The sequence below is a fragment of the Cuculus canorus genome, chromosome 13 (assembly GCF_017976375.1).
Source record: "Cuculus canorus isolate bCucCan1 chromosome 13, bCucCan1.pri, whole genome shotgun sequence".
NCBI lineage: Eukaryota > Metazoa > Chordata > Aves > Cuculiformes > Cuculidae > Cuculus > Cuculus canorus.
The window spans coordinates 6,744,042-6,814,588 of record NC_071413.1 but is presented as its reverse complement, the minus strand read 5'-3'; the positions used below and the strand labels follow the sequence as shown (position 1 = coordinate 6,814,588).

Here is a 70,547-nt window from a genome sequence, read left to right as displayed (position 1 = left end):
CTCTGGTCTCTGGTGACTTCAGCACTGGGATGCAGCTTGGCTCCGTTTGGGGTTTTGCAAGCTGGCAGGTGATACCACACCACTCCACGCCACAATCCACTTTCCCACTCCAGGAGCTTTTTGTGCTGAGACACAGCAACACATTGAGGATCGGCTGCTTGATCAGCAGGGAAAGCCAGCTGTTCCCACCCTTCAGCACTGCCTTGGTGGCTCCACATCCTGCCAAGGTGCCAGCTCCACACTGTGCATTTCCAGATGCATCTTGGGTCACAAGGCTTCTGAGACACTTCTGCCTGCACTTCTTATTTATGAGCTTCCTGCTGTATTTAAGGATTATATCCTTCCTGATGTAATGTAGGGGCATTATCACCTAGAATGAGGCTTTACGGTGCAAGGCCCCTGACGACAAATGAAAGATTTATTAGGTTTTCCTCTTTTTCTTGTTTTGAACAAATTCACTGGTTACATAAAATGATTTTCTTCTTCCTTCTCCACTTTCCACAACTTCCTCCAGTTTCTGGTTTGGGGATGCCACGGGAACAGCAGTCGACCTGCTCTTCTCTCCATAAGCCCACTCGGATTTTCACTCCTGAAGACAAAGGCATCTAGTAGTCCGCAAGCTGACCCTTTCAACTGCCCTTGTCACAGAAATGCTGCAGACTGAGGCAACTTGAAGCCTTCCCAAACTTCTGTATATATGGAGAAACAAGAAATTTTACTGGTTTAAAAATGCTTTATTTGTGGGTGGCAGTGGGAACCAAAGGAAGGCTGCTGGAAGGTCACCCCTAAAAGTGTTTTGCATTCAGAAACAACTGTAACCTTCCTCTACATTGGAGGATTTTTATGGTAATGAACTATTCTCTAGTGTATATAAATAGGTTTGACTTCTTTTTTTTAATCATGTGGGATTTATAAGAACCTTCCCATATTCAGAGAATCCCTTTTAAACCTGGTTTCCCGTACGTTTTCCATGGCAAATATTCTGGGATGACAGAACTCTTTTGTCAAGGGCTTCTCCACAATGGAAAAATTATTAATACTAATTAACTGCATTCCAAATTGTGATCCATCTCACTCTAACTTCATTTTTCCACTTTGTTGTACAAAAGTACTGAGGGCATCTCCAGTGGGACAAAAGTGCTGACTTAGCAAAGCCTGTAAGAAGATGCAAGAGTTTAATGATAAGCTGAAATCTTTCTCATTTCAGCAAAACCACTCTCAGTCCTACAGTTAAGCATCTGCTTAGAGTCCTTCCTGCATCAAAATAAAGCCAATAATAAGGGTTTTTTTGCTTTGGCTTCTGTGGTCTCTGTGTCATTGCAGTGTGGTGACAGTAACTTTTTCCTCAGTAGCATCATGGTGCTGTACTTGTTAAAAAGCAGTTTTGTACTAGGGCAGATGTGCCTTATTGCAGAAGCTGAAATGAGGTAATCAGATTATATCAAGTGGAGCCCCTCTGCTATCCATCCTCTTGGAGGCATGGAGAGATTGTTGGCCAAGAGAAAACAATGTTCAGCATGAGAAATCCTGTCCACAGTGATATGGGAAATCAAATAGCACTGGAACAGCAGAGATCTCTCTTCATCTTCTCCCACTAGAGATATTTATTTTTTTTTTAAACGGAGAAAAAGGTTTTGCCAGAAAGCTACTGTGCTCTCAAATGTGATTGGTTCCCCACTCTCCTTAAGTAAGCTATCAATGAGATCAGTGGCTACTATGGGACTGTGTCATTTACCCAGATGTTAGTAAAATTGTATATTACTATGGTCCTCCTTTCATCCCATTCCTGTATTTGTTCCTCATTTAGAAGTATAGGCTTTTTCTCTAGTCTAAACTAACTCTTGAAAATTTACTTCACTGTAATCTGTTTCAGTAGGGAAAAAAGGAGAGAAAGAAGGGAAAAAGTAGAGCGACAAATTCCCATACAACAAAAGCTCCATGACAGCAAAATCCAGATAAACAAATAGCAAAGAAATACCTCCTTTAATTTTAGTTGGGTGCCATGGCTTTTCTGGCTTGGTTAAATTAGCTGAGAGTGAGAGTCCCCATGCTCTCCCATCCCCGTTCCAGCCCATACAAACAGAGGAAGTGGTTCCCTGGGAACAGAACATAAGTGAAAGCTTTGCTGATGGTGCTTTACTTCCCATCATTTCCTCCTTACTTTACATTTCACACATAAACCCGATGCCAGAACAGAACACTTAATGCCCAGGTCAGATTTATTATCTCATCTGAAAGAAGAGAGACACAACTCATCATCCATGCTGAGAAAACCAAGTTCCCCCATGGCTCAGTTCAGTGCCTCCTAAAATGGCAGAGGGATATCACAGATTTTCTTTGGATGGGCTCCATCATAGCTATTACTGGTGGAACAAGGAGAACTAAGAGGATCTGCTGCCTTTCTTTAGCTCTGATATGATTCTTTGTGATGATGCTATGGCCATGTGGTCCTCACGTCATTTAGATGCGGTGTCTGCCATTATATATAAGTGGTACTGTTGCAGGGGTTACTTTCATTTAAGAATTAAAAGGTGGCTATCTTAAGTTCAAAGTGGCTGAATTTAAAAACACCTTTGAAGCAACCAAATTTCAGGTCATTTCTGTGGTCTTACCTAGTTGCAGGCAAGATCATAGAACTCCAAGGGATGATGCCATAGTATCAATTTCCTGACCTACCCTATTCTTGCTGTGTAATAAAGTATATTTAAGACTGTAGAAGGATTAAAGCCTAGTTGCTTCCAGAAACACAATCCCCAACTCACAGTAAAAGTTAAAAGGCATTAATGGGTTAAAGCATCCTTCTCTGGGGTGACGACTGCATCCAGAATATTGACTAGACTGTTTCTTGAACGTGACGTGAGCCACACAGCACAAGGACATGCCCGGTTTTGGAGGAATCGTGCTTAAGTACATGCTGCTAAGGGAGCGGCAGAACATTTAACGGGTCAATGAAGACAGTGTAATAAGATTGGACAAAGTAATCACGGAGCTCACAGTCAAAAGTTTTGTTCCCAAATAATAAAAAAAAAAAAAGAAAATAATGTCTTTCCCTATTAAAATGAGATATTTTGTTCTTTTTGATAATTACCATACATAAAAATATTGAAAGTGTACATTTTGCAGAACCATGAAGAACATCACAAGGAAAGGTACTCTGCTAAAAACCTGAAATGTTAATAAACTGCAGGTCTTGCAGTGGTTTATGTCTGGAAAATGAAGCATTTAACATGTGTTTGAAGATTCAAGCTTCAGCTGTTTCAGTTAATTAGAAAGCTTAAAAAATGCAGTTTAATGAACTCAGTGTTTGTTTATGTTAAACTGTCTAGGAGCTCAGCAATGAAAAAGTGTGATTTGGGGAACATCTGATTGCAGCCCATGTGGAATTTCATGCATCAGAGAAGCTGGAAAGCATTTTATTGAACCATTGTCTAGAACATGCATCAATTTCCTACTATTTCATAAAAGACTTCTTAGTAGAGTTGACAAAGGATTTATCATAATTATTGCTCTGGCCTGGATCATGATTATAAATGATATGTGTGTGTGTGTGTTTTGTTTATAAAATTCCCAGTTTGCAATTCAAACAACATGTAATTTGTGCTTTCTGTGCTTTCCCGTCAGCAGCTGATCTGAAAATCTACCATTTCTTTTAGGAATTAATACCTGTCAAAAATTTCTTCTGCTTTACAGAGCCAAGAAAAGTGGAAAACAAGAAGTGTTTGAAAGATTTTAACAGAAGAGGATTGGTACTGAGCTGGTAAAGAATAATGATGCTTCCTGTTTGTAAGACAAAAGCTGCAACCACTTTTCTGTGCGTAGCTGTTTCATTGCTCGAGTGCCAAACCAAACACCCTTAATTATGTCAAGCACTAGCAGCTTGTTTGATTTTAATGAAATCACTTCTGAGATTCCTGAACTTGGTTTTTCTCTAAATTATCACTGGAAAGGTTCGCAAGATTTTTGTTGCAGGTGTGGATGTCACATGCACGAAAGGTATGTCTTAAGTTAACAGGATTGAAGGTACCTCTTCAGGCAGTGTTTGGATGTGTTTCCAATCAAGGCAGCATCGCAGGATTTACTTGGCCAATATGTCTTGTTTGGTGACTATGGAACAGTCATGTAGCATCAAGTGAAAACCTGACAGTTGGACTGGTTGATCTTAGAGGTCTTTTCTAATCTTAATGATTCTACAAGAATAACATGGACCTATTAGGACAGGAGTAGGTGAGCATAATCTGCTGCCCTGGCACAATGTCCTATGGGAACTACCAAACACCAGCAGACGAATAGACAACCTGGGCATTCATAAATCAGGTGAATTGAGGATGCAGTGTGAGTGGTAAAGATGTGCCTTGAGTCTTACCGGGGTCTTCAACCCTAGCAGAAATTTAGCATTTATACAGCAGAACAGAGAAATGAAAGGTCTCAATCCAGGATAATATGTCTTCTGTGTCTCTTATTTCAGATGCATAGATGATCCTTCAAGCCATAACACTATGTGATGCCATAATAAACAAATACTAAGCTAATTTACTCTGAGCACTTTGAGTCCTCTGTCTTTTCTCCTCTTCATCTCTGTTGCCTGGTTGATTTCTTTTATATCCCAGGTGCTTGACCCAGACCTTTAGGACACCCAAGAGTGGGTGAGGAGCCGACTGACCTCAGATGGATCAGATCAATGTCTTTGGCTTTAGAACACTGCTGTTATTATTAAATCAGCTCATCTCATAAATGTGGAAAGCACTGGTCCAAGAGGATATTCTGAGTCTATTGAAATACTTACTGATGGTACACTAAATGAAGGGGCCTGAGTGGGGGCGGAAAGAAAGTTTTGATAGAATTTAACCCATAGTAGCGCTTTGAACACCAAAAATATCCATCTAAGGCTATCTTTTCATTTTCTTAAATATGTGCAGTAGCTTTAAGTCTTTCAAATCTGTTTTTTCCTCTTCAGTTCCATCTCTAAGTTTGCAACTAGAACTACAGCTGCAAGAATAAACAATTCTGCAGACATCATCAAGCCTACAAGTCACTTGTGTCACTTGTGGTTTGTATAAACCCACATCCCACTCTCTTGGAAATTTTGTCATAAATGCTATTGCAGACACCAGTGGTAGTGGATATACCCAAAGTCAATAGACGGTCTATTAAACATAGTAAATGCCTATGCAAAAGCTTTTTTCCCTCCCAGTAAATCAAGCTCCCATTTTCCATTCACAAAATTTGTGTGTCTTTGTGTTGTTTTTGAAGTTGACTGTTTTGGATGGTGTTCAAACATCAATACATTTTTATCACAGGTTTTCTTTTTTTCATATGAAAGTTAAAAGCCTAATGGGATCGCTGCACAGAGACGCAATAGTTCCTGGGGAGGAAGCAATATATGATAAAAAGAAGGGTGTTCCATTTCAAAGACTTCTATTAGAAAGTTTCAGAATACCATGAATAGAAAACATTTACGCTAATACTGCCAGCCTACATTATGTATATCAATTTTTTTTTTTAAGTTTCTTTTTTTAGCTCTTGGGGGAAATTCAAATAACATACTTGTACAGGAGAATATGCAGTCTAAGTGAATGCTTTGTTTATATTTAATACAACACAAGGAAAGTATTTTTTAATTCAACAGAGCAAATCAAGCTTGATACATTTTGGTGCCCTGAACTGGCCATTGCAATGAGCCTTGTGCCAGGCCATAGCCTGAGCTTGGCTTGCTTGCCACCAACCTGATTTCACTGATAGGCATCACCAGGATATTAGACAAACTCAGACATTAACTAAACCCCTTTTCTTGTTTGATGTGAGGGTTTCCAGAGTGTTTTTTCTTGGTTGGGTTCCTATTTTTTTCCCTGGAGACAGGATTGCATCCATTTTCCTGCGAACATTTCATTTCAGTTCCCTGTCTCAGTTCCATAAATATGTGTGAGTTCATAAACCTATTTTCAGAAGGCCAACTTTTCTCTGAAAAGATTTTGCTTTTCACATACAATGAAAGTGATAAATAATAGCTATTTGTATGTGTAATGCAAAGTTTATGGAAGCTTTAGCCAGCTACTGGGACCCACGGAAACGTAAAATGGAGTTGCTTCTCCTTGACGACTCAAGTAGAAATGCTTGGACTAACTGAACAAGGAAACAAACCCTTTCTTTCAGTGGAAGCACCTCACAAGGGAATGTCCCTCATTACATGGGATGTGGCAGGACATTCATTTCAGTGCATCCCACATATACGTCCTAGCAAGGCATAAGAACAACGTGCATGCTAACTCTAACATGCAGCTGAATTCAAGTACGTGCAATGGCTTCTCTTTACCTTTTTTTTTGCTAACAGTGTTTAGGCAGTATTTATTTGTTTGAGTGTTTTAAGAGGGACTTCTATTCATGTGAATATGGGTATTCATCATGTAAATGAATGTTTTTATTCTGTACAGGCTAACCCTGTCTCTGCTGCACTTATGCAGTTACTTGATAGGAATGTGACAAGAGGAAACAGAATATAAAGTCTACTGGACAGCCAATAAATCAGGCTTATATCTTTCTCTCTACCTCAGACAGGAAGGAACATAGCTATTTTTAAATCTATGGTCCATATAACTAACCAGAGCTGTTTCTTCTGTTAAAAGGAGGGGCAGGGAACAACTAACAAGATTTTAAATGTCTTACAATTCCTTAGGCTGGCTCAGCCAGCCATGAGCCTGTCCCTCTCAAGGGCATTGCCTCCCCTTCCCCAAGATGCCCAACGTGCTCACAACACAGTCAAAACCCATTCAAGGACCAACGTCAAATCCAACATAGGGCATATTCATCAGTCCTAACCAAGAGCTGGATAAAAAAATATAGCAAAAAAAAAGTTCTCAGAGCATTGTCAATGCCGTGTGTCCTACTCATGATTTTGGAGCCATTCTGTCCAGATACTCTCTGCCAAGCAGGCCGTGGCATAGATCTTTTAAAGTTAAATTTCTCCAGCTTGGAGCATTTTTGAGTCGGCAGAGCTGGTTACACACACACGACCTCGCAAGGGCTGCAGGGTAGGAGTGATTCATTCCAAGCAATCCCCCAGTGTGAATCTTTGCTGATTAACATTTTCATTTGTCTTCCTTTAACAAGCAAGTTACTGCTGATGAGGAGATGAGGGATTCTTAAGTTTCCTAGAACCAAATTAACTATTCCTACTCGGATCGCTCTGGCTGAACTTAGATTATATTGCCCTCAAGGCTGCTAATTTGAAAAATGCTCTTGGATATTTTGTTAAATTTTTTTTCAGCCTTCCTGATAGAGATCCAAGCTCTAATAAGGAGTTAAGTTACACTTCTTGGTAAGATTTCTTAATTGCCAATGCTGGCTGAAACTTGAACAGTTCAGAGATTTTGTTGATTATGTCGGCCTGAATATTATTAGATTGAAATCCCTTCAGGATAACTGCAGTTTTTGTTGTATCCATTGCATCATTTTCCTAATGCTATTCAAACTCTGTGCTATAATAATTTTGTGGATTGGAAGGAAATTAACCGTGTCCATAATGCTGTGCCTCTTGAGTAGGTATTGCACTGTAACCATCTTACAAAAGGCTTTTTGGTCATGTTTCCTCCATCATCTGGGTGAAGCTTCACAATGTGTTGAAGGAAACATTCGCCAGCCTGTAATTCTTCACCCACACAGCTCAAATATTTTAGAACAGTATAGGAGAACTTCCTGTGTTCACAAGCTCAGAAACAAGGGCTCAAGGAGAGTTAAAAGTTACATTTATATCGAGGACACTTGGTTTGGGAAAGCTGTTCTGATCTCCTGGAGATTCCCACATTAGGGCTGAGGTGCTCTAGGAGGGAGATTTCAGTATCTGTTTTTGTCCACTCAAAAACAGATACTGAAATATTTCTATGCAGGTGCTAGGCAGAAGGTGTGGCTCCTTTGAACGAGTGCTTTCAAGTAGCAGATCAATAATCATAGAATCATAGAATCGTAGAATCATAGAATAGTTTGGGCTGGAAGGGACCTTAAAGATCATCCAGTTCCAACCCCCCTGCCATGGGCAGGGACATCCCACTGGATCAGGCTGCCCAAGGCCCATCCAACCTGGCCCGGAACCCCTCCAGGGATGGGGCAGCCACAGCCTCCCTGGGCAGCCTGGGCCAGGGCCTCACCACTCTCATGGTGAAGAAATTCTTCCTAATGTCCAGTCTAAATCTGCCCTCTCCAGTTTATACCCATTGCCCCTCATCCTATCCCCACAAGCCTTTTATGAATAGCCCCTCTCCAGCTTTCCTGTAGCCCCTTCAGGCACTGGAATGTCGCTACAAGATCTCCTCAGAGCCTTTTCTCCTCCAGGCTGAACAGGCCCAACTCTCAGCCTGTTCTCATAGGGAAGGTGCTCCAGCCCTCAGATCATCTTTGTAGCCCTCCTCTGGACCCGTTCCAACAGCTCTATCTCCTTCTTAAGTTGAGGATTCCAGAGCTGGACACAGTATTCCAAATGAGGTCTCACAAGAGAGGAATAGGAGGGCAGAATCCCCTCCCTTGCCCTGCCAGCCACGCTGCGTTCGATGCAGCGCAGGATATGGTTGGCCTTCTGGGCGAAGCTGCAATGCGCATGGCCTTATCCATTTCCCAACCCCTCCCGGAGTGCCTGTCCCATACAGCTCTCAAAGCCAGCAGCTGCAGTGGGACACGTCCTCAGACACAGAGCAAAGCTCATCCCAAGGCACAACACGTAGGTCAGTTGGAACGCCAGGTCAGCCCGTCCACAAGAGCTCTGTGGTGCCTCAGCAGCGAACCTGCCGCTCCCACCAGAGCTCATTTAAAAACATGCCATTTCTATGCATGCATCCAAAAAAAAACATGGCTTCAGACATATCATCCGTTACTCCGAGTCACCAGCAGCTTCAGAGATCATTTGTTCAGTTTGAAAAATTGTGTCTCTGAAGGTACAATATTAGCTTTAAGCTGCAGCTATCGCTGTCTCATACATCAGCTCATTAAAAACACAGCTCGTCTCGATGGGGCTGATGCAGATGATAAGAGACATCAAGTAGCAGCCCGTGACAGGAGCAGCACGAGAGCCCTGGCCAGGCTGATTGGATTCAGCTGTCCTTTTCTCCCCATCCCTCGCTCCGCAAGGAATTCACAACTATGTCTTATTTTCATGGTTGCTTTTCGATTACTCTCGCTCAAGTCACAGTGAGACTTCTTGTTTGTTTTCATTCTCTTTCCAGGAAATGCATCATTTTCTTCCTTGCTGCTTGTAAAAATTGGTGTACTCAAAATGCCTCCTCTGCAAATCCAAATCCTTGCTCCATTGAGGAAATGTGTTTCTCGTTTTCCTGGTGTCATTTTCCCAGAAGTAATTTCTGTATAAACTTTCCACCCCTCTTCTCCTGCTGTTTTCTGTCCCGTGTTCAAAAGGCTTTAAAACACGTCGATTCTCTATTTCTTCATATAGTATAACAATATTTTTAGTATAATATGATAAGCATCACGCAAAAATAATCCACCTCTGTTGGCTGCTTATTTCTCTCATGCTGGGTAGGCACTAGGAATAAGCTAAAGATTGCCTACAACACACAAAGCCTGATTGGATCTCTGAGATTAATATAAACACTAGAAAAATACAATGGGTGTCATAAGAAATTCTCATTTATTCTGTATTTACATGTACTTTGTTATTTGCAGTACTTTCTAAACCTAGGATGAATGGCACAAATCTTATGGTAATTGAAGCCTCATGGATGACAAACACGAACAGGATTAATAAGACATTTAAGGGCCTCAGGAATTTTGCTTCTGTAATATTTACTGTTGTTTCTCATCCCACCCCCTGAGATGAAAAGTGGTGGCTGTTGTTTGTAAAACAAGAGAGCCAGGATGGGTTTGTCATTCAGATTAATGAAGTCATTTTCAGCCTTGGTTTCTGAACTCCACTACCAACTTCCCCTGTGGCCTTGGTTGGGTCTTTCCATCTCTTTATCCTCCATTTACCCCTCAAACAATAAGCCTGGGACTATTTCACCACTGCAACAAGAAGCAGATTGAAACCACTGATAGGAACATATAGGAAATTGCAAAATGTGAATTCTTCTTTAGTTCTGTGAAAGTCTGCTAAAAAAATATTTTTTACAGGGAAGAGGACACCAAAATGTGAGTCATTTACTATCCCGGTTATTCAGTGTATTTATCTTTTCACCCTGTAGCACATGGGCCTTGTGATGTTCAGATCACGCACCACGGCGCTCTCTCTGCACAGGTGATGCTGTCACACGAACGTGGCGTCTGTGCAACATAATTTTCCTCTACAGCGTGACTAGGTTCTTGCGAGGTGAAAAGTTCAGATCAAAATATTTCCATTTTGAGCTTAAACTTCCTGGCATCAAAAGCAACTGCCAGATTCTTATTGATATAAGTGAAAGCAGAATCAGCACTCGCACAATGGCAAGCTTTGGGTTTTTTTGTGGTTTATTATTGCTGTTTCTTGACTCCTGTGTTACTGAGGGTTTATTCATGCTATCTCCTGGATAGCTCTCTCTTTCCATATTCATTTCTCACTTCTTTGCACTGTTCCGGGTTGGGTGGATGAGATCATGGACCTGGCAGTGTTGCTTTTGGACAGACTCTCGCCTTATCAGATGGGATCAGACTATCCCATCTATTTGACAAAGCTGCATAGCCAGTGAATTCTGCATTTCATAGGAGTTTACTTACCAAGCCCAGTGTGTCACTTTATTGACCTGAGCATCTGTTTGGTGAGAAAATGCTATGGTAAGCCACATCTCCCCAGGGCTGATCCGGGCGGTGATGGGCTCACCTGCCCCATGCACCCCTGGGAAGTAGCTCTGACACATCAGGATGGAAGCCTGGGAAGCGTAGAAGGAAAGCAGCCAACCCTGACAGTGAATGCTATATGGTAGCAAATGTGGGGTGGTGTTTTTCGGTCGTCTTCTTCACTAGTTTGGGATCCACAGCTGAGAGAGGTGCTCCAGGCAGATGGATAGCCTTTAATGCACGCACAGACCCAAAAAATCCACATCTTAGTGAGTAAAAATTACAAGAGCTGATGTCAATGTCTTGATCGCATGAATTTTGTTCCAGCTAGCAAAGGAAAACTTTATCAGATTAGAAGGGTTCATGGCATTTCTAAAGACAGGCAAGCTTTGAGTTTGTCTGACACTCACTAGAAGCCAAGCTGATTTACTAGGAACAATAGTTGTAGGGATGAGCAAGGCAGCGTTCTTAATCACATACCTTCACGCAGCACCTCCAACTGGCATCACACCAAAAGGATTCAATATTCAAAACATTCCTTTGTTTTTCTTCCTCTTTTTTTCTTTCAATGACTGTGCTTCTAAGTGCAAACCAAGATGAGAAGAGCCCAGAGCACCATCACAGAAGACAGGTCACTCTTCACCAGGAGCGGGAGGGGAAGATAATCAGAACATACTTTCAAACAAGATAAACCAGTTCTCAATATTTATTTTCTGTGATGCACTAGTTTCAGTTTTGCTAAGTGAATAGCTCATTCTCTCTTCAAAACCCACTTGCCAGAAAGAAGATTGATTAAATAAAGGAAACGAGAACATCCCCAGAGCCATTATCTAGTTAGGAGATGAACTGTTATCAATAGAAGTAGGCTAGAGGATGATTTCTAGCAGTCAGAGCCTTTCCCAGTAATTAAGAAGGGGAAAAAGATGGGGAAAGTTTAAGAAATGGTGAACTTGTTTAGGAAAATGATCACATGAAGTAGTTGATTTTGCTTTGGGAGAATTTGAATTGACAATCTGTGTTTTCTTCTCTACCAACTGCGTGAAACACCCCCTGTCATTTTCAGCACAATACGCACCTTTTAGAGAAAAGACTACAACTTTCTCCAAAGGCAGATGATTTGTTTTCAGTATCAGAACTTGCAAAAACATGAATCCACAGCACCAGAGTGGAAACTCAGGGATCCCATGACCTGAGTTGTGTTACGCATGAAAACTGAGGTGTATACTAGTGAATAGCTTGCAGCTGCACCAGCGTGCTCAGCTGCTGAGCAAGTCTCTCTCTACAGAAAGGAGGGAGGTTACTGCTACACCAGGAAGTAAATCTACTAAGGCAGACAGTATTGATATGCCAATAGAGGCAGCATGGTAAACAGACTAAAGGCATTTACTCCCTCAACTAATTTAATGTGAGCAAGAAGAGAGGCAACACCTCCAAATAAAAGGTCAGGGAGGCAGGAAACTGCCTTGAATCCACTACAATATCCCTCTCTGGAGTAGTTGAAGGGGAAGGGGGATGCAAAAGACCTGGCTCTTATCCAGTGAATCAGCCAGAGAGAGGAGTTCCAGCGCAAACGTGCGGAGCAGCGCTGGTAACTGGCTACTGCAAATTCAAAAGACCAAAGGGACTAAATCCAAATCTGTTTTATCTACCCTTGCTGTCGCAGGCACTAGATGAGGCTGGATCCAGCCAGTCCAGTGTAAGGACAGCAACGTACAGGCTCTGTTTTACCCACTGTCACCAAGAGAGGGATCCTTTCCCCTGCCCCTGGAGGCTCGCCTGACATTTCTTTTAAAAATTAAGAAAACAAAGACCTGCGAGTTGAGTGAAAGTGCAATTACACAACACTTTGAAGTGCTTTGCTAATCCTGTTGCTCCCTCGGGACATGAGGCAGAGGTTTACGGAGTGACAGCCACATCACTTCATCCAAATGTTGACACTGGCTCACAGCAAAGGCGGCTGAGGAATTGCTGCCTCAGGACAACGCCACGCACAGGGGCAGAAAGTGGCTCAAAAACCATGTCCAGGCAACCAGGCCTTTGCTTCTACCATGAGCAGAGAAGGAGGAAAAATACTATCAGAGACGGCAACACCAATGCATGCAGAAGCAGCCAGTAATGGTGATAATTATTAAGCCAATCTAACCTCCTGGGGATGAAACAAAAGAAAACTATGGTAGGAACATGATCTCTATACTGTTTTAAGACACCTCAACACATCTCGCAGGATGCTCTGCAGAAGGAGTAAGGCCAGGTGAGGCTGGTGTGGACCCTACCCTGTCTGTCTGCTTCTTAAAGCTGATAAAGCTCTGAAAGTGTTTGTGGCTTTGCCTACTCCCTTGCCAGCACCTCCCTCTTGAAGCCAAGGGGTGTCCCAGCTTCAAAGAGAGCAGCAGACCACAGAGAGACTCAGAGAGACTCAGAGAGACTCAGAGAGGTGTTCCTACCCACCTCCAACATGTTGGCAGAGCCATTTACCTCCTTCTATTTACACAGCATTTAATGCTCTTGATGTCAGCACTGAGATGCCTTAATAGCCCAATTAAACCGTTCATCCAGTTATGTCAAATCCAATTGCTCGAGTAAGGCATGTGTGTTTCACTTTGTAATTCTTGTACCACGTTACAGCATGCAAAAGTGATGTCCTTGTGGCTGACACCTAGCGCCAGCTCATCATCCATGGGCTCTCATGCAATATTAGGCGGGGAAGCGCTAACATCTAAAGCTGTCTTGTATGAACACTACCTGTGCTAGCTGACCACTTCTTTCCCATCATGAGGATGGAGGCAAAGGCACACAAGCACGTGAGATCATGAGTGAAATTTGGCAGAAGGTGCTCAGAAGCAGGTTGTGGCTTTTTGAGGTGGGAAACACCAACATCAGACCTCGGCAAGTGAGCTGCAAAGAGGAAGGATTAAATGCCTATGTCAAATACATTGCATTGATGGCAGGACAACCCAACAGCTGCCCACTGCTAGGGTAGGGTGCAGAGTGTACAGCTGTGGCTACGTGCAGGCAGCAGGATGAGGGCTCAGGTCTGTCTGAACATGCCTATGTGTGGCTGACACAACTGTATCTCTGCTTTCCCATCCAGCAAAGGAAGGCAAGAATGTCTTCGTGCTCCGCTCAGTGGCTTGGGAGTCTCCAGTCACTCCTGTCTGTGAAGGGGTCACAAGTCCAAGACACAGTTTTACAGAGGTATTTACAATAAAAGACCAGCTATTAATGTCCCTCTGTCATTACCTTGGCTGTCACCCTCTGGATGCAAGTGAGAAGCCTGCAAAGCACAGCACAGGTGCAAGTATATGAGTTTTCATATATACCCCCATATGCAACAGATCTATGCATACATATCACTATATGAATCACCCAATATTTAAATGATGTGATTTGTATTTCCTTTTGATAAATCTGACTTTCTTCCCTACTGAACAAACTCTGTAAGCTCTGGGTGTCCTCAAAGTCATCCCCTCAACTACAAATTTAATGCAGACTCTTCTCAAAGCAAAGAAATTGAGGACTGTGGTACGTGGTCCCACTGAGAGAAAACATTTCCCCTCCAGACAGTTCTTAAGCATGTGCCTAACTGCAGGCATGTTTAATGCCTGTTGGTATCCACAGAGTTGAGAGACGCATCAATAAAGCTGAAGTTAGCTTCCATAATTCACTTAAGGGCTGTTCTGAGCAGGGACCAACTTAAGCATGTGCTTAAATATTTTCTTGAATCTAAGCCTATATTAGTGGAAAAGTCATTGTTCCGTACTAGATTTTTATATGTCTGTGACTTTAGGATAGTTTTAGTATTCTCAATAGATCACTTCTTTGGATGGATTCCTCCACTCATCATTAATATTTGGCGTCAACTGTCTTTCTTTCTCATCCATTCCCAGAGACAGGGAAAAAATTTCCCTTCTTTCCACGGATGTATTTATGTTCCCCATGGAAATTCTTTTCTATGATATATGAACTATTTTCAGAGAAGTTTAGCAAAGCCTAAATCACAAAGGGGAAGAAAACCTCCTCGGCTCGAGTTCACAAGGGGAAAAGTTGGGATTGCAGTGACCTGTAGTGTGAATTTTTTTCTCAAGTTTAATTGTTATTTCCATTCAAATCCCTTATATCCTTAGCCATAAATAAGACTCCTGAAAATTGCTTAATTTTTTTCCCTATATCTGCCTCCTTTAAAATTAGGAGGGAATATTTAGGATCTGTCAAGATGACAAAGTGTCCTTTATGGTGGCCGAATGAAAGAAAGAATACAACTTTGGGAGAAAGCAACATGCTTTTCTTCAGTGTAGGATTTCCTCCACAGAGACATCGTCACAGACTGTCAGAAGCTGGGCAACTCTCCAAAGGTTAGAGACAGGGCCAAAACTTATAATTTCTTCTTTACAGAGGGCCATTTCTGTCTCTGAGATTTTAAATACTGTCTCACCGCAGCTGTGAAATTCAGAGCTTGCAGATTGCAGCTAGCACAAGATGTTAGCTTGCCAGCCTGGGGTATTTCACATCTAGGGCTGTAGAGGCTATTTCTAGTAAACTAGCTGGAAATGAGTTTTAAAGCGTGAATGCCAGGACAGACACAGCCCAGTCTTGCGAGATGACTTGCAATCACTGCAACCGTCATGGGAAAGCTCAGCTCTGCCATCCTCCACCTCCCTTCCTCCACTGTGAGACACACGGACCTCTCTGTGGTGTGTCCACACCAAACCACCCTCAAACCCACTTCCCCGAATAACCTCCCCTCACCCTCTTCTTGCAAATCCAAGTGTGGTCTGCTCAGCCGGGTGCGTACCTCGGTGCTGGAGGAGCTGAGTCACCTAATTGTTGTTGGGATGTTGTGTGGAGCCTGGGACAGAGGACCCTTTGTGTGAGAGCTGTGTGGAGACACAGGAAGATGTGCGGTCTCAAATATTTCACATGTGAAGTTTCCGTGGTCAATAAGGTCACCCTCTGAATCGAACATCCACTTGGGGATCAACTCCTACGCCTGCCACCATGCCTAAGCCAGAGAGAGATAATAGAGAGGAGCCAGGAGCTTCTCAGGCCACCCAGGAGAGATGCACCACTTAGAGGACCCAAACAATTCTCTCAGTAGCTAAGAATAGAGCCAGGGTGTAGCTGCCCTTGACAGAAGGTGGGGTGACTTCACCTTTGATAGCAGGGTAACTGCTCTTTTAAGGGCAGGGGGTATCATCCGAAGATATGATAAAAGACCACATCCACAGCTCCGTGTCATATAAGCAGGACAGCAGAGATTCGCATGGATCTCTGTGCAGCCATGACCTTGGTTTTGGGGCAAAATGAGACAGTATTTATGGGATGCTGCTCTAACTATGCACACACACAAACAAGCACGCAGGAACCCCCAGTTCATCAGCTCACACATTCTTCCCAACTTTAGGAAATAAGAGGAGGCAGAGTTTTCTCTTAGACATCATGACTGTGATGGAGTTTGGGAGGCAAATTCACAGCCCTGGCACTGATCCAACCAAGTAAGTGTGGGATAGGTTTTCTTTCAAGACTTTCAACCCATTCGTGTACTTTCTTAATGATCCAAAGTCTTCAAGGAGTTGCCTTTTAACTTTAGCTCTCTTGCAATATTCGTCATGTGCGTCAAAGTTGATTCTTCGTGTTTCCTCTGTAGCTTAACACTCTGAAGGAGAACCTTCATTTCTTACAAATTTGAAAGATATTTTTCCACTATTGATTTGTTTTATTAATGGAAGAAAATATGATCATATTTTATTATCTTAATAATTGACTGCAAAAGGCCATGCAATCACTTATTCCTCTTTATGTTTGCAAGTTTTGATGCAGAACTGATTCCATAAAGCACCTGACTACAGAGAAAATAGTTTCTTTTTTCTTTCTGGATTGGGGCAGGGCTGAACACCTCATATGCATTGTCCCCATGCACAGGTGCGTCTGTTTGTATTGAACACAAAAGAGGGAAGCCAAATGGGCCACTCTGGGATGAAAGCAAAGCAGAGCCAAAGTTATATATCACACAACACTTGCACCGTTCACATCAGTCTGATGTGCCAAGAGGCTTGGACTCACCACAGCACAACTGGTTTGCAAGTACCTGTGGGCAATGGACACCTGTCCAGTCTGCAGAATCCTTGGAAAGTCTGGACAGATGTCCTACTCCAGGTGGTCCTGCTAAAGAGCAGGAATGGGAGTGAAGGCCTCACATTCCCCAGAATCTCAAAGAACTTTGCAGAGAACATGCCTACACCTTTGGAAACTCAAGGACAGGTTAACAGGTCTGCCACTGGGCTGGAGGATGACTAATGCTGTCATGATTAAAGACTTGGAAAAAAAACATTTCATAGAGCAGGCTGAGCAAACAATCCAACAAAACCCTTTTAGATGCCTGCCCAAACAAAACTGCTTAATTGGAAATTCAGCACTCAGAGAAGCTTGACTGAGTCCTGAAACTCAGCAAGAGACAGCACCAGCTCCTGTCCTCTCCTGTCAATGCATTTAACTGGATAGTTGCTTGCTTTCAGCAAACCTGGGATTCCGCAGTTTCCACACACCCTGCACATACCTCATCTCTCAGTTGTCTAAGATCTCTCTCTAATTAAAATGCACGTTTTTCCCTCTGTCATGAGCTTTAGTTTGGGGGGATTTTTCCCCATGCAACAGAAATCATACATGGATACAAGAAGAATTAGTCCATGAGACTTCAAAGTGTTAACTCACATCTTTGTCTGAGCTTGGGCTGTCTCTGTTCAGCCATAAGCCCTATCAGACAAAGGTACTTTTGCATACTTTGCTACATGACTGCATTTCACACTCTAAACAGTTATTTTCTTACTTTTATGTAAATTACAGCTACAGGTTTTTTCCACTTTGTTTTGCTAGCAGCTGATCTGCTGCTGCTTATTTATGTTCAAGCCATGGGTAAAATCTCTCTGAAATAAGGCAAGAAAAGAAAACTGGTCAAAACTACTGCAAAGGAGTGCAAAGCAGCTATGTGTCACGTTTCAAGATTTAAGTTAGTCAGTACTGCTTACTATCATTAAATCCAGAGTCATCTACCTTAATTTGGTTTGCCAGGAATTTACTTTAGCACAATTTAGAGTAGGATCAGAGTTACCAGGCTTTCCCTCTCCTCCTCCATCCCCTTTTAGGACAGAAGGTAATAATAGGGGATTTTTTTTCTGTGAAAGCATATGTAATTTCCTCCATAGCCATCCAAAACAAATAATCAAGAGATTTCCCCATTTTTACAACAGGGCTTTCTATTGACATTCCCTGCAAAGAACTTCAGGAGAAATCAATGAAAAATACTCTATAAGAAGTGGGTCACAATTGCTGTTATTGTAAGTTAGAATTTATGTGGATCTAATCTGAAACCAGACACAACAACTGAGGGCTTCTCTGTATCCTTTTCATAACAAAGCAATTATATTTAACAGTAGGTACGGTTAAATAGGAATAAATCTGGTTTGTATCAGAGATATTTCATGTTTATTAATAATTAGCATGCCCATAGTGTTTAGACCAATTCCAAATACAAATTATAGCAATGTACAAGAACATTACTCATTGGCATAATTGAGTCAAAGCCTGACTTGGCCTTTTTGAAAGACTATAACTGTATCAGTGCAAAACTGGATATATGAGCAAAGCAAAGATGGGCAAAAATAAGGGTAATGTTTTCAGATCTCTTGGGGAAAGAGGTTTATTTGGCTCCTAATTTAGTGAGTCTTTCCAAATTTCTTTATTTAGTGCCCCTGTTTGAGGAAGCAGCTACTGATCTACTTCTAAGTCACATCACTAGCAGTCGATTCAGGAAGCCCTACTCTAAATCCTCAGCAGAAGGAAATCACTGACGTCCCACTTTCACTGCAGCACAACCCAACCAAGAATGGCCTGCATGGAAAATAAAAGGAGCTTTCAGGGTGTGTTTAGAGCGGACACTGTTTAGGCATAAGTTGCATTTGCCAAATAAGCTGACAGCCAGTCTGGAAGATGCAGCCTCCTGCAGATAGATTTCACCTCCACAAATTCTCTAAAGCACAGACCTTATCCAGCTCCTCCATACATAATCAAAGGGTGATTTCACCCACTCTGAAGCTTGTGCCCAGGGAGTTGGAAGTCCAGCCCTTTGAAGGTGCTTTGTGTCCCAGCACACTCTGGAGATAGATTTGATGGCCAGCTTAGGCCAGGTATTGAGTTGTCAGATGACTAGTGTTGATTGAGAGGAATCCCATGTAAAATGTCCTGTCCAGGTTTGCGTGAATAATGGTAGAGATGTAAAGAAATTTCTCAGAAATAGGATCCTCACCTTTGCACTTTAATGGTTAGGGATGGATATGATTATGATGTCTTTATGCAATGCATAGCAGGAACTTGGGGTCCATATTGCCTTCAGGACTCAGATCCTTGTGGTGGAAACAAGTCTGTCTGCTGAGCTCAAAGAGCCCACTGTTTGAGGATGCTGTAAACATGACACTGAGTCTCTATTCCTGCAAAGACCTCCAGGAAGATCTTACTCAGGGGAAGCTCTTGGTGAGACAGGGAAAAAAGGAGAGAGATTGTTTTTCAGATTATGGTTGATTGCTGTGACATAAATGAAATATGTTGACACCTGTTCTATGAGGACAAGTGCTGGTACAAGTAGCAAGTGCTGGTATAGGAAAACTCAGCACTAAACCTCTCATATTTAACTTCCTGCAGGACTAACTGTCATGACCATCAAAGTCAAGGCTCCACGACTCAGGTATAGAGAGGAAGGTACAATAAGAAATAAGAGAGAATTAGGATGATTAAATACAATCTTTTGCTATTCCATGTATCTGCCTATAGGGAGGGAAGTGCTATCAGTTGTCTACTCAGCATCTCACTCATTCGGTTTCTGCTGGGTTTCTTCTGAGGGTGAAGGGGTATAGGAGCAGCTGAGATAAGGGGAAAGACAACGGCAGCTTTTGCTAGAGATGAAGAGCTCCTTACACACTGTAAGACCACAAATCCATTACACGAAATCTAATGAGGGGGCTGAGCCAGTATAAATACAACTGTTTAACAGTTTATTCTAACCATCCAATGAGAATGAAGGAACTTAAAAGGATTCAAGTTGCCAACAATCTTTTTTTTTTCCTCCTCCCCTCCTTGCATGGTATTTGTTAGAAATCAGAATTTTCCTTAACTGAATGTCTTGTGGTCTCCTTAGCTTTGTTTCTTGACAGGGTTGTCTTTATGTTAGTTTTCTTTGGCTTCCCAATAGAAGAGTAACAGATTTCTTTTGAAGTTTTTATTGATGAATGAGCTCCTATAAATAACTCTCTGTGGCAGCAGCTTGATCTCAGAGTTTACTCTGGAATAATAGTAGCAATGGGAATGGAGGAAATTTATGGCAGCATGACATGAAATAGTTTAATGGGCTTCATACTGTTTAACTTAATCTTTACAGATGTAAAAACAGAAATACAATTATTTTAACAACTATTATTACATATTGCTTTCCTAGTGAAAGCGGCGACTTAGTAGGCATTGAAGATAGATAATGAAGAATTAAGGAGTCCACCTCATGCCAGATTCAGGAATTAGCGTGTTGAGCCAGTGTATTTACAAACCTTCCTCTGATGAGCCAAGGGATATGCAAGGCAGCTAAGGAGGATGGGTCTACAGGTGGGACTTGGTGCTCGCACATAAAGCTGAGTCACAGAGCTTCGGATGAGGATGCAGATGCTTGAAGTTGTCTAAAACCCATGGAAGTGGTGAAGCCCTGTGTTTGGAGATTAAAAAAAGACCCTCAGTGTTTTCTTCTTCCATGCCCCTTTATTTCACCTGTCTGCTTGGTGAGGAGCTGATCCTAATCCCACCAAAGTACACAGGTAACTTTGGTGACACTGTGGGACACTTGGCCACATCCCTTTTGTCTCCCAGCCCCATGAGCTGTAAACCTCCCACCTTAGGAACAGAAACAGGTATTACACTCACACCAGTGAAACGATGGAAATGATGGAGGGAGATGATGAAAACTGAGGATGATTTCCAGGCTCCAGCCCCCTAATACTGATCCATTAAAAGAGAATTTAATTGTTGAACATTGCAAGTCTTCTCATCTTTCCTTGTTTCTCTAAGGCAGTTTCACTTAATATAAAAATGGTCCAAACACACCTCTTTTGCCCGGGGAAACTCAGGAAGGTAACACTGGAAGAAAGGACAAGACAAGCTTAAAATCATCTTTCTTCTGCCCAAATACTCAGCTCATAGGCAGGCTGGGATTTAACCCAGCTGAGGATCTAACCAGAGGACTTCAGCAACCAATGTGCAAAGGGTGGGTGTAAAATCCAGCCTCATAATTGCTAGGAAGAGCACAGGACCTAATTCAAACATAAGATTTCCAGAGAGCTTGAGAAAATATTGAAACATGTTGATGCTCTACATACTATCTGTAACAACAGCTGACTGCTTGTTTCCTCCTTGAAGGAGCATTATTTGAAATGAAATTGCAATGAAAATTATTAGCACTGTGTTTTCAGTTGTCTCTATAGTGGGAAGTCTGCATCATTCATGCTTTCCAATCCACAGAAATTGCTATGCAAGAAATAACTTGCAAATTCTTACTCGATTCCCAAAAATGTGGGAAAGTTTATTTATTTCTCCATGCATTCCTGATTCACAATGTGCTCTCTAAAAATGTTGCTAAGATTGAGGCTAACCAAGCTCATGCTAAATTTAGCAACTATATTTTAAATAAACATTCTTTACGCTTTACTGAACTGGCTTTGAAGCTGGCTTAAAACAAATTGAATTCACATGAACATTAACAATGTTTTACTTTAGACTAAGTGGACATCTGAGTAAGTAATAATGTATTATTCAGTGTAATCCAAAAATGAGATTTAAGAGATCTAATTCAGCCAGTTTAGGAAAGATTTCTATAAGGAATACAGAATCGGACTCGTATTTATTTCTGGAAGAGTCTATTCTGTTCTCCTTGACCACACAAAATTTTCTTCTGGTGTCTTATTAGACACTGGAAGCTATGAGCCTGGGTGAAATCAGCTGTGACTTAGCACGCATTGCGTTTGAGGAATCTGACCCATTTTAAAGCACTTAATGATTTGTCTGGATAAAGCACTAAAAATATACTGTGGGGAGCAATTATGCAATGTCCAGACTGATGGATTGTATAACCTCATAGACCTTTTCCATCTGTAACTTCTCTAATTCTGTGATCTTGTCTTCTTGCTCTTTCACTTAAAATCAGATATGTGAGCTGTTTAATATCCAAAATCCTGTCTCCCAGGAGATTCGTATCCTAAGCATGCAAAACTATGAATCAAGCAATGAAGAAGATTCTTCTTCCTCTCTCGTTTCAGGAATTGGCCGCTCTTTACAACAGGCTTAGGAACAATTAGCAGGAGGACAGTGGGTTTCGTGAAAAGGGAAGCTCTCTCCCTTATGTGTCTTCCCTGGTAAACGATGGAAAGAGAATTAACTATTTGAAGGGAGTGAAGTAAGAGTTAAAGCACTTACAAGGTCCCTTAGAGTTATGTCACCTTGAGATCAGACATGAATAGCCATGCAGTTCGAATGACAAGTCCTGGAAGCAGCTTCTACTCGTGTAAATGCTTGATATATATATACACACACACACATATGCTATGGGACCAACTTTAAGAGAACACACACTGAGTTTATTTAAAGACTGGAAGCCCCATTTATGAGATATTGAATTCCTGAATTATTTCAATATGCCAAATTTTCAGTTCCTCTCATAGGAAAACCGTGTTTGGAGCAAAGCCGCTCCATGAACTGAACGACTCCGCTGTGAGCCTCTTCCACTGTGTGCTCTTCTCTGCTCCTATGAGTTAAAATTGGCTGCAGACCTTGGAGACGTGAAACCTTGCCTGGTTGGGAGAGGTCATTCTTCTCCACTGGAACGGAAAGGCATATATATCGCCCACACAAGAAGTATGCTGTTTATACTGCATCATAGGCTATTTTCTCTGTTTCTTTGCAGTATTTCAGCCCGGTGTTTATAGCCAGCCTTGAGAGGTTGGGAAAGCCAGGAGGGGAAAGATTCCAGGGATGAGCTAAATACTGGGTGGCAGTTTTGTGTTTGGCAGCTGCTTTTTTGGGTTGTGGAACAGGTGTGAAAGCATTGACATCAATTATTTGCAGCTTGTCAGGTCCTTCTTATCTATATGACACATTGTCAGGTTTGTACTGCACAGCACCCAAGATTCATATAATGTATAGAGAATTAAAGGATCATAGAATCATAGGATAGTTTGGGTTGGAAGAAACCTTAAAGATCACGTAGTTCCAACCCCTCTGTGATGGGCAGGGACACGTCCCACTAGATCCGGCTGCCCAGGGCCCCATCCAGCCTGGTCTGGATGCTCTATTACATCCAAATGGCAGGTACTGGTGTATTGATACGCACACTTATTCCTACATACCAAAGCACTGCTGGTTTTATTGTGCCATTACTTCTTTTCCTCTATATATAAACAGATGACGTGCAAAATCCATGTGCCGTTAGTCATTCTGTGTGTTGGCAATAAGAGCTTTTTTCTCAGTATTCAACCCCTGCAAGTTACATCGATGGCCTGATCCCTAATAATTACAAATTGCCACTTATAACTATTCACTCGGTTCTGAGTTCATTTGAGTTAGTGTCGCGTTTGTGCGGAGCACGTTAAGTTGACTAATTTTGGTCTCTCAAGTGAAAGCAAAATGAGGCCCTGGGTGGCTTTTAAATATTGCAGCTGTACTTGGTCCCACTCCACTACAACAAAATGGTAATGAAATCAAATCAAATGTCACCATGATCAAAGATTTACAAAAATATAAATTCACATTGCATAGAAAAAGTTGACTCTCCAAAAAACGTGCCTGTGATAAAAATATACCTCATGCGCATATCAACCTGCAATCCTGATGTGAGACTTACGCCTTCAAATAGTTTTGATGTGGAGCTGCCACTGAAAGCTGTCCTTGTATAGAAGGGGCCCTGAGGCAGAGGGTACAAGTAGGAAAGGAGTAAAAGCCCTGTTTGCATGTCCAAAAAGGTATTTTGGGAGCCAGAACAGGAGCTGAGATGTGATAAAACTACGGGATCACAGCTATGATGTCAAGTTTGGAGAAAGGAACCAAAGGAGCCTGGACATCTAATTTAAAACTGCTTGAGGGGGGGATTTAGTGGATTTTTCTTCATGTGGAGCTGTCCTCATGCTTGGTGCATGCAGAAGTGAGTGCTCACCCTGACCGGCAGTGGCTGCTTGCCAGCACCTCCAGCACACTTGCAGGCACCCAGGGATGGTGAAGTTGCTCGGCACTGGTCCATGCCCTCCACAGCTACTGATGGGAAAGAGCTTCCCTGTGCCCAATGGGAGCATTCACAGCTCCTTCAGGGGAGGCTTTTTAAAGAACTATAAAGGAATTTAAAGGTATAAACCACCTTGTGACTGAGAGCATGAATAAGCACTTTCTGGGGATAAAAACCATTCCTTGGACCAGGCTGCAGGGAAAGCAGGGATGTAGGATCTCCATCTGTGGGAACCAGCTTTAGAGCTTAAGGAAAACCCAGATTCACACATCCTTGGATGCAGCATTAACACTGCATTTCACACATGAGCCCAATTCCCAGTATATGCAAGCAGCTCGGGGTGGAGAGTTATTTGAGATTTCTGCCGGACAAGAATTGAGATGGGATGTTAATAAATAAAGTCTATCTTGCAAATCTGTACGAAAGCCCCTTTCTGGTTTTTTATTCTCTTTTTTTTCACAGGGAGAAGCTGTGGCTCTGCCTATTCAAGGATCCACATATGACCATCTTTCTTTTGGGAAAGTCAACAATTCCCACTTTTTGGAGGTTTTCTATACCTCCTGAGGTAAGAACTATCTGCCTTGCTTTGAGATGAGCCCTTCTGAACTCCCGGTACAAATGTCAAAGCAGTTTGATGGCCATCCTCTGCAAAAGCTGAGTCTCAACTCACCTGAGAAACTCAGCTTTCCAGTACTCCAGGGGCTTTGCTTGTCAGAGCGAGTGGGATGGAGAGAGAGAAGGAGAAACAGAATCATTTGGGGAAACAATCTTTCAGTCGTGGTGAATGGGTAATTTCCCAGGCCCCTATTTTCAGCCTCTCCCACCTTTTCCCTCCTCCTGGCAGCACAGTGCATCAAGCCATCACTAGGATCTTTGCACCAGAACTCGCTGCTGCGTTGAGCAGCAGGCCTCGCTTCTTGGCCCTCTGGCTCCGTGAGCTGAGGGGTGTTTTACAACGCATCAGCCACAGTCCTGAACAAAATACTTTTATTGGCTATAGGTTCAATTTCATAACAAAAAATGAGAATATAGATATTTTTTTTCCAAAAGAGCATTTATCCACTAATATACAAAAAGCCTCTATTTATGGGGAAAAAAACAAAACAAAACAAAAAAATCCTGATGGCTTGTAATGTGTCTGGATTCTTCCTTCTTTAAGGAAAAAAAAAAAAAAAAAGGAAACTTTAGAAGTGTAGCTGATGTCTTCTTTTTTTTTCCTGGTAGTTATCCGAGTTGTTAACACCGCTGCTTCTAAAGACCAAGACCAGCCTCCACAACCCTGCTTCAAGTCTTTTTTGGTCAGAAGCAACTGATCCCAGTAAGACGTGGAAACTGGCCGCATATTCACGTTCATAAGCTCTTTGCTCATCCATCCCCCCTCTCTCTGCCGCATCAGTGAGACAGAAACGCTTATCGTGATACACCAGAAGCACAAGTGCTAGGCAGGAAAATAGCTTGCATTAACACAGGTAAATATGTACAGCGCTGAGTCAAAACAAGCACAGCTGTGCAGAATGAATCCGGATTGTTTGGTTTGCCCTTACTTCAGCTCCATTTACCTGCCTTTTACTCACTCAGAGGACTGGGACAGTAGGGCAATATCAGGAATTATTATATGCAGGCATCTGTGGGTATTAATGGCAAACCCAAACTCAGCCTCCTCCCCCAGGGATGAAAGGGGTGGGTTTGGTTCTCAAAAGAAAACCAAAAAAAGTAGAAAACCGGACACCCGAAGAGCTTGGCGGAAACCAGGTCTGAGAAAACTGAGGGATGCAAAGATTGAAGGTGCAGAGCAAACCCGGTGGGGCTTGGAGGCCAGCGTGGGAACCCCCGGTGCCTGCCTCGGTACCTCCACCACCCACGGGAAGAGAAAACCCTTTTACCTTTAAAAGTCGATCTGGTAGGGGTGGGAGGCAATCGCTAAAGCGAGCTCCACAGCAAGACGCGCCTTGAAAATGCCCTGAAATCCTGAGTTACCTTTAGCATCGCTTTGGGGGGTTGTTTTTGGTGGGTCGTTTGGGGTTTTTTTCGGTCTTTACCCGCTCGGTGAGGTCCGAGTGAGGTTTCTCCCTCCCATCGCTCCCCGGGAGCAGCGACCAGAGGGGGATAATGATGGGGCAACTACTGAAAATTAAATACCGCCTCGGAGAGGTGCAGAGGGAAGCAGGAGAGGAAGGGGATGCCGATGTGGTAAAGCCTCCCGTGCACCTGGGAGTCGAGCATGAGGGAGGCGTTGAGGGCCGGCCCGAAGGCACCGCTGGCGACCAGGGAGCCTCCGAGGCAGCCGGCAGGGCTCTCCCGAGCCGCTTTGGGGGCGGCCCCGGGGGGCGGCTGCCGCAGCCCCTGCGCCAGGATGCTCTCGATGCTGAAGCTGCGGCCCCGCGGGTCGCCCTTGGGGCACGGCGGGGGCGCGGCGGGGGCCGGGGCTCCCGCGTCTCCTCCGTCCTCCCCGGGGACCCCCTCGTCGCCAGAGTCCGCCGCTGTCGCCCTGCCCTTGGCCCTCTTGGGCTCGCCGGGGCCAGCGGCAGCCCCCGGCCGCTCGCCACCCGCGGGGGTCGCGCTGCCCCGCGGCTCCGGCGGCGCTTTGGGCTTTCTCTTCCTCCGGCGGTAGTTGCCGTTCTCGAACATGTCGAGGCAGCGCGGGTCCAGGGTCCAGTAGCTGCCCTTGCCCGGCCGCCCCTTCTCCCTCGGCACCTTGACGAAGCAGTCGTTGAGGGAGAGGTTGTGGCGGATGCTGTTCTGCCAGCCCTGCTTGTTGTCGTGGTAGAAAGGGAAGCGGTCCATGATGAACTGGTAGATACCGCTGAGGGTCACCTTCTGCTCCGGAGCTTCTTTGATGGCCATAGCGATGAGGGCGATGTAGCTGTAAGGGGGCTTCTGCGGGGGGTCCTGCCGGGAGATGGCAGCGCTGGGGGCGAAGCCGAGGGCGGCGGGAAGGTAAACCACGGACGGGCTGCCCACAGGGGAGAGGTGGCTGCCGTAGAGGTGGCTCATCGCCGGGCTCGGAGCTCCGGGTCTTCCCCCTCGGAGCCGAGAGAAGGGACGGGGAAGGGCAAGAACCTGGGACGAGTACACCGGGGAGCTATTTGTGCGAGCTCAGATCCCAGCCCTGCCTGAAGGAGCTCGCTCTGCCTCTGTCCCTGCTTCATAGCTCTTAAAAAAAAAAAAAAAGGAGGGAAAAAAAAAAAAAAAGTTAAATAATTGTTGTAAGTTTGCTATTATATGTTGACTTAGCACTGGAAAATAAATTGTCTCCGATAAACAGTCGTTTGTGTTCTCAGCCCACCCACATTAATTAAAATTTCATTGCTACAAAACTCCAAGCTCTCTCCACGTGTCTTGCTGGTACCAGCCAATGGTCTCCGGGTTATTCCTTCATTTGTTTATAGAATTAGTCTGTTGATAAGTCTGCCCACCCAAGTCGAATCAAGCTGTGTTTATTTGGAAAAATTTCCGGGCACCCAATATATAAACGCACTGATCTGATGTTTGAAATATCACGTCCACCCTTTGACGCTGTAAGCACACAGAGCAGAGCAGGATGTACACTGCTGGAGCTGGGGAGCGGCGGGCAGGCATTCCCGCAGGGAAACTGGGGCATCAAACAACAACAGACATTTAAAAAATGAAAGAAACGAGGAAAAGGAAAAAAAAAAAAACACAAAAAGGATGGATGGATGAGAGGAGAAGGCAACGCTGAGGCGGGGAGGAGGGAAAAGGATTGTTTGGAGCTGGAGGAATTGGGGTGTCCAGGTGTGGCGGGGCTCGCCGGCTGAAGTCTGCACCTCCCCGCTGGGGAATCAGGCTGGGAGGGGTGGCCTTGTCCCTGTCCCCCCCCTCTGTGTCGCGATAGGCCACCCGGCAGCGGGGGGGGGGCGAGCCCCGGGCTCAGCCCCGGGCAGGGAGCAGCGGGGGAGACGCCCGGGGGCTGCAGAGGGCTTCATAAAAGGGGAATTTGGCAGCAGAGGGGAGGAGGGTCGGTATTTGTGAATGCGGGCCTGTTGCTTTATATTATGTACTTTCCTGTTTATAACAAGGAGGGGGATTATAACAACTTTACAAGTGCACACAGCTGGCCGGTGCTTACATTAGGAATCTGTGATGCTCTTTTTCTGTATAAACGTCCAGGTTTGGGGCTGTGTTTTCTGTTGTTGGATTTGTGTATAAATATGTATATATTTTAATTTACTGATGTAACGGCTCTAATACGAGGCCCCGAGGGATTCCGATGCAGTCGGAGGGGCCGGCTGTTTCCCCCCTAGACCTGCGTTAAACCCCGTGGAGACCCTGTTCCATGGAGCATTATTTCTCTGGGGGAGGGAAGAGGAAGCCTGAGGGGAATCCCTTCCTCTTTCAGAGAGAAATATCCCATCCGTGCAGCTCCCTCAACAGTAATGGGACTTCTACCTGGCGGGGAAAGAGGTAAAAACCGGGCTCCCAGGTGTTACTCAGAACCTCCTGACCCTGGCAACGTCCACCACCACTTTTCTGCAAACTCCTCTTCATCCATGGGGTGTCTTGACCACTTCAGCTCCAGTCCTGTCGTTCCTCCAGTAAAACACTGGGCGAAGGTGCATCACTCCAGGGATAAAAACCAGCGTGATGGCTGTGGAGCCACAGACGACTCCTAAAGGCTGCAAATCGCCCTGCGAGCCTGGGAAATCCAGCTGGGGTGCGGAGGGAGGTGGCTTCTCAGGCTGGGATAGGAGGGTGTCCCCGCTCACTGGCGGGTCCCACGCGTGGGGTGGGATTCCCTCCCATCCCTCCAACACCGCCCTTGCCAGTAATGCCGCATCCCTCCCAGCCACCCGGAGCTGCAGGATCCCTCCGGCGTGACATAAATTCAATAAACACCCAAATAAATAAATTTAAAAAAAAAAATTAAAAAAAAAGGGAGGGAGGAAGAAAAAGGGTTTGGGGAGGCGGGGTCTCCCCTCGACTCGACACTGGAGGCCAGCATTCCCGGGCAGCCTTCCTGCAGCATCCTCACCGGAGAGCGATGAGGAAGAGCCCGCCTGCTCTCACCCGCAGGACGCACCCTCACGGCTGAGGGTCGCCCCCCTCCTCAGCCAACCCCCCTCCTCTCCCCACCTCGGGGAGTCCCCTGCTCCTTGGGACACTCCAAGCATGGATTATTAAAACAACAAATACTCGCGTGTTCGGCAGGAGAGAGGCACACGGGCTCCCGCTCACTCCCCGAGCTCCCTCCCCCAGTAAAATTCTTGCTTCCTTCTCGTTTTCCCCTCTTCGCGGTAGGAAATCCTTGGTGACGGGGATGCGGCTTTTCCCTCTGCTCCTTCTTCCCAGCTCATGTGCTGCCTGCTGTCCCTCTCCTGACGGCTGCATCGCTGGAGCTCGCTGCATTTTCCACCCCGGAGCATCCTCCGAGCGGCTTCGACGGCTGCGGGGGAGCCGGGGAGGTGAGCGGCGCGGCGGCGATGGGCTTTGCTGCTGTTGTTACCGTCGCTCTTCCTCTGAACGGCAAAAAAAAAACCGCGGAGCCGGCAGTGGAGGCGCTCCTGGACGTGTTTCCCCTCCTCCGCAGCTGACAAGCCCCTTTTAAAGCAGCAGCGAGGAGCGCTCCTGCCCGAGGCTCCCGGGGAGAGCAGGGTGTAAATCACTGCTCCCCATTCCTGCTTCATCCTCAGCCAGGGGCAGCAGGGGCGCAAATCAGTGCTCCCCACTCCTGCTGCATCCCAGCCCAGAGGGAGCAGGGGTATAAATCAGTGCTCCCCACTCCTTGCTGCATCCCAGCCCAGGAGCAGGGGTATAAATCAGTGCTCCCCACTCCTGCTGCATCCCAGCCCAGAGGGAGCAGGGGTATAAATCAGTGCTCCCCACTGCTTGCTGCATCCTGGACTGCAGGAAGCAGGGGTGTAAATCAGTGCTCCCCATTCCTGCTTCATCCTCAGCCAGGGACAGCAGGGGCGCAAATCACTGCTCCCCACTCCTTGCTGCATCCCAGCCCAAGAGGGAGCAGAGGTATAAATCAGTGCTTCCCACTCCTGCTGCATCCTGGACTGCAGGGAGCAGGGGTGTAAATCAGTGCTCCCCACTCCTGCTTCATCCCGGGTCAGGGGCAGCAGGGGTGTAAATCAGTGCTCCCCATTCCTGCTTCATCCCGGATCAGGGGCAGAAAGGGTGCAAGTCAGTGCTCCCCATTCCTGTTTCATCCCCGGTCAGGGGCAGCAGGGGTGTAAATTAGTGCTCCCAACTCTCGATGCACCCTGGCCTGCGGGGAGCAGTGGTATAAATCAGTGCTCCCCAATCCTGCTGCATCTCAGCCTGAGGGGAACAAAGGCATAAATGGGTGCTCCCCACTCCTGCCGTATCATGGCCTGTTGGTAGCAGGGGCATAAATCAGTGCTCCCCACTTCTACCTGCATCCCAGCCTGGGAGGAGCAGGGATGAAAATCAGCGCTCCCCACTCCTGCTGGATGTCAGCCTGGGCAGCAGGGGCTTAAATCAGTGCTCCCCACTCCCGCCACAGCTCAGCCATGGCTTCCCTAGGCATGACATCCCGCAGAGGCCAGCGGGAGCTGCCCACCCCGGCCCCCTCACTGTTCACAGCACTGTACAGTTGCGAGGTCACACGATATTGGCACAGGGTTTGGGGTATATTAGCTTCTCTCCTGGCCCTTCAGTGCCTGCTACAGACTTTCTGCAAAGTCCCCTCCAAAGTGACAGGAGAGCTACCAGCTTTCCCAAAAAATCTTCTGTCCAGTGCCTTACCGAGGCACATTGCTGAGCTTTAGTGGATGTGGGATGACTTGAGGGGGATGAGACATTTCCTTGCCCGGGCTACGCAGAGGCCGAGGGGGCTTTCTAAAGGGATTGTGTTTGCCTTGGTCCTGCAGTACCAGGAAAATTCTCCCTTGGCTGGGCTGCAGGGTTGGTCTGTGCATGGACCTTTCTGGAAGGAACAAGCTGAAAAATTGCTGTTCCTTCCCCTCAAAATCTGGAGCTTTTGGACAGCTTTGCAAACCTGTAGGTTAATGGCAGCGCAGCAAGGGAAGAGAGATAGAAACCCATCCACCATCGTCATCTACTGCCCGGAATCAAACTGTCTGTGCAGCTGCAGCCTCCCTGGATCAGAGCTTGGCCCTCCTGATCTGCTGCAGGGGCAGAGGTGGTGTTGGTCCTTGAACTGCCAGGGCTGGCAGGGCCCGATCCGGCCGTGGCTGCTTGCAGCAGCTACTTTGGGCCTTCCTCCTTCTTTCCTTCTTTCCAATTTCTCCTCTGCTCCAGCTGAGCAGAATTCACCTGTCACAACAGATGCCTATAGTGTTACTGACCTCCATATCTCAGCTATTAAAAACAGCCCCATGAAGGTCCCCTGCACCCCTACTTTGCTCCTATCGCACCTGCAAAATCAGCCCACCCAAAAAGGCTCCACTCTGAAAAGTCAGAGTCCACTGGGGCTGGACAGAGAGGGGCAGCTGGGGTTTGACCCCCACCCCGGGATGGGGCATAGCAAAAGGATGATGCTATCATCCAGCCCCTGGCCCTGGGAGAGGTGTTGGAAGCCCACTTTGCTCTGGATGCTGTTCCCAGCCCGCAGGAAGGCCAGAGCCTGCACGTTCCCTGTGCTCTCAGCACCTAATAGAGGGCTTTTCTTTTTCTGCCCAACCTCCTGAAATCCCCAAATCCTGAAATCCTGCCACCTCCAAAGCCGAAGTCCAGCAGTGCGGGGAGGGAGCAAAGGGTCGGGAGCAGTGCAGACCCCATGCAGGAGCATCCCACTGGGATGGGGCGGGGGGAAAAAAAACCCAACAACAAGGGGTTGCTGCAGAAAAGGGGATACCCAAGCCGGGCTCAAGCTGCAGCCCCCCTGGAACTGTTCAGCAGCAGCGAGGAGGGGGAGGCTCCCAGCACCGCAGCCCCTGCACCCCAGCCCGAGCACCAACCATCAAGGGGAAGGGTCCCCGTGTGCCCAGTGCCCTTTGCCAGTGTGGGAAGGTGTGGGAGCAGCAGCAATCCCGAGATTTCTCAACGTGTGTGAAAAAGCTCAAAGCAGGCACCTGTCTTCAGCCACCCACCCAGCACCCCACTGCTGTCGGGATCCCTTCGGGGACAAAACTTGTGGGGAAAGGGGCTCAGCCTGGAGAAGAATTCGTCCCCACTTATTTTGGGTTTTTTACCCTATTTTTATTTTTACATTATTATTTTTTTATATCCTCTAAACTATTTATTTTCTCTTTTAAAAAGTGGTTTGGATGTTATTGTATTAAAAAAAAAAAGAATTAAAAGAAAAAAAAATAAAACTCATCTTCCAAGAGCCAGGAAAAATGGCAAGAGCTTTACAAGAATGTTCCTTGAAAAACAGATCAAGTGAGGCTCGGGCGGTTTTCCTCATTTAAACCATGAGTCTCAGTGCTTTTTGCCAGCTTTCTAGCGATGCAAAATTTATCCGATCAAAACCAATTTATATCATCGATTTTAACAGCAGTACAACCACTCCCTGAGCCCGCCGGGGCTCACAGGGGGTTTTCGGAGGCTGCGGGAGGCGGAAGGGGTGCTCGGTGGGGAAATATCCCCGGGAAAGGTTGGACGGCTGAGCCTCTGCAGTGTCTGGGACAGGAGCCGGGCTCCAACGAGCTGGGATTGAGAAGTCCCTAAGAGCCCTCCTGAAGTCTGCTTCAGGCTTTACCGGCATTTCCATGCCTTCTGCGTTGCTATCCCTCTGCAATTCTGGGCTCGGTTAAAGCTGCTATAATAGGTTAAGGAAAAGGCACAACATCTGTCAGTGCCCAGCATTGCGAATAGGAGCTTAAACGGATAAATAAAAGGTTAAAATCAGCCAAATCTTTATACGGGAGATGGAGTTAAAAGCTTAAAACGATTCCTAAATAAGCTTTGCGCCTTCTTTTAGACTCCGCAGTGAGCCCGAGTTTAAACGATCGCTGTTATCACCCGCACCCGCTCGTAGCCTTTCGGCTTCCTTTAAAGAAAAAAAAAAAAAGAGGGATTTTTATTCGTTTTGCGTTGTGGAAAGAGCCGGCTGAGACACGCCAAGCACCGCACAAGGCCCGTCTTGCAGGGACGGGGCAAGGGAAGCAGAAATGTCCCTCCCTGCAGCTCCTTTTTCCCCCATTCTCCCCTCTGCAGGGCAGGGATATTTCCCCAAATTCAGGCTGGCCAAGGATTTGGGATTGAGGGTGCTCAGATCTGACCATGTCTATTCGGGGGGTGTGTGTCCCCGCAGATGTATAACTTCCACCTCTCCACATGAATTAAACCTTTTATCAAAGAAATAATCATAATAATAACCCTTCAGGATCCAGGAAAACGACTTAGTTTTAAAAACAACCAGTTTTCCACATTAAAGAAAGGTGAAAGAAGAAAAGCTGCAAAACCCACGTATATACACAGACAAGCGCCAGACTTGGAGAAGAAAAAAAACAGCATGGATTTATTTTAAGGTAAGTACAACAATTAGGACCACATAAGACAAACGAACTTTGAAGCAGGTTAAAGCAAATAGTCCTTAGGAATGGTCAAGGTGAAATCTATTATACAAAACATCACACGTCGTAAATAATAATAAAAAAGTATCAGATACTTTGTCTTTTTTTCCTTTCAAAAAAAAAAAATCCACCAGCAAAAAATAAATTATTTCCTCGTCTTGCAAAAAGAACAGCTCTAAAACGAAAGAAACTATTGCATAATTGTACACAGAAGAAGAAATCACTTGTCATTAATTTGGAAGTTAGGAATTGTTGGGCGAGACAAAAATAATCCAGTGAACTCAACTTTAAATATTATATTAATGGCTCTGAAAATCAGCCTGATTAGAAATCCACACATTTTTTACAGCACGGAGAACTTAAAAAATACCCAGGACATATATTTTAATATATATATTTATATACTTTTTTTTTCTTTTAAAACGTATAAATGGTCGTCGTGATATTGGTCCATAACTTATTTTTTCTGAGACCCCCTATACTTTAGCATATAAAATTTGCCACTTTTATAGACCTATATATATAGAATTATTCCTTTTGTTTAATTATCTTTTTTTTTTTAAGCAGAGATCCCCCTTTTCAAGTAGAATTTACTTGCTTGGAATTTAAGGAGGCCGGAAACAAGGCTTGGGATCTACAAACTCTGTGACCCCCAGATCCACGGGGAAGCTGCCAGATTTTTTTTATTATTATTATTTTTTTTTTCTCCCCCTCTTCATCTGGTGTGGTTTTATTACTCCCGATATTTTTAATAATTATTATTAATAATAATTCGACTTTTTGGCGGCTGCCCTAGGCGGGGGGTGGCGGTTACTCAGTACTTAGTGCAGTCGTAGGAGTAGGGGGCGGCGTGGCGGTATAGGGAGGGCGCGGATCTGTAGGGGATCTGACAGGCGGAGTTGCTGCTCACCTGGTGCTCGCTGAGCGAGGCGCTCTCCATCCCCAGCCGGTGCGAAGTGAACATTTCCCTGACGTTGGGAAAAGTCTGCTGTTGAGAACCAAAAGTATGCCCGGGCAGGTGGCTCAGCTCAGCCCCGTGGTTGAGGTACCAAGAGGCGCTGGGTTGCCCCCCCGTCGCCCCAGCGCTGCCGTGGGGGTGCCCGGCCCCCAGCGCCCCCTCCTGCCCCGACGGCAGGCTGAGGGTCCCGAGAGGCGACGGGGCGCCGGTGGGATGCTCGGCCAGACCCTCCTCCAGCGGTGCGGGGGGCACGCACATGTGGCCCGGCCTCTCGCCGCTGTAGAGGCTCATGGCTCTCATGCTGCAGTGGTAGCTCCCACTAGTGTCCAGGGTCTGGCTGCACGCCGCGCTGTAGCCCGACGGCTGCCCCGGCGGGTAGCCCAGCGGCATCGCGGCTCCCGTCCTGCCCGAGGCGGCGCTCACCGGGCTGAGCTCGGCCGCGGGGGAAGTCCGCAGGGTCATGATGCTCTCCACGCTGAAGCCCGGCAGCCCGTTGCCCGCGGGGTGATGCTCGGGCAGAGAGCCCTCGGGGGAGGCGGCGGCGGGCGGCGAGGCGGCGCTGCGGGGGCTGTCCCGCAGAGCTCCGCCGCTCGCCGGGCTCAGCGTTTCCACCTTGGTGATCACCGGCAGCTCGGGAGACGCCGTCTCGCTCTTGATCACCACTTTCTTCTCCGAGGCCGGCGCCGAGGCGGAGGAAGAGGAAGAGGAGGAGGAGGCTTCCTTGGGAAGGTCGGCGCCGGGCAGCCCGGGGGGCTTGGGCTGCTCCTTCAGCAGCCGTTCCCGGGCCTCCTCCTTCTCCTTGGAGACATCCTTCTTCTTGAAGCGTCTCCGGCGGCGCAGGAAGCTGCCGTTCTCGAACATGTTGTAGGAGTCGGGGTCCAGGGTCCAGTAGCTGCCCTTGCCCGGCTTTTTGTCGTCGCGGGGCACCTTGACGAAGCACTCGTTGAGGGAGAGGTTGTGGCGGATGCTGTTCTGCCAGCCCTGCTTATTCTCGCGGTAGAAAGGGAAGCGGTCCATGATGAACTGGTAAATCCCATTGAGCGTGATCTTCTTGTCGGGGGCGTTCTGGATGGCCATGGTGATGAGCGCGATGTAGCTGTAAGGTGGCTTCACCAGGTCCTTGGGGGCGGCGGGCTGGTGGGGGTGGTAGGGTCCGTAGGAGCGCCCCATGCCCGCCGCGTACTGCTCGGCGTGGCCCGAATAGACGCTCATGGGGTTGCCCATGCCGCCGTACGTCCCCGCCGTCCGGTAGTAGTTCTGCTCGCTTAAGTACGGCACCACTCCCAAGGCGTTGGGGTCCGAGACGGAGTAGCGAGCCTGCATCATGGAGAGGGGATTCTCCGGGTAGGAGAGGAAGAGGAGGAGGAGGAAGAGGGTGCAAGAGCTTCACCCCTGTCCGGGACCCCTCGGCGGAGAAGGGAGAGGGGAGAGAGGGAGCGAGCGGCAGAGAGAGAGAGAGTCTCAGTGACGAGCTGGCTCCCAGCGTCTCCTCTAGCAGCGGCACGGCAGCAGCATCCTTCGGGTCGCCGGGGCGGGATGGTCTCTGGCGGCCTCTCCCTCCCTCTTTATTACTGTGATTCTTGTATACACACCTATGGCCCGAGGCGGGGAGCGTGGGGGGGAATGTTCTTGCAGGAAAAGGGAATTATTAAAAAAAAATAGAAAACAACAAAAAAAAAAAATGGGAATAATGAAAATAGAAAGGGGGGGGGGGGAAGAAAAAGAAAAGAAAAAGCAGCCTTGCGGAAACCCAGTTCTTGTCACAACAACGGCCCGAAATCTTCCGGGGCCAGCGTGGCCCCGCCGGCTCCTGGCGAGGGGGGCGCGGAGCCGCCGAGCTCCCCGGCCGCGCTGCCGAGCCTCGAAACGCGCCCCGCGCCGCCGCCGCGCTTTTACTCCCCGGTAGCCCCGCCCCCCGCAGCCGCCGCCAGCCAATGGGGGGGCGCGGCCCCGCCGGCGCAGCCAATGGGAGGGCAGCGGCGGGACGCGGTGGCCTTGGCGAGCATCACACACACACACACACACACACACACACACACACACACACACACACACAGAGGCGCCTCCGCCTCCCTTACTCCAAAATTATATAGGCACACATCAAAAATGATATGCGTTCCCCCTGGTCTATAGTTTTAACCGTTTGGCCCCAAAAAGAGCCGGCGCGGAGCAGACTCCGCTTCGCCCTCTGCGCCTTCCCTCGAGTTTTATCGAAAAGCAAAGTTTTGAAGCACTTTTGTTGGAACCGGGTTGATCTCAAGGACGGTCGCGACATCGCTTTCATCCCCGTACGGCCACACTGACTTAATGGTACCCCGTGCCGGGCAGGTCCTTCTCCCTCCCTTCTGCTTCTAAATATCTTTCTTTCCAGCCACAGAGCCCGGCGGTTCCTTGCCTGGAGCCGGGAAGGCCCCCTCATCCCTCCCCGAGCTCCTCTCCGGGGCAGGGGGCGTCTCGCCCGGCTCTGCCCCTGTCGCTGAGAGGTTCTCCTGCCTCTTCAGGACAGGTTTGAAGGGATTTTATTGTTATTTTCCTAAAAAGAAAACAGTGAGCGCACTTCAGTGTTATGGGTTTGGGTTTTCTTTTTTTTTCGTTCCGGCCACTGAAGTGGATTTTCTTGTGGCTGTGAAATCCGCCCCTCTGCCTTTTCTCTAATGGTTTCATTAGAGGCAATCAGAGCGGGACAATTAGGGACGCATGGTGACCAAGTGTAAACTTAAGGTATCGGGAAAAGTGCCACGAGCTGCCCTGTGCCACCCGGGAGAAGCGTGGATCTGCCCAGCTAAGAAAGAAAGGTGGGGGAAAAAAAAGCCATTTTCCCTCTTCCTGCTCGGCACAAAAAAAAAATAAAAAAGAAATAAAAAATCTAGTCACTGCAAAATCGATTCGAGCCCGAAGAGACCGAGATAAGGTTAAAATGAATTAGCTGTCAGTGCGGCAGGGTTCCTTCCCGCTGCTTCCCCCGAGCCCGCCTGCTCCTGCTCCGATTTCCCAGCGGTGATTTTTTGGTTTCTTACACTGTAATTCTGCCTTTCCCTCTTTGCAATTTGTGTGGCTTTGTAAGGCTTTAAACAAAGCTATTTCTTCCTTCTCCCGCAAAAGTCAGACTGCGATTTTTGCGGGTTGAGGAGACGAAGGGTCCCTTCCCCGCTCCAGCCGGGGCGGGAGGACGAGACCGCAGCGGCTCCGGCCGTGGGAACTCGCCGTGCTCTTAATTACCGGAGACTTTCTTAATAAGAAAGGAAACGATTTTATGCGATAACTGAGGGGGGAAAAAAAAATTAATTAAAAATAAAGAGTCAGCTCCTCTACAAGGAGGAATGGTCAAAACCACCCGCGACAGAAAAATTGATCGGAAATTTTCTTCGGGCGCTTCGAAATTGTTATTTAATTTTGGTGGAAATAAATGTCAAAGTCCTGGGAGGGTTTCATCAACGAGCAAACGGCCGGGAGGTTTTTATTAAAACAAATAGTAGTTCTGATACTTTTCATGTAAATGTACCGCTGTCGAGAAAGCATTTATTTTTTTTTTTCTGGAATACTTTGAGAACGACTTCACGTTTCTGTCTTCGGTTTTTAAGGAAATCAGATTTCTTATAAAATCTAGGGCGTTTTCTTAGCGTACACAAGGGTACACGGTTTCTTAAACAACGTAACTTTTTAAAGGCAGGAATTTAACTTGTTTAAAGGCGGGAATTTTTAACTGGAGCCGCTTGACCGAAGCCACTCCAGGAGTTGGGGTTCCTGGTGCTCTCTAGAGAAATAACCTCGACTGAATCTTACCTCTCCTCGGCTGAAAACTTCACCGAGATGGTTTTCTACAGAAAACCAAGCAGCAGCAAGAGGTCTTTGGTTGTTGCAGCTGAGAACTTAACAGAGATAAAATCAACGGGCTCAGGAAAGCTCAAACTTCAAATTGCAAGGAGATAAAAAATCATCACTACGAAAAATAACCAGCTTCCAACCCAGGGAGCGCAGAGAAGAGGGGTTTTTTTTTTCCGAGCAAGAGAGAAATAGGCACGGGGAAGGGGCTTTCTTCCCGGGATTTCTGCCTTGCTCTGCGGGGCTCCGGGAGCGGCGTTTGCCCGCGTTCGCCCCGCAGCCGCGGGGTCTCTCGCCGCAGCTTTCATTGCCCTCAGCGAGCGCCCGAGAGCAGCGGCCGGAGCGGGGGGTGCCCGGTGCTCACCTGCCCGCGCCACGGGCTGCGTGCGGCGTGTGCCGCCCCCCAGCGGGCAGAGCGGGGATCGCACCGCACCGGCGGCACCCCGGGGCCCGGCTGCGAGGGGCTGAGGGGCAGGGAAAGGGACGGGGGGGAAGGAGGAGAGGGAAAGGGACGGGGGACAGAGAGAGCGGGTCCAGGAAAAAGAGGGAGAGGGAAAAGCGGGCTGAGAGGAAAGAGAGCAAGAGGTGTGTGAAAGAGGATGGGGGGAAGAGAGAAAGAAAGCATGAGTGGCAGGGAGAGAAAGAGAGAAAGAGAGAGAGGAAGGGAGGAAGGAAGGAAGGGAGGAAGGAAAAAGAGAAGGGGAAAGGAAAGGAAAGGAAAGGAAAGGAAAGGAAAGGAAAGGAAAGGAAAGGAAAGGAAAGGAAAGGAAAGGAAAGGAAAGGAAAGGAAAGGAAAGGAAAGGAAAGGAAAGGAAAGGAAAGGAAAGGAAAGGAAAGGAAAGGAAAGGAGAAAGGAAAGGAAGAGAGAGGGAAGAAAGGAGAGAAAGAAAGAAATAGGAAAAAAAAAAGAAGAAAAAGAAAAGCTATATCCTAGCAAAGCAAACAGTGGCATCATTCTGGCTAAAACCCCTCAACGCAGGTGGCTTTCTGCTCATTCACCGTTTTTGCATCTGTATTTTGCATCTGCATTTGATTGACCCAGGACAGGGCACCCACCACTGGCTGCAAATGCCACACCATTTCCCAGCAGCAGGCAATGCTGTTGGGCTCAAACAGGTTTGCCCAGGCCAGCTCCACCTGCCCGCATCGGTCTCCTCTGTCAGGTTATTTCAAAGCCACAAAATCTGGTCAGGCTGTTTATTCATACATGGATACACCTTTCACAGTGGTCAGAAAGACTGGATTCTGGTACACAGCTAATATGCTGTATGAATGGAAACCTCAATTAAAATGTTGCCTTTAAGATTTGAAGACTATTTTTCATTTTCAATACTGAAAACCAAACAGGGCGATATCCTCAGTTCAGTGCTCCTCTTCAGGTATATTGCCTGTTTTCCATGGCTCCCCTGGAGTGTTCTCAGCGCTTCAGAGAAATGATTCCTGCAGCACAAAGAGCTTCTTTCTGCAATTGTTCATGCGGTTTGTGTTAACCTGGCATTCCCTTTTCTAGGTGTTTTCACAAATTGTGGTTGTTTCAAGCAAAAGCTGCATTTTGTCTCTTGTAGGAAAGCCCAGGATCCTTTTTTAAACCTTTCACTAAAGCATTCTATTCTATTCGGTTAAAAAAAAAGGATATCAGAAGTGATTTAGTCACCTCCAGTCAATTAATTCCATTTATAAGGATGTTGGTGGCCCTGTCTGCTTCCTCCTGAAAAGAGAGGCTTTCCAGTGGCATCTGTACAAGCCACGCCGGGCTGCTAGAGCTAACATTAAAGGATGTGTGACGGAAGAGACCCTGGAAAAGTAATTTAGGGCAAATTTCAGACCTCTAGACTCAGAGCAGAGAATTGAACCAGCAGAAGAGACACCACCTATCAGCAAACTCCTTATGTGCTTGAGGCAAAGTCCACTGATTTATAGAAAGTCACCTAAAGCCCTCTTCTTTGGAAGCCAGGAACAGCTTTACCGAGAGTCTTGCACGGAGGTTGGAGGCAGATGTAGGTGGTCTGGTTGGATCTCAGCGCCTCCTTGACCGTTAACATATTAATTAATTGGGCCGTTGCTACTTCACTCACTTTTCCTTCCTCAAAGGGGAAGAGGAATAGAGCGTATTGGAGTGGAAACACATCCCACGAGCTGCAGCGTGCCGATTTTGGGTGACAGCGGACAGACAGCCGGCACTGGCAGCCCAGGAGTGCAAATCACAATGCTGAATTACAGAGAGGCTGTAAATTGCTCACCAAAGGCTCGATCCTGAACTACTTGCAGATATCAAAGTCACTGGGAGTTTTCTGTGAGTAGGAAGTGGAAGAATGAGCTTCAAACATTTAGGCCCAGCTGCACATGGGTGGTCTATTATGCCTGGATAGGTTCCCACTGGCTCCAGCAGCACTCCGAGGTAGTGAAAAGGCTCTTCCTAAATGCACCCCATTGCAGAACCAGGGCTGCAAGTACTTTCTCTGAATGCTTACGAGGGACTTTGGTGGAAAGGTGAAGCCTCAGGCTCACCACAGCTGCTCCGCAGCTTTTAGCCCAACACACTGATATTAAACTGAGCTTGAAAAACACACATAGTTGGAAAGGGAAAGACTCCTGAACCCAGCGGAGTCCTGGCCTTTGATCCGCACTGTGAAAAAAACAGTTCGGCAATCAACAGCAGCCACAGAGAGAAAAGGAGTTTGCATCTGCCCAGCTACATCTGCAACTATTCAGAGAAGAGCATCCGAATTTGTTCCGCTTTTTGGTTGGCAGAGCAACAGTCAGCTCTGACGGTGGATGTGTGTCGGTAGCATCCAAGCCAAGCAGATTAGAAACCAAATTCAAAAGCCATTTCCCCCTCCTTTTCTCTGACACACTTTAAAATAAACCTCTGTTTCATTGTTCCCATGACCCTTCCATCCCACTCCGCTCAGGAATGTCGGGATTCTCAATGTCCTCCCTTTTCTTGGGGTAACTGTCGAATACATTAATTCTATAAATAATAAATCATGTGAACCATTTACTATCCTGTTAAACACAAGTGAGAAGTGTACTTTCTCAATGCTGGCAGACCTGGAAGCCCATATTAAGGCTGGATATTGCTTTATTTATGATCGGTCAATTTTAAAAGGAGAAGCAATTGATTTTGGAGTTTATTTTATGACAAGTGGGTGGGTATTTTTGATCGAAACACCACGGTACCTCTAGAACCCCGGGGGCACTCTCATGACATTAGCGATACGGCACATCCCTTTCTGTTTAACTTGAGATAGAGCGGTAAGGCTGCAGGTTTTGGGGTGCACAGCCCGTTGCAAGTTGCCCGTTGTTCCTGACCCAGGCTGGAGGACATCTGCCAGCTCAGAGCTGCAGGACACTGTCTGGAAGCTGCCTGTCAACGAAGATGCTCGGAGAAGGGACAGAGAGGCAAAGCAATGTTTTCCCTCGGCACACACTGTTGCACTGATACCGAAAATACCAGCAAATAAATCCTCCAAGACTCACTTTGGAGTTTTAGAAAGCGAACATCCTTTATCAGGCCTGGGCAACACGCAGGAGTGATCTCCATCAATCCTGTGCAGTGAGACAAGAGCTGGGGACAGGATATATTTCCCACTTACAAGCATATGTAACATTTTTTTCCCCAGAGATCTTTTATGCATATTCTACTGCTTTCCAAGGACTAATTTTAATGCTATTATGAACTTCATAAACATCAAAACTCTTGTTCATTTGGAGCTTTGGCTCCAGCTCTGCCTGCCCTTGCATTGGAGATGGGGAAAGGCTGCAAGCAGAGGCAGCTACAGAAAAAGAGGCATCTGCTCAGCACAGATCACACTGAACACGAGATGTTATCATCTCCAAAGAATGAACACTGTCTGGAAAACCACGGTGTGAAAGCAAACTTGCTGTCAGAGGGGCATTCTGCCTAACTTCCCCAAAAATTACAATTATTTTGATGAAACTTTATCTTAAATAAAAAATATTCCACTTTTTTCGTAACAACTACTTCTTCTACCAGCACCAGGGTTTCCTCAAGGCCTTTCCAAGGCAGAAGGAATCCTCGGCGGGAGCACGGGATTCCCTTTCCCCAGGGCTCTCCTCGCCCCTCCACGGGAACCCCCACGGCCACCATCCCCACCCCCCTTCGCCTTCGAGGCTTTTTGCTCCTTCCGCGCCGCCGTAGAAGCGAGCGCACGAGGGGGCGGAGCCAAAGCAAGCGGCACCTCCTCTCCCTCCGCGCCGCCATGGAGGGGGGCGTGCGGCTGCGCGCGGGTGAGCGGCGCGGGGGGGGGGGGCGCGGCGCGTGACGTCACGTCGCGGAGTGTGACGTCACGGCGCGGCGGGGGGCGCGAGGCGCGGCGCTGGGGGGGGAGGCGATGGCTGCCAGAGCGGTCGCAGCGCTCCCCCGTGAGGCGCCCGGCCGCCTCAGCTCCGCTCTCCCGCAGGTGCCTCCAAGCAGGATGTCCGGGAGAAGGTGTGGGAATACCTGGAGCGCAGCGGGCTGGCCGCCTTCCCGCGGCCCGTGCACCGCCGCATACCCAACTTTAAGGTAACGGCGGCCCCGGCCCCGCTGATTCTGCCCCTCTGCTTTGGTTGGACCCCCCCTTAGATCCAGCTCTAGAGCCCGCGGTACAGGAGGGTCCTGGAGCTCTTGGGGCGGGCCCAGAGGAGGCCACAAAAATGATCAAAGGCCTGGAACACCTCCCCTGAAGGGAGAAACTGAGAGAGTTGGGGTTGTGCAGCTTGGAAAAGAGGAGACTGCAAAGGCTACAGAGCTGATCTGATAGCTGGAGCACCTCTGGTGTGAGGACAGGCTGAGAGAGCTGGGGTTGTTCAGCCTGGAGAAAAAAGAGCTCCAGGGAGACCTTAGAGCAGCTCCCAAGACCTGAAGGGGCTACAGGAAAGCTGGGGAGGGGCTTTATCCAAGAGCATGGAGTGATAGTGGGAGCAGGAATGGCTTTAAATTGGAGGGGGGAAGATTTAGACTAGACATTAGCAAGGAATTCTTCACAGTGAGGGTAGTTAGGCATGGGCACAGGTGCCTGGAGAAGTTGTGGCTGCCCCGTCCCTGGAAGTGTTCAAGGCCATGTTGGGTGGACTCTTGAGCAGCCTGGTCTAGTGGGAACTGTCCCTGCCCGTGGCAGAGGCTCAGAACTAGGTGATCTTTGAGGTTCTTTCTAATCCAAACCATTTTGTAATTCTTTTTAGTAGGACATGAAGCAATAGGATAAGAGGTAATAGCTTTTAACTAAAAGAGGAGAAGTTAAGACTAAATATTACGTTGCCCAGAGAGGTTTTAGATGCCCCATCCCTGGAAACATTTGAGGTCAGGTTGGATGGGACTCTGAGCAACCTGAGTTGAAGATGTCCCTGCTCACTGAAGGGGGCGTGAGTAGATGACCTGTAAAGGTCCCTTCCAGCCCAAACCCTTATATGATTCTGTACCCTCAGCGTTGGGCCCCGCTCAGCTGTGAAGCCTGGAGCCCGGACTGGCAGGGCGCTTCAGCTTCTATGCCTGCTCCCCACCTGTCGCTGCAGCCCTCAAACAAGTGGCGGTGACCTGTACTGTGCAGCTGGTGAGCAATGGCAGAGTGGCAGAGCTCTGAAAAACGTCATGGCACAAACAGCACATATATAGAATTTACAGCTAATAAAGAAATGCAGGTATCTGTCCCTGTAAGACGTGGCAGGTGTGTGCTGCGTTTGAATTGGTGTGTAAAAAAGCACTGTGCGGTTGAGAAATCCACTTCTGGATAGGGAAATAGGTATTTGGAACTGGAGTTTACTCCCCAGGTCCTTTAGTAGGTCACTCATCTTATGGGACTTGACCTAGGAACATACGGCCTGCAGCTAAAATGTGAGTGGTGGCCAAAAATGTTGCTGTGCAGCTGGGGGAGAACCCTTCCTCCTGCTCTGCCTTCTTTGTGTCCCTTGTTTAATGGCTGGGAGGAAGAATCGTAGAATGTCCCGAGTTGGAAGGGGCCTACAAGGATAGAGTCCAATTCCTGTCCCTGCGTAGGACAATCCCAGCATTCACACCGTGTGTCTGAGGGCATTGTCCAAATGCTTCCTGAATATTGTCAGGCTTGGCGCCATGATCACTTCCCTGGCGAGCCTCTTCCAGTGCTCCACCACTCTCTGAGTGAAGAACTTTTTCCTAATATCTAACCCAAACCTCCCCTGGCACATCCCTGCCATTCCCTCAGGTCCTATCACTGCTCACCAGAGAGTGGGCTTTCAAGTATTCAGTTTCTCAGGCTTTAACATCTGCTTGCCGTAATTCAAGCTTAAGGTGTGGAGCCAGGAATCTGCCATATGTTGAAGAAAAAATGACCAAATAGCATCATGGGGATGTGTGTTGTGGGTTTTAACCCATAAGTACCATTAGGAGATGGGCTCTGCTTTTACTCATGGGACTTGCAGAAGCATTCTGCCTTAGTTTGGCACTGAGGTAAAATAAATGCTGAGGCAGGGGGAAGAAGCCTAAAGCGTCATCATGCCCTTAAGCAAGGGGATATCAGAGGAGGGTGTGCTCTGCTGAGCCTGAGCACCTTAAGAAGTGAATCTTCTGAGCCTTAGGTAAAGAGGGAGCCTTGTCCAGAAAGTCTTCATCCCAAAGTCTCTGACTATAGCTTGTGTTTAAAGGCATCTATTTGTATTCATTGGCTAAAAAGGGAAATTGGCCTTAAGCTTTCAGTTAGGTGTGAATGAGGGTGAAATCAGGCAAAGTGAGTGTACTCAAATCTCTTCTTTTTCTGAGACCTGCAAGGCATTAGTCAAACGCTCAGCATCTGATCCTGTCTATTTCCCATAGAACATCACAGAATTAGCAGTATGTCCCTCATTTTTAAAACTCAGAAGTCGGTTTCTCCATATCATGAAAGACTGTAAATTTCCCTTTTCTGCTGTGATACCCTTGGTGATGCGCTGATATCTTATGAAAACAGGGTGCCTCGCATGCTGCGGCAAGGCTTCTGAGTTTACAGGATTTCAGAGCTGCAAATACTGTAAAAGTAAATCCCGATGCTCCCCAGAAGAATGCTCGCTTTCTAGCACTGGAAGTAAGTGAATGCATTCTCTTCTCTCTCGATTCCTTTCTTCACACAGGGGTCTCACCAGGCTTGCTGCTCTGTTAAAGAGCTGGAAGTGTTCAACAGAGCCCGTGAGATTAAAGTGGATCCTGATAAACCCCTAGAAGGTGTTCGACTAGCTGCGCTGCAGGTAACGGCACCCTTGCACCCCTGAGGAGGCGAGTGGCCCAGCAGTGCAGCGCTTGGTGGCTTCTCGTTGTCACCACCTGCCATTTTTCTGGCAGGAGCTTTACCGGTCCTAAGCTGCATGACGTTGCTTGTGTAAGGATGTCTTTGCCTTTTTGGCAAAAATGGTGAAGGTGCAGGTAGGGTTTAGGGAGATAAGTATATTTATGTACAGCGATAGCTGTTCCACTGTCATTTTATCCTCATTTCCCAAAATGTGTTTAGGGCGCCGTGCCTCAGGTTGCCTTGCGTTTATCACAAGGTGAACGTGTGACAGGCCGACCTCAGATTTAGGCATATTTGCTCACTCATATGTGTTCCTTGTTTGCAGACATGCACTTTAGACCAATAGGCATGTTTTGCCATCTATTTCTTGAATGAAATCTTTTATGGAGTTTTGCCATACTGGAGGGGATTCATTTACGAGCACCACACAGCCAACAGCACTTCCTGCTCTGAAGCAGATGATTTGCCATATGGATAATACCCACCTCCTTTTAATGTGGTAATTTATTTTCTTACACAGGCAAAGAAGACTCTGTTGGTTCCCACACCACGTCTGAGAACTGGGCTGTTCAATAAGATTGTTCCACCTCCAGGTGCAACTAAGGAGATCCTGCGGATATGTGCCACATCTCAAGTAGGAATGAAAAATGGGGGAGGTCTGAATTAACTTGTAGAAGAGTGTTGTGTTTTGTCCAACCAGAGGCTGGAAACCTGTTGCTATCTAAAATACCATTCTGCTAGTATGTTATTCCTGGTTTTGTGTATACATCTACCATTAATAATTTCTTTTGTTTGTACTTAAATCATGAGGAAATTTAGTCTTTTTGCTATAATTTATTAACAGAATGGTATCACTACTTTGTGAATGCTTTATGCAAACTTGCAAGAAACTTTCATAGGTGAGTTAGATCTTTAGGTTTCTAATAAATAGTACTCATATATTCTGCGGTTTTGAGCTTGTGAAGCCTAGGAGGAACATTATAGTGAGTATGGTTTTTGCATAACCCAGTCAATGGAATATTAGGTGTTACTAAATGGGAAAGATCAGTTCTTTAGAATCCTAAGTCTAAAGAAACAGGAATTCTGTCATTTGCATCATCCGAGAAAGGAAAATGTGTGGTTTCTTTTGTGGCATGGGATGTTGCTGCCCCCATGTGTTAAAATATCATACTGTACCGCGGAAGTCATGGGCAGAGAAACCGGTGTTGTTTTATACACCTCTTCATTTGATATGAAAAAGTAAGTTCTATAAAATGAATTGGCCAGCTATATAGGGTTTATTTTCTTCTTAATCTCCTGCTAAGGGCAATAAAGTTCTACGGAGTCCTGTAAACAGCGGAGGGTTGTAAATGGATGGTAATTAGTTGTGACTTTCTTTGTTGGAATTTCTATTAAAGTCATTAACTAATTAAGCTTTTCAGGGTTGAAGAGCACTTTTGAAAGAGACCTTTCTCTTGATGTGTTTCAGGCCTCCTATCTGATCTGTGATCTTACCACCGTGGTCTGTTTTTGCCCCCAGCCCAGGGTACTAATGAATAAACCCTATTAGCAGTTTATATTTACAAAGCACTGTGCAAACAATTCTTTACCACATTGCTGCTAAGTGGGTAATGAGCCTTATAACTGTTAGTCAGCCACAAATTACTGCTCTTTTTGTTTTTATGCTTTACACAGAAAATATTTGGGTTTTTATTGTGAGGATTAACTTAGCACAAAGTTTAACTGGTGTGAGAAGGATTCACATTGTACTGGAAGTATGTATTAGGAGTGAATGTATCCTAAGATATCTTTCTAAAACTTTAATCCTCTGATGTTTGAAAGCCCAAGTAAACACCATTTTGCGTTTCTGCAGCTCTGTACAGAATTTTGTTAGAATATACTCTTTAGAGAGGACCCTAGAGAGGGATGGGTGGGAGGGAATGAGGGTGGAGAGAGTGGAAGAACGAAGGGGTGACAGGGCCATTTAAGGTTTTTCTTTCTACTTGCCAGGAGCAGTGTGGTTTTCTGTTCATTAGCATCTTAGAAGGTTGTGATAAAAACAACTCAGCTTTGCAGTGGCACATCCTGAATGATGATCACGCAGCAAAGTGTTAAGGAATATATTCTCAGGGAACACTTAAGCAGCTTTGGAAGGCGCATTTAAAGATACGTGTGCGGAGAAACTGGCGGTGCAGTGGATGCAGTGTGATTGGGATGCAGTGAGAGTGATGCAGCTTGTGTTCCCGGTTGTGCTCACTCAAGCATTTTGTGAGACTTCAGACAAGCAGCTCATCATCTTTATGCTGTACCTGTCTGTGTCTAAATTAACCATGCGAGTTAATTTAGGAATTTGTAGTGCTCTGATTCCTCATGGACATGAATTCACATATTATGACTTTAACTTAGTAGTAGTAGAATAGAAAGTATCATTTGCCCTAATTTTTTGAAATGTATGTCCAATAAAGGGCTTCAAATATGAGGTTTTGTTCCTAAATAAGTAACCTTGCTTGAAAAAGTGCCCACCTCCTTTAGCTCTCCTTGATGCGTGCCAAAATTCTTGTCAATGTAGTAGGGAATGTATTCTAGGATTCCCTAGAGGATAACTTTCCAGACATGTGCAGCTTGGCTATACATGGAAAAAACACTTTGAAATGTAGAGAGTTACTTGGATTTATCAACATGTTCTGGATTTCTGCCTCACTGTTTGGAAGACTCTGCTTTCTGCAAACTGAAAATTATTTTTTTCTTGCAGGGTATAAAAGAGTACAGTGTGCCTGTAGGTCTTGATGGGAAAGCACGAGTGGACTTGATTGTTGTAGGATCAGTGGCTGTCTCTGAAAACGGTAAGACAAAGCCTTTTAAGCTTTTCAGGAGGGTCTTCGGTCACAATTCACAATGTCAGTAGGCTACACTACATGTTCCATATGGCAGACCTGAATGTGTCTTTGGAACTGAGTTATGGTCTTGAGTTCTGTCACTTCTGTGTGACAAGTCACTGATCCCAATCCAATCAGAAAGAATCAATGCCCTGCTTTACAACAGTGCCACTGAGACTTAGTGGGCAGTGAGCAGTGTGGTTTAGAGCATGCGGGCCAGTGTTTTGGCCTTCAGTAAAACTATTTTTCAAAGAAAACAGGGCTCTGTGTTCAGAAGATCTGCTGCGCTCTCACAGGTTGTGTGAAAGGAGATGTGTTACAGCTGCTGATTCGGTACCTATTTGGGGGTCAGATTTTGTGTCTTCTGGTGTTTTGAAGCCCTGCTGGCAGTGAAAAATTTTCCATTGCCTAAAAATAACAGGCTCTTTCTGTGTGACCCAAGCTTCTCTTCACCCACATTAAGTTAACCTATGTTTGACATGAAAAGAGAGTTCTAATTACAGTGGGTAAATTGGCTCCTGTGTGAACTGAAGTCAACTAAATTTGGCTTATTCTGAATGGGCGGCTTCTGCATTCCTTGAGGAGTTCATTTAAACTAATGATTTATTTTAATTTCAGTGCTGATTCCAAGGAAAGTCTCGTTCCGTGAGACATGATCTGAATTTTTCCTGAGTTACAACTCTGTGCTTGGTTTATCGGTCACCATTTTCTTTTGTGTGTTTTAGGCTGGAGAATCGGAAAAGGGGAAGGTTATGCAGACATGGAATATGCAATGATGGTGTCAATGGGTGCAGTGCAGGAGGATACACCTGTAATTACTATTGTGCATGACTGTCAGGTAAGTTAAAATGTCCACTCTCAAGTGATGAGTCAGTACTGTGTGATACTGAATGGTATGTCTGAAGAAGAGACTTAGAATGATGTTACTGTAGCATCTTTACTTTGTTTCCACTGTCATTGACAGATTTTCATATGTTGCGAGACATCAGGAATGCTGTGCAATTTTAGTGAATTTGTTTTTAACTCTTTACCAAATCTCTTATTCCATGTAGGTGGTTGACATAGCAGAAGAGCTTCTTGATGATCATGATTTGACTGTGGATTATATACTCACTCCAACAAGGACTATCAAGACTAATTGCAGACGACCAAAACCTCAGGGAATATTATGGCATAAGGCAAGTTACCTCTGCTCACAGTGTCTTACTGACGTTCTGTTTATAAGTCCCTCATTTTTACATATAAACACATTTGTTGTATTAGAAATACAAGGAGCAAATGTATTTATCAGATGAAACAAATCAGCAGCATCTGTGTTCAGCTTTTATAAATGGTAATGGTGAGGAGGAGAAATATATTATTGAAGTAGAGGTTGCCGTATCAAATAGATTATAGGGTGAGAGTCATTGGAAACGTCATTTGTGGATTTTTGAAACGGATGTGGTTTCTTGTATTGTTTTAGCTATAATAGTCTACTTTGGCTGAGGGGTTTCTCCACCGTACGTGCTCAGTATTTTCCTCTGTGCTCATTGAAATTGGCTCTGTTAATTTTCTGGAGACAGTACCATAGAGAAAACTTTATGGCATTAGGCTGTATGGAATGAATGGAATATGTGCTGCTGTGATTGCGAAAGGAAAGCATGAACTAGTGGCTGGTTTGCGTAGCAGATGTATGAGATGAACTTTGAAAGGACAGAGGAATTTGTGGCTGGAGCTTGGTTTTAGGTGGAGGAATAGTGACTTTATGCTGCTTTAAATGATGAATCATTTTTGATTGATAAATATTGTTTCATGGGTTTGGCTCACCCTACCCCAAGATTGTCTGCAACTTTAGCAGCTTCACAAATGGTTTCAGAAAAGTGTTTAGTGAATTGTTTTACTGGAAGCTCATGCTGGGAAAACTTTCTCTTTGTCATTAGACTTTCATTCCTAAAATCATCCAGTTAGGGAGCAGACACAATCCCGCATGATTGAGTAACAGTAGGAACACTGACATGAGGAATAGTATAGCCATGTCTCGCAGAAACCACTGAGGAATTACTAGTGAATACTTCTAGAGAAATCAAGAATTGCTTGTTAAGCATTTGCCAGCCAGTAAAAAGAGTTAAGTTTGTTAAGGTGGTGTATCTACAACAAACAAACAATTCTAGCCAGTACTATTTTTATTCCTGTGGTGGGAGAGTATTTCACCCTGCCTGTGGTTGAGGATTTGAGGTTATAAATAAATAAATAAAAGCTCTGCCTGTACTAGAGCATTTTTTCCATTGAATTATTTTTGAATCATAATTTTTTTAGGATATTATTGAATACAATTGTTTTGAAGGCCTGCCCCTTGTGCTCCATCCGTCTTGCCAACATACTTTTGATCACAGTCTGTCTGTCTTTATTGTCAGACTTCAGTTTCAATAAGAGGCCTTGCTAACACTTCTTTTTTTTTCTGTCTGATTCCTTTAGCAGCAACATTTTTCCAAGGTCTGTGGAACGCAGTCTTTTGCAGGGGCTGTTGAGTTTTTGTGGAACTTTTAGGACTCATGAAAAGTCAGTCAGTTCCAAGCGATGTATCAAATTCAATGTTAACTTTGCATTTCTTTGCTTTTCAGAGAAAAAAAGAATCAGTATCATATATGATTATATATTAATAATATATCAAACTAACGAAGTATCTGCTACAACTTTACATTAGAGTTCAGCTCTCACTGAATTTTCTACAGCTTTCACTGAGAAAGGAGCACCTTACACAATTGAGCCTTTTTTTTGAATATTTGAATGCTTATTTAGCACCTAAAACTGCTCTTGGCTGTTCTTCAGAGTGTGCGTTGATTAGATCAGAATATTGGAAGATGCTAGCCAGATTAGGGATAATCGTTACGTTTCTGTTGTTTTGGGACAAGAATGAATTTTCATGTCTGTATGAAGAAGAGATAAATTAGCTTTATTCTTTCACAGGGAGCTGAACAACTTCTGTATGTTTTGTTTGTGGTGTGTATGATCAGCTTGGGCACAGAGGGTCTTGGTGGTGGGAGGTCTAGTTAATCAACAGGGTGTTAAGAATGAGGGATTTGATACAGGTTATTTAAGTGTTTGTCCTTTGACTTTTTCTGGCTGCTTCTACATCCTTTTTTCCTCCTTTTCTCTGCACCCTTTTCTCCTTCAAATCCTGGCTTTGCTGGTGCATTCCTGTTCCTCCCAGCAAACTAAATTAACTAAGAGGTAATGAGTAAATAAATAGACTACTTGTAAATCTGGTGTTTTGTCAACAGAAAGTAGCTTAACTTCTTTGTTAAGGTGTGTGGTGTGTAAAATACATTGCAAAAAAGTTCATCCTTCAGGAACGTGGCTGCATCAAGACAAGACAATTATTTTAAGACCTTAAATTTAAGGTGTTTGCAAACATGTGATTATAGCTGAGTATTGTTGTAGTAAAGGACGTGCTTTCCTCATTCTGTTAGGATAAATAGCTTGTAATGCATACACTGTGTTTTGAGCTCGAAAGAGGCAAGAGGTACGATGCGTTTTGTTTGCAGCAAACCAAACGCCTATCTCCAGGCTAGATTTCTGTGCTCAAAGAGGTACTGCATTTTCCTGGAGTGTTTTTGTTTGTTATTTGCTATGTAGGAAGGAAGTAGTGTGTCAGATGTGGGGACTGGGTAAATAGGTGTTACTCTGTGAATAAATGATTCACTTCTAGGGGTAACTGGCATGACTTGTCCTCAGTTGCCTCTTTTCAGTTCTTCTTAGTGCAGAATTTCCAGCTGAGCTATTTCTTGATGTCGGGGAGGTATGATTTTCCCAATGGGAAAATGTGAATTACTTGCTGTGATTTGTGTCACAGAAAAAAAAAGATTTAAAGACTTCCAGGAAAGTACAAGAGATGCAATATTATTAATACCAGAGAAACATTATCAAAGTCAGCGCTGGGCTCTCTAGAAACACTTCTAAATACAAAGGCAGTACTGGAGTGTTGTATATGGATAAGTTTTCTGCGTCTGAGTTCAGGGTTTTGAAAAATTAGAATGTGCTCGTGGAGGACAAGCAAGAGCTGCTCTGGGAAAACTTTATTTGGATGCCAGTGGAGAATTACTTGGCTGCATCTGTCTTGAAAATCTAACCCATTGTTTCTGGGAACTCTAAATTCATGCAATGACTTAACTTTCTCATGTAGTATTTTGTATGGGTAGCTGTGATCTTTATCTGTGACGCTGTCTATTATATCTGTCATAATTATGTAGTTCTTTGTGCTGTGCTTGTTTTAAATTGAAACTATACAGACCAATAAAGTGTACGGGGTCGTGAGTAGGGAGGTGAGAGTAGTTAGAAAAATCGCTAGATTTTTAGCAACCATTTCCCTCTGTTTCTTTAATGCTTCTCTCGCTGTGGATTTTATAGAAGTAGGAAAAGATTTTTCATGATATTAACTGAGGGGAATCCCTGGGTCTAATGTTGAATGAGTTTACTACATAGTGGCAGAAATGGAAACTATCTGACAACACACTTTTGATTTGGGTCAGTGATAGAATATTTGGAAAGTAAAATCATGTTGTTTTAAAGCTCAAAAAATTCACACATTCCAGCTGGCAAAACCTTCAGCAGGGACACAATATTGGCATAAGAAGAAAATTGCGGTTAGTTTAGCCAAGGTTTTGTTTTGTTTCTTGAGGGATAGCGTGAGCACAACATGCTACAACCACGCATGGTTAAGCATCTCAGCACCTTTGCAAATCTGACCCTTGCTGCAGAGTCTGTGGAATTAGTTTTTGCTGATGGATTACAAATGTGGGTTGCATAAGTTTTTCCTGAGGGACACCAGCAGACTTCATGGGCTGCAAGCTCCAGAAATATGCCCTCAGATTGTGTGAACATATTTGGACATTTTGTGCAAATGAATGACAAAATGTTGAACTGTGCTGGCCCGTCCCAGCTGTCTTGGCTTTGTCTGTGCTTTAAACCCCTGTGAGCTCGATGCTTCTTGAAGCAAGTGACTGATTAAGGAGACAACAAAGACTGACAACATGAGAAGTGGGCTCTGTCCTGGAGGCCTTTATGAAGAGTCTTTGGTCAGACACCCTTTGGGGTGGGCAAAGATGAATCTTTCCAACACCTTCTGTCTACCAGCATCAATACTTGGAAGGGCTGGTGAATCTGCTGTACTAAAGAGTATTTGGTTTTATTCACAGCCTTCCAGAGCAGGGCAGCAGCAACATCTGTCTCCATCCTGAGCCACATGTTCTTATGTCAGTTGGTTCATGCAGATAGGTGGCTGTGTGAAGCAGAATTAAATAGCAGACTTCGCTTGCTCTCCAATCCATAGCTGTCCTTCCCTCATCTGCCATACATCAGAACTGCACTGCCTCTGCTGCCAGGGAAATCAAAGTGGTGTTTGGCTTGGCCTGCACTGTATCAGGGGTCAGCATTACTCATTCTGTCAGAGGACAAACACATCTTTCATTTTCCCCAGCAAAATATTGAAAGTGGCTAGGTCCACTGTTCTGGAATAACAGAGGTTGAAGAGAGCCCCGATGTTCCAGCAGAGCTGTTGCAGAAGTCCATCTGCCACTACATTGTTTTGGGACCAGACCAGGTGTTGTAAGACTGCATGCCTGGGGTTAAGTGCTGGGAGATTTGTATTGGCAGTCAGCATCCAAGACTCTGTTTTCTTCAGGTTTCTGTCAGATAGGGGCCACGTTTCCCTTCGCAGCTCTTTTCCCATAGCCTGGTAATTGTGTGCCAGAAGAATTCATCTACCCTGCTGTCCTCTTTCCCCAAAGCTCTCCCAGCAGTGGCAGGGAGTGGGCAGGATTGTTAAATGATTAATTGCCTTTAGTGGAGTTATTTTTAACCTGAATCACTTTTGTTACTGAATTCATAGCACAGACCCACAAGCACTTCTGTTGGCCAACCCCAGAGGGCTGAAGTATGGAACTGGCCTGGGAATTGGTGGTCAAGGGATAATGGGAAACTTCTTCAGCTGGCTTCACTGCCAAAGCCAATAATTTAGCTAAATCCCAGCACTCAATACAAAGTTTACAAACATCAATAAATGGTTTGGTCTTGGCTTTATAGGAATGGGGAGAGCAAGGGAAGAAGCTTCCACTGCTGGGTTTGCCCAGGTCTGCATAACTGGATTAACTAGACTTGAGGTAGAACCCAAGTCCCTTGCATCCTGGCTTAGCCTAAAGCAGTAGGCAAGGCTGGGAGTGACCAGTCGGCATAGGACCAAGAAACGTGCAGCTTGTTTGAAAGAGAGGAGGAATATCTTTGGCCTCTCTCCGCATGGAAATAAATCATTGCAATCCTTCACAGCTCACAAGACAAAAGAAACTTTTTGCATGATCATAATTAGCAACACATTGTACTACCACAGAGTTCTTTTGTTTGCTATTTTGCAACAAAGCAGAGCAAGCTTTTTCCTCCTATGCCACCCACTGCCCTCTTTGCCCTTTTGGCTCTCACCCCCGACACCTCAAAAAAGGTAGTGAATTAGGTTTTTTAATTAAAACTCTGAAATGCCAAACCAAATTTCTGCCTTTCTTTGACATCAAAGTGGTGGAAAATAGAAAAGGATTTAGGAGGTTTGACCCAGCTGAGATTCTTCTAGACCCTGGGGAAACAGCCCTTAAGATAAATCCTCTGTCTCTTTTGTGGCAGAAGGATGTCAGTTGGCAGTGTCAGAACTTGTCTAAAGTATTTTTTTTACAGAACGTTTTCTATTACAAAAAAAATCCAAGTGGCAAATCAACTGCCTTTGTTGCTTTAACACCGCAAAGGCTACTTCCTATTATAGCTGTGTGGGGCTGAAGGTAAGGTAATGGTAGGTTCATTTCATGGTAGTGATTGATCAAAACTTCAGCTTTTATAGTAAACAACAGTTCATAGCCCTTACGAAGACATGTATGCTGTTGTAACTGCATCTTCCTGAGTTGGCAGGGAATTTGAAACGGGAGCTTCAAGAGCTCCAGTCAGATGCCAAAAGTTGGTCACTCTAGTGAGAGGAGAGGCCATGTTGAAGCCTGGCCAGGTGAAGGTTTATGGAAAGTGTGCTGGCCCTTGGATTATCTAAATCCTCTCCTTGGTTTGTCCTTGAAAGACAGAGAGATCATCCAGAGATCATTCCAGAGATCATAATCTCATTGCTCATCTCTTTGATTCCCTTAATCTACCAAGTGTTGAGGGCTTGCCCTTGGTGATGTTGACCTTTCTAACTAAACATCCATTCCGTGCCTTGGGAACTGAGTTTAATTTCAGGTTGAAAGGAACTGTACGTGCAGTTGGTAATAGGTTGAGGTTATGCTTTGGGCAGAGGAGTGATTAGTTGCATGAGAACAGAAAAATGTTTTCCTGTTTAGTTTAATTAGCATAGAGCTTACATTTGATGTAGAAATTTGACAGAGGACAACAAATGTTCCTAGTTGTTGGCCAGTAAAAACAAAGTAAGATGGCTTCAGCCATTGGTTTGATGCTGTATCGACCAGGAAAGGCGAGTTTGCTGTCAAACACAGCAGTCTGAATCTTGGATGAGAAAAACACATCAGTCCAAGAATCCACAGAGCACTAACTCTTCAAAATCTGAAAATGGCATGTACCTTTCAAAGTGTGGAGGCTCCCAGAGCCCCAGAGGAAGTCCTTGCCTTCTGTACTGGCTGCCAGCTCAGGCCAGATTTGTTCAGAAATTGTTCTCAGTTATAAAGTTGCTTGATTCCAGACACCTTGACTCTGGCTCTGCAGTGTGGCAGAATGGAGGTGGCCTCTGCCGATGCTGGTTAGTCTTATTCTGCTCTCTGATATATTAACAAGGTAGAGCTAGGACAGGCTTTGTGTAAATTGTATTTTTATTTAGCTTCAGCCTGTAAAATAAAACCTGCTTGTTTGCTCCTCAGAAGAGGTGGCCTAGGAAATGTTTAAAAGACCTCTGTTGACTGGCTTTCCTGTTACTTAAACCTAATGTTGCCCCTACTCTATCCTCGATGTTGCTCAAAGTCACTTCAGAGCTGGGTTACTTCCCCTAGAGATCTGTAAATTTTAGACTTTGTGTGGTGCAGCCAGATCCAAGCAAAAATTGTAGAACCAGGAATTTAGGGGCTCTGAGATGAGAGAGATCTGAGCTAGGAGATTTGCAGGCATACTCTAGCCAGGATATGCTGTTGTTGGTCCAGCACAGCCTGCTGAGAAGTAGTGGCTCATAAGCTTAGTTGCAATATCCTGCTGGAGTGGCTTTTTCACACTGTGTGGGCTACTAGCTTGTGTCTCTTCTAGTTCAGGCATTGCTTCCCTAGGCTCTGTTTTGCTCCCTGAATTTAAGAATTGGATCTTGTGTTGATGGATGTTCTGCTTGTCCAGCAGCCAAGTATGAATTATTCCTCCTTCCAACTACAGTCTATAAGCCAAGAGCTAGACCGCATGAGCTGGAGAACCACTGCGTTTCCTGCCAGTCACTGAGTGCAGCCTGGGGCATCTCATGGCTGAGATGGATAGGGTTCAGCTGTTGAGAGGAAGAGCCCTTCCAGGGAAGCTGCTTATGAACTGGAGATGGATGGAGGGGATAGAGGGTTCACAGTTTTGAAGTATAGTGTCCCGGCGCTCTTCCGTTCTGTGATCCAACCCAGCAGACTGGTGTGGGATCTGATGAGTAGCTGCGGGTGATGTGTGAGGTCAAATGACAAGAGGGAGGCTGTGGTGATGTGCCGCAGCCAGAGAGCGTGCCTCCAGCTGGGCCCACACTCGTAGGAGCCCCGCTACAAGGCACGCTCCCCAGCTGCAAGCTTAACACCATCAGCTCTCCCCATTGTATGACCCAGCCTACGGGATATCCTGTTTTGGGGAAAAAGAGTGCAAGGAGGTCTGCAGAATGAAAGTGTCTGATGAACTCTGTAGGCATGTAAGATTCTGCCAGAGCAGAAACGCAGCCCTTGGTCAAAGCAAATATTAAGGGTTAACAATGAGAATGCAAATCTGAAAGCACTCTGATAAATAAATGTCAAAATCGAATAGTTCTGAGTTTGGTTTTGATTTTCCTACTGCATCCACATTGTGCTGCTTGCTTAAAGAGTAACGTGTTTATTTTTGTCCTGCAGTGAGTATTTAGGGAGCAACTTCAGAATCGGGCCAGCAATTAGTACCATTTTCAATGCTCTGGCACTCTGAATGGTAGCAACATAATAAGGTTCATCTCTTTTTATGGCTCTAATGGGTCCTGATGGCCTTCTCCCTTTTCTGGAAGGAGAGAAATCTCATAATTGTATCTGTCTTCCTCCTTTTTAGGTCAGCTATGAAATGCTGGAAAAAATCCCGATCCTGAAGAGTCTTCGATACAGAGAGAAGCAGACCGGCAAGGATGTTACCCTCCAAGATGAACATTCAGACTTGGCAAATGCCAACACACCAGCAGTGTTTAATGAGATGGCAATGGCTGAAAATACAAGACCGCAGGCTGCAACGGGCTCGGCTCAACTAGGACAATGTTATGTTGAAAGTGATTCTTTAAGTCCTCAATTAGAGGGATCTGGCATGATTACTACTGTGTATGTGGGGAACATACCTCCCAGCATAAGAGTGAGCGAGCTGAAATGTGCTTTAAGGGAATTCCACACAACTCCTTTACGACTGAATTGGCAAGGAGCACAGCACAGGGCTTTTCTCGATTACAAGGATAAAGCAGCCGCGGAGAGTGCTGTATCCTCTTTGAAAGGCTTGAGCCTTGGGGGTAATACTTTGCGAGTGGAGCTGGCCAAGAATCAGAGACGCAAAGGGCAAGTAGAAATCAATAGTCAGAAATGAATATGAATAGAGGAAAAATAGGCGTGTTTTCGTTGTTTTGTGAGAAGCCAACTTAAATTTTCAAGGATATTAATGTATCCTCTGATTTCTGCAGGCTAAACAACAAAGTGCAAAGCCAACTTTTCAAACAGATGAGGCATACATCTCACAGCTGACTTGCCTACCTCCTTCATGCCATTGTACGTGCAAAGTGTATTTGTCAAGACATCTGACATAGGAGCTGTTTCTCTAAACAGATGTCCACAAAGTACCTACACTCCGTAGTTTTGTTTTTTTATTGGCTGGGGATTGATTTGCTCTTCGGTGTGTGCATTCTTTAGGCCTGGATCAAAAACCTGCCCCTTAGTAGCTGTGTGCAGCCACATGTAATGAGGTGATTATGTTCTGTCATCTAAAGGTTTTACCTGCAAATTTGTTCTCATGAGCTTAAAAGACAGCTGCAGAAAATCTGTCTTAAGAGTTACTAAAAAATGGGGTTTCCCTGTTGGGAGTTTTCAGCATATTTTTCCTTAAAATGGCCAGGGTGAGTGATTGTCCTTTCATGCTCTTGAAGAACGGCTGTGGAAACACTAGCTCAGCCACTGAGTTCTAGTAATAGCTGTTAACATCAGGTGGAAGAGTTCATAGCCCTTTTCTTAGCTTTATTTTGTTAATTCAGCCATTTATTTCAGTCTGGCAGAGGAAAGTGAAGACCGTTTTTCTCCTCTGTTTTTCCCCAAAACACTTCAGGTCCCTTATTCATAAATGCAGATCATTATAAAATAGATGCTTTTTCTGATTATCTTGTCCCTTATGATTTGATGTGATTCCATTGCCTCTGTGAAATGATATTAATATTAATCATTGTAGTGGAAATGAAATGGAAATGGACTGTGGACAGACCACAGTCAAAACTTGTGGGTGACTAGCTGGTATGGAGTTGTTTGAAGAGTTACTGGAGATAAACAAAACTTGTTCCCGCTGTGCCTTTGTCACAACCAGTGTGGTCTTCCTGCATCCACAACATCAGACAACGATGACGGTTAGACGGCAGCACTGGCAACTGTTCATTGTGAAAGTGCTATCAAGTGCTAGCTTGAACAGTAAGATTTGCACACACATGAACATTCGCTTATGGTGAGAATGATGGTTTATTTGGTATGGCTTTTATTACATCTTTTTTTCCTTTGGTTTCCTGTTCCTGAAAAACAAGTTGAATTTTGGCTGAACCATCCTTTCCAAACAGAAGCACTTTTGCCATTGATGCTGGGCACATATTCAAAATAAGCATCTAAATGGATATTTTTTAAGTATAAGTTGGAAACTTTTTTAGCTACAGGGTACTGTTAAGTATATTTTAAGCACGTTATTGTGCCTCAAGGGCCAGACATTTCATGCAGTATTAAATAAAAAAGTTCTCATCGTTATCTTGTACTCTGTACAGAGGTGCTCAAGGGAGGCATTGTTTTGAGTTCCTGTAAGGTCAACAAAGGAAAGGTTTCTGAAAAAAAAACATAGTGCTGTGCTCTAAAATGCTCTCTTTTTCTCCAGCTCAAAATTATTCAGTATCACTTAGTCTGAATTAAAACATAAGTACTGTGGAGTACTGTGTGTCAGTAGTTGCGCACTTCACCGGTAAGCAGGGGTTATATTACTGCTCAAACATACTCATTACATCATGAGCTTAGAAAGCAGAGGAAAGAAAAGCAAAAAACTAATTATACATCACTGCTTTCCCCTTCCAAATGTCGGCAAATTAAGTAACGTGATCATTTGATGTTCTTTTTGACTTGTGCAACGTTGCTTGCTTTGGTGAAGATGCCCAGGCGACCTTAGCAGTTAAAAAGCAGTTATTCTGCCAATGAAAACTTCCAGCATTTCAGACTTCCCCACTTGCATTATAGATTGAACCAGCCTTTTCTGGTCAACTTTGTACAAATTTAACCCTCTACCTTATTTCTTTTCTTAACATCTGAAGTTTCAGTGCAGATCATTTACGTGGTACATAAATGTGTTGCTTGCTTGCTTTGCTCTGAACAGCGCGTGCAGACAGTGGCCAGTTTTATTTGGACAAGCATGTCTAGATGGTTTGTGTTTGCAATTGTGGTTCTGTGTGTAACCCACGGGGCGTGCTGTGCTGGGTCTATGTCCAACTGGGGAGATCTCTGCAGTTCTCTTCCAGCCTCTCCCTTTTTCTGTCATGTATTGTGAGGCCACATTTCACAGTGCTACCTAGCACCTTGTTACTTTCCCAGTAGGCAATTAACAGTCTGAACCACACTATGGAGCAGATATTAACTAGAGAGAAGTATGCAACTGTACTTAGTCTCACAGAAGAAAAATAATAACTATACACATAAGCCATTGCACTGTTCATTAGCATTCTGGATAGTCTGGGATAATTACGTTGTTACTATGATATTTGTATTTCCAATTTATGTAGTCATTTTGATGCAGTTATTAATAAACAGCAGGTCTTTTGGGCCTTACCTTCTTAAAGTCATTAAAGAGCATTTGTAATTCAAAGTAGCAGCTGTTCCAGTGGGAGTTTGGCAGTCTGTTGCAAACCTATCCACACCAGCAGCTTCAGCGAATCAGTAGCAACTAAAGTGCAGGTACAAGTTCCTTTCTGTCATCTCTGTTTCAAGAACAGCAACTGTGGAAAAGGAATTAGTACAGGCAGCTGTTGAAAATAGAGCCTGAAGCTGCAGAAGGCTCAGCAGCGTTCAGAGCTTCTGCAGAGGTTTAATAGCGAGGGGTTACGTGGAGACAAAACAGCAGTCCTCCGAAATCACCTTTGGGTTGCTATAGGATCGGCACAGGGAAAACAAGGACCTGAATACTTACATTCTGAAAAAAAAAGAAAAGCGGCATGACTTGCAGCAAAGTTGATAAGCTTACCTGTGAGAGGAGGGAGGATATAGCTTATGCTTTATGAAATGTCTCGTGTACCAACACAGGAGGAGTTTGAGCCTGGACACTGAAGTCAATGCAATTTCTGTCTTGGACAGCAAGGGAGGTATTGACAAGGATGAGTTCCTTACTGCTGCTTGAGAAGTTGCTCATCTTTAGCTAAAAGACATTCAATGCAAGATGTTAAATTGCTATTTAATTAAATAATGCAATACTGCCCAAGGCACATGCCTGCATGGCCTTCTGGTGTCTTTAGCTGTATGATGTGGAGTGTTTCTTGTGGCCTGACCAAGTTCCTACTTGAGAAAACAGCAGATTTTGAAGAAAAAGTGAATGGGGCAGTCTGCATCTCTTAGATCTATTGTTTCAGGCTCTCTGCATGCTCAGGAAGAGATCGGTTATACATGAGCCACTTCTAACTTTGCTCAAAATCCAAAAAACTCCAAAATGCAATATATTTTAGTGAATCCTTGGACTCTGATCTCAATGAAACTCAAGGAAAGGAAGCCTACCGACAATTAAACCAAAGCGTCCATGCCCTGATGAATTTACAGTCTGAATTAACAGGTTTTAAAGATGAGGACCTTTACTCAAGTAATAAATAATTATTCATTTTGTGCCTATTGTAGTTGTGGCAATGCAATTAGCAGGTAGGTTGAGGTGGATACTGGCCTTACATCCCCTCTTTATTGCTCTGACTGAAGCACCAGTCCAGGACAACAGAAGCCTTGAGCTTCAAGCCCGTCCTCTGTAATGGCATTTCTGTGACGACTTGTGACTGAAACAATGGGAAGGATGTATCTTTAAGCACTTAACCCCTGGTCTTTTTCTATAAGGATATAAGCAAGACTGTCATAAAAACATCCACAATGACCAGGACATGCCTGGACGCTGCAGAAAAGTTTGAAGCGGTGGTGATAGATGGGTAGTCTGCTTTTAATAGGAAATGAAGTGATCCCTAACACAGACTTGATTTTAGATCACTTGCAGCAGCAGAGGAGGCTGCGTTTCACTGCTGTGCGATGAGAAGAAAAGTTCAGCAGTACAATGGGAAATACTTTACTGAGCCAACTTTGTTCAGAAGCAATTAAAAATGAGGTCTTTCTATTCTCTGCGCAGCCTGATGTCCTCGCTTGTCATGTGGTTCGGTGCATTCTTTCCAGCTCCTTTCATGGCACAAACAAGTTAGGATGTTGCTATTGCACACCCCTCTTTTTGAGGGTTCAGTGGGGAAAGATGCTGAACAGCTCTCGAGGGTGGTTGGTGTGAGCAAACCCAGGTCTGCGCTCATGGCAGCTGGGAGGGTGTAGGATGCAACGGAGACCACCCTAGGTGAGCTCGTGGACGTGAGTTTCCCAGGGTGATTTTGCCCCTCTCGTGGGAGAGGTGAGGGGAGAAAACGGTATCGGGTGAATGGAACCTCTACCAAATCCATTAGGCTTGAGAACACGGTCATTTTGAAGGGGGTTTTCTTTTGCTGAATGATATTAGTCACAGCGTGGTGTGTGGCACAGAGCAGTGAGGCAACATTGTGATCTGCTAACAATAAAAGCGAGGTGGCTAACTGCCACTCAGCGCTGAGAACTATACAATCGTTAGGGTTTTCCTTCAGACAGCTATGTCCATGCATTTCCTGGAACAAGGACAAGGCCACACAGCTTCAATCCACCAAAGACAACAGCGGGTAAACAAACCATGTTGCTGTGTAGTCTTCTCAGAGTGACAAGAGTTGGAGACCGTTTGTTTCCATGGAAAGAAAAAGGAAAAAAATATCTTCAACATCAGGATAGGAAGAGAATAAAGCCCTATCCTAGGTCCCACAGCCAGGTCCTCATCCAGCCCTCCAGTGTCTCCATGCCCATCTATTAAAGATTATCTCCCTACAAGAAAAGTGCACCATTTCCCATGTTTTCATGTGTAATGTCTGTGATGTCTGCTATAAACATCATGAAGCATTTCCCTTGATCCCCTCACAGAAAGCAGTCTTTAAGGACAGAGGCTTTAGCCCATTATCTTTGGAGACCAACAAAATATCTCAGAAAAGAGATGGTTAAATACAATCTTCAAGACATGTCTTTGTGTGTGTGTATGTGTGTGTTATTTCATCGTCTTCTACTGCTCCAAAGGGAGAAACAAATGGTTTTTAGGGGATAGGGAAATGTTTCCATTGAAAAAAATTTAGCTCTGGGGCTGCCTTTTTCTCCACGACTGCAGCAAGAGCTGAGGAGGGGGAGGAAAAGGGATTTCTGTCATTCCGGTTCCTCAGAAGGCACAGCCCCATGCAGCAGTTCTGGCTCTGGAGGAAACATCTGTGGCTGTGGCCATGTTACTCGGGCAAACATACCCCTCCGTGCAGTAGGCTGTTGTGGATGAATGCTTTTATTTCCTCATTGCCATCTATTAAAGATTATCTCCCTACAAGAAAAGTGCACCATTTCCCATGTTTTCATGTGCAATGTCCGTGATGTCTGCTATAAACATCATGAAGCATTTCCCTGCCTCTACGCTGACATAGGTATAAAAGTCACTGCTTTTCATCTTTCAAAGCACTGCAGAAATGTTTAGGGTCGTGTATCCTGCCATTGTTCTAGGCTGGGCATCCCACTGAAGTCACTGGGAGAAATGAGTTCAGGATACGGACCTATCTAGGCAATCTTTACTGTGGCCCCAGTAACATCCATGTTTTACAGATGGGAAAATCAAGGAGGCGGAGATGGCTCCTGATAGGATTGATGTGACTGGTAATTCCTACCAATCTGGAAAACAGCTGGAGAGAACAGACTAGAACCTCAACAAAAGCATGACTTCAAGAAAAGAAAAAAAACCAACCCTAGAGTGGTAGCCTGTGGATTTTTCTACATGGCACGTACCTCGTGTACGAGGGAGAGGTGCAGCATCGTGGTCACTCTGCCCCCACACCAGCCAGAGCCGCCAGCCAGCCCTGCTGTGCTGGGATGTGTGCAATCCGGCAGGTCCTCCTGCTCTGGTAGAGCTGTTCGGTCAAGTTACCCAACACAAGTCCCTTTCCAGTCCAGGGATATAAACCGCAGCTCTTGCCCTGCGAAAAAAGACGTGAGAGAGAAGTCGAGTTACTTTCCCCGAGATGTGCCTCCTCCAGAGATCTAGCAAGTCACATAAGTGTGTTACGGTCCACCTATCCCATGCAGGAACACGTGGAGCTAAACCAGGGTGATTTTCTTTCTTTAAGGCATAAGGAAGAAGGGAAACATTGATGAAATGCTGCAAAAACTTCTACGTTTCTTAGTGTATCCATTGCTGCCACTCCTTAGTACTTTTGAGTGAATAATTGTTCAGACAAGAGTTATACTTACATTTTTCCAGAGGGATATCGAGTTTTCAGAGTGTTTCCAGGCACCTGCGCTGCTCAGACCCTGAAGCGTGGCGTTTCCATCCCTCTGAAGGAGGCAATTACTCGGGTAGCTGCTCTGCAGTGGCTTTCCTTCACCACCACAGAGGAACACAATTGCTGAAGCAAGTTCTGCTCCAAGTGAACTCTTGGTACTGTAAGTCCCTGCAAAACTTTCCAGGTCCTGTCATCTTGCTTTCCCAGGTGTGTTTGCTTATTTTTTCAGTAATTAGCCTGAAGCTGAGCCGAGCCACGGAACTGCACTTTCTGTACCGTTTCTGAGGCTTTCAGCTCCTGCTGCTTTAAATAAAGAAACGCTTATGTTCAGGCTCATGTATTTACCAGGATAAGAACTACCGAAATAAGTGGCCATGCCAGTGTCCCTGCATCTCTTTCCATGACGAGGCAGAGGTGATTTGACCTCTAGAATTGTTGTTTACTCTCCAATGCTTGTTCCAGCAACCTGCAGGCTTCTTGGGATCACTCAGAGAACCTAAATGAGGGGTCTGAAAAGAAGAAATTGTGTTTACAACACAGCAATCCACCTCAGTGGTTTGTTTTTGGTTTTTTTTTTTTTCTGAAGAATCTACATTTCCCTTGCAAATATTTAGCTTATTTTAAGATTGGGTTTAAAACATTTATCAGGAGTCTGATGGATCAGAGCAACCTGTCAGAATGGGAATTGGTTTCAATGAGTCTAAAAAAGCCTGTGCAGATAGACAGATGTCCAACCCAAAAGGTCGATAACAGTAGGTTTGTGCCTTCTGTTCTTTTCTTAATAATATTCTGATCTTAGTTTCTTACTGGGCAAGACGAATACCACCAGTGAAAGGTATTTAAAAAGACAAATGACCTGCATGACTTTCTTCACTTGCTGAGCCAAACTGATAATTGTTTCTACAAATAACATCAGCTCATGATTGCAGAGTCGCTGAAAAAACTCAGGGCATCTCCTGCTCCTCACCAGGGGGCTCTTTAAACTGGGCACGCACTCACCTGCATCAGGTATTACATTCCTGAGGATGACCACCAGTCGCAAATATTTCTTGGCAGGGATGCACAAACGCGGAGCCCACAGGAGTGCCCCAGCACTGTTCTTTCCCGCAGAGACTGGTGTCAGGCAGCAGTCGTGCTTGTGAATATGCATGGAAAGGGAACAAATGATCGGGTGTGGTCCTCCAAAAGCGTTTTAGTGCCACAGAAGCCAAAGTGACCTTTTCAAGAGTGACAAGAACTGCGGCTCAAATCCCCTGTGGTAGCCAAATCCTAAATGTCTCGGTTTTGAGGCAGTAATCAAGGCAGCCAATTAATCTGCTGGATCTGAGCCTTTAGCTGCTGAGAAGTTTGTAGCAGACTCAGAACTTGGCCTTCCAAATACCTGTTTAAGAGTCAAGGTGTCCATTCCTACCAGTTTAGTCTCCAAGTTGCCCAGCTTTCTGCTAGTCTGGGTTACCACGGGGCATCATGTGCTGAGTGGCTGTATTTATTGGCTGCTTTATGGTACCTCCCCCACGCCACGAATCCTCATCTGTCCCACCTGGGCATGGAACAAACCTGATCCAGAAGCAACCCGTGAATGAGTTTCACCTGACGTATTCAATCACCAAAACTGCGATGCTAAATCTGAAGATGCAATAAAGGGATGCTCACCTTTGGAGCTCAGGGGAGGATGCCGGAGGGATGAGAGTAAAAGAAAGCAAACTTTTAACACTCACCTCACAGAGAAAAGGTCACAAACCGCCGGGACCGGCCCGGTTTTAATCCCTATTTGGGGAAAACGGCGGCTGGGCGGGAACATCGACACCAGGTGGCGCTGCCACCAAGGGAACGGTGCTGCCCGCCCCCCCCAACCTGACCCCCCTTCCCCCCCTCTGGACCCCACTGCCCGGCGGGGATCCCTCCGGCATCCCCCTTCCCAGAGGTGCCTCGACCGCATCCCTGCCCAGATGCCAACCTCGTCCCCAAAATGATCGTAGATTGCCCCGATGGGCTCCCCCAAATGCCTGTGTGCCCCCCGCAACAGGAACCCGCTCCCACATCTCCCTTTTCAGGGGCTCCAGTGCACGTTCCTGCTCTGGGATCCCTGCATGATCCCGTGCTCGCCCAAACTGTGCCACCACGCAGGACCATGTGCCTCCACAAGCATCCCCAGAGACACAAGACCAGGGGCAGGTGACTATGATGGGTGCTCAAGCTCCACTTGGCTCTGCAAGGATGGATGCAGAGCTCCAGCTCCATGTGGCCCTGCAAGGATGGATGCAGAGCTCCAGCTCCGCTTGGCCCTGCAAGGATGGATGCAGAGCTCCAGCTCCATGTGTCCCTGCAAGGATGGATGTAGAGCTCCAGCTCCGCTTGGCGCTGCAAGGATGGATGCAGAGCTCCAGCTCCATGTGGCCCTGCAAGGATGGATGCAGAGCTCCAGCTCCATGTGGCCCTGCAAGGATGGATGCAGAGCTCCAGCTCCACTTGGCCCTGCAAGGATGGGAGAAAGCACCCACGGAGGAGCAGAGGAATGCATTGAGGCTGCCAACGCACCTCACCATTCAAATTCTCGCTCTGGCAGCATGCGGCTGTGGGTGCAGCACATCTGGGGACCCACAGGTCCTCTGAGCTAGGGGAATGCCTTGGGCCAAATCCAGCTGGAGACATCAAGCTCTGCTTCTCATCATGCTCCAAAATTTCAGCCCTGTAGAAAACTCATGGGCCTGCACGGGGCAGCTGCAATGAGAAACACTTTCCTATTGCAGAAATGCCAGAAACCCAAAGAAAACTGTGTTGTTTTATCCCCTGCAGATTGGGAAGTGGGTGACGAGGAGCAGAGATACAGAACTGAGCCACAGCAGCTGAACATGGGCAGATCTGGGCCATTACGTGAGCAAATACCACATTTCTGAGCAAGCCTATGTCTCATCTTCTCTTACAGGGCTCCAAGAGCGTTTCTGAGCAAGCTTATTTCTCCTCGCTTCCTAACAGAGCCCAACCGATCCCGCAAATACGAGTGAAGCTTATACAAAGGGACCACATTTTTTGCCATCTCTTGGGACAATATATGCAGGGGAAAATCAAGTTTTTCTTGTGGAGAAGGGCAGGGGGTAGAAGCCTGTGGGGGTTCATCCTCTCCTCTCCCATGTAGGTGTCTGAGATGGAAAGCTGTCTGTTTAGACTGCGCTCACTGGCTTGAGGAATATGTGGCGTCCACGGTATGCGGTGGTTCTGTTTTTCCAGGTTTGGAAACCAATGAGAGGGAGAAAAAAACGAATCACGCAAACCTTTGTTTGGGACCAGATATCAAACCCCTTCAAGCTGGGGTGCAAGGTGCCTGCCTGCCCTCTCCAGCCTGGAGGAGGCCAAGCTGTGAAGGCATCGGTACCACACGCAAACAAGCAAGTCTAAAATTCATCCGAAGGTTGAAAATGAACCTTAGGAGCGACAGTGAGATTTCAGAGAAGGAAGAATCACTTGGCGAAGATTGAACTCCTAACCCTGGACCTTTATCTCAGCCACACCTAACGCAGCTATGCGCTTCAGGAGCAAAACCGCACTCTTCAACTTGTGCGTTAAAAGTATGGTAACAACGCAGCTCACCTCCAACAGGGATGGAGGGAAAGATCAACCCATGAAGGCATAAAACCAGGGAAACCCAAATAAATGCAGCTTGCTTGAACAGATCTATTCTAAAAAAAACCAAACCAACTCTTCCCACCCCCCAAAAACCCCAAAAATACAACTGTCCCTCAATCCCTGAGAAAGGCCTTCACCAACTCTGGTAAAACCTTTCCCATCTGCTTTGATTAAAAGAATAATCAGAAAGAAATTTATTTTTTTTTTTACCAGCTAACTTTGCTTTTAATAAAGCTGATTACACACAGCTGTGCTAATTAGTGTAAAGTAACCTAATTTTCCAATATACAGACAGACATACACAGCCAATAATCAGATTAATTTGCGTGCATTCAGTTTTATGTGCATGTATAATCGCACTATGAGTGTTGATATAGGCACATTGGCCCACGGGTTAAACCAAAATTTCATGGATATGATAGTAGCTTTAATTAGACCAAATAACCCCAAATTTTGCAGGGAAAAACCCACCTTTTTTAGATGAGACAGACTTGCATTCCCACTGCCCGTTCTGCCCTCGCTGCGGTTTAATCGCTGGCGGGCATAGGATGGTGATGGTGCAGGACTTTATCTGCTTGATTTTTGTTATTAATTTGCTTTCATTTGGGGAAAAAAAATCCCACTCCGTGGAGCTGAGCCCGAAAAATGCCCGTGTCCCTCCCGGTGTGGAGGAGGAGAGAAAAGGAGCTGTGGATGCATCCCTGCAGGGACACATCTTGTCCGCGAGTAAGAGGCGAGGAGCTGTCAAACACCGCCTTTCGCTTTCTCCTTGGAGGGGGGAAGATGAAATAATTATAAGATAAAAATAAAAATCCCCTCCGGATTTCCTCCCTCCTCGTTTCATTATCCTCAGTTTAAACATTTCCTCGCAGAGAAAAAGGGGAGTCAGCCCGGGACCCCTCGGAAACAGCAGCCAAACCTTTCCGAGCTGGGAAATCAGAGCCCCAAACGCTTCGGAGTTCGCGCTGTCCCCTCCGCGCCCCGCGGAGCCCACGGACTCCTCGGAGAGAATTTACGTGTGTTACACCGCATGCTCGTTTATTTGCTGCTCATACACTCGTGTAGCCCATGTACAAATAACATACATGTTTTATTTCGATTCGATTTTTTTTTCGTCAGGGACAAAACGTACACAAAAAGGGCAGGGAAGGAAAAAAAAAACCCAACAACATAATTACAATTTTATACAGTGCAGAAAGAATTAAAATAGGTGTCATCGAACTGTACAAAGTCAGGGCAAAAAAAAAAAATACAGAGGGAGAAGGGAAGGGAATAATCCTTCATTATATATATATTTCTATAAAAACATATGGAGGATTGTCTTTACACAAAGACCATGATCGCTTTAAAATTTACAAAGGTTAACTAAAAAAAAAAAAAAAAAAAGAAACAAAACAAAACTATATGGCAAATATTGCCAACAGAGATTCATCGATTTAATACTGATCAACTGAGACTACTCGTGTCTCGATTATTAGCAACAACAATAACAACAACAAAGTAGAATAAATAACAGAATGAGCATGGCTGTCTCTTTTGAAAGTGCCTTATTCTCTCTGCATAGGGTCTGATCCTGCAGTCTTTACGCAGGAAAAAAAAAATAGGAATATTTAAAAAAAAAAAAAAAATCCCTCTGAGAGATTTTTGCCCGCTGGTTGTTTGAGAGAAAATGAAAGGAAAGGAGGAAAGAGAAGGAGAGAGAGAAAGAGAGAAAGAAGGGGAGAGAGAGAGAAAGAAAGAAGGAAGGGGCGAGAGAAAGAAAGAAAGAAGGGGAGAGAGAAAGAAAGAAAAAATAAGGGGAGAGAGAAAGAAAGAAAGAAGGGGAGAGAAAGAAAGAGAGAAGGGGAGAGAGGAAGAAAGAAAGAAGGGGAGAGAGAAAGAAAACCGCCCAAACCCAAGGTATTTCTGTAAAGAACGAGCTGTAAGCAAGACGGGACCAGCGGGGCCGGGGGAGCCGCTCCTCCCCGCGGTGCAGCGCGCAGGAGCCGCGGGATGCGCAGGCTCTGGGGTCAGCGTCCTTTCCAGCTCCCCCCCCAGCCCAATCCGGCTCTGAGCCTGCCAGCCGGGCTGGTGGCATCACCCAACACCAATTCCCAAACTGAATCAGTAATTTAATTATTCGGGTTTTTTTGGGGGGAGGGTGTTTTTGGGGTTTTTTTTTGTTTGGTTGGTTTTTTTCCTTTCAAGAAGCATCAAAACTTCGTTTTGTCAAACCCTTCACCCAAACTCGCAGTCGGGCTTTTCGAAGAGGGAACGGGGGGCTGGTTTTGCTTTCCTCTCAACCCACCCCCAAGCGAAGAAGCAGAAGAAGGCAGAGACCGTGTGTGATGGAGGACCCGCGGGTCCGGCCGATGCTCAGCTGCGGGGCAGGATCAGCCCCGGGGCTGCAGAGCCGCTCCCCGGGGTTCCTGCTATACCTCCTGAACAAAGCCAGTCTGCAGACACCCCCTCCTCCTCCGAGAAGGTCCTGGATGGGGAGAACTGGGTGCCCGGGTCAGGCCTTGCCG

At 45.7% G+C, this 70,547-nt stretch overlaps 4 protein-coding genes across 5 annotated transcripts in view; 1 reads left to right on the top strand and 3 right to left on the bottom strand.

The window, feature by feature from the left end:
• Positions 1-26,082: 26,082 nt before the first annotated feature.
• On the bottom strand, positions 26,083-27,191 carry FOXL1 (forkhead box L1). Its single transcript, XM_054079195.1, has one exon. The coding sequence runs from the start codon at positions 27,038-27,040 to the stop codon at positions 26,168-26,170; it is 873 nt and encodes a 290-aa protein (XP_053935170.1). The 5' UTR covers positions 27,041-27,191; the 3' UTR covers positions 26,083-26,167.
• A 6,268-nt stretch (positions 27,192-33,459) lies between these two features.
• On the bottom strand, positions 33,460-36,147 carry FOXC2 (forkhead box C2). Its single transcript, XM_054079194.1, has one exon. The coding sequence runs from the start codon at positions 35,795-35,797 to the stop codon at positions 34,328-34,330; it is 1,470 nt and encodes a 489-aa protein (XP_053935169.1). The 5' UTR covers positions 35,798-36,147; the 3' UTR covers positions 33,460-34,327.
• Positions 36,148-42,478: 6,331 nt separating this feature from the next.
• MTHFSD (methenyltetrahydrofolate synthetase domain containing) lies at positions 42,479-60,643 on the top strand. 2 transcript variants are annotated; one of them, XM_054079100.1, is made up of 8 exons: positions 42,479-42,544; positions 42,718-42,821; positions 45,380-45,493; positions 46,055-46,168; positions 48,266-48,356; positions 49,115-49,227; positions 49,442-49,567; positions 57,645-60,643. In XM_054079100.1, exons 1-8 carry the CDS (start codon positions 42,517-42,519, stop codon positions 58,158-58,160), a joined length of 1,206 nt encoding a protein of 401 aa, XP_053935075.1. In that variant the 5' UTR covers positions 42,479-42,516; the 3' UTR covers positions 58,161-60,643. The 2 variants fall into 2 exon arrangements, with proteins under 2 accessions (XP_053935075.1, XP_053935076.1); XM_054079101.1 differs by lacking the exon at positions 45,380-45,493 and adding an exon at positions 45,220-45,333.
• Positions 60,644-69,843: 9,200 nt separating this feature from the next.
• FOXF1 (forkhead box F1) overlaps positions 69,844-70,547 on the bottom strand; it is a 3,536-nt gene continuing 2,832 nt past the window's right edge. Inside the window, exon 2 of the mRNA XM_054078810.1 lies at positions 69,844-70,547. This exon is cut by the window's right edge and continues 190 nt beyond it. The gene's annotated coding sequence lies outside the window, so the exon portion shown is untranslated.

Coding starts and splice junctions, on each gene's coding strand:
- FOXC2 (XM_054079194.1), bottom strand. CDS start 35,797: ATGATGCAGGCTCGCTACTCCGTCTCGGACCCCAACGCCTTGGGAGTG.
- MTHFSD (XM_054079100.1), top strand. CDS start 42,517: ATGGAGGGGGGCGTGCGGCTGCGCGCGG. Junction 48,357..49,114: donor AGTGGCTGTCTCTGAAAACG/GTAAGACAAAGC, acceptor TGTGTGTTTTAG/GCTGGAGAATCGGAAAAGGG. Junction 49,228..49,441: donor CTATTGTGCATGACTGTCAG/GTAAGTTAAAAT, acceptor TATTCCATGTAG/GTGGTTGACATAGCAGAAGA.
- FOXL1 (XM_054079195.1), bottom strand. CDS start 27,040: ATGAGCCACCTCTACGGCAGCCACCTCTCCCCTGTGGGCAGCCCGTCC.